The following is a 72,089-nucleotide window of genomic DNA, read 5'->3' on the forward strand; positions in this document are numbered from 1 at the left end:
ATTGTCATTATTAGTTCAGTTCAGTTCAGTTCAGTCGCTCAGTCGTGTCCGACTCTCTGCGACCCCATGAATCACAGCACGCCAGGCCTCCCTGTCCATCACCAACTCCCGGAGTTCACTCAAACTCATGTCCACAGAGTCGGTGATGCCATCCAGCCATCTCATTCTCGGTCGTCCCCTTCTCCTCCCGCCCCCAAACTTTCCCAGCATCAGAGTCTTTTCCAGTGAGTCAACTCATCGCATGAGGTGGCCAAAGTATTGCAGTTTCAGCTTTAGCATCAGTCCCTCCAATGAACATCCAGGATTGATCTCCTTTAGAATGGACTGGTTGGATCTCCTTGCAGTATAAGGGACTCTCAAGAGTCTTCTCCAACACCACAGCTCAAAAGCATCGATTCTTCGGCGATCAGCTTTCTTCACAGTCATTATTTGTAGGCACCCTTGATTTGAGATGGAAAATGTACTAATGACTGTTAAATGAGATATAGTATAAAAAGATTTTCATTATGAAAGCTGTTTAAATGATATAAGGGATAAATATGACAATGACATCATAGTCATGGCCCTCTGATTCTTAAGGGTTTTATTTTTATAAGATAACTGTACAACAGCAGATCTGTTTCTTAAGAGAATTTTCCTTTGTGGGTAGAAAAAAATAACTTGTTAGTAAATAAACAATAGAGGATATTCAACAAGTGACTGAAGGATTGGAGCTGCCATTTTCCAAGCAAAAGTCTCCATTTTATTTTAAACATGTATCAGTGTATTCTGAAAGTACAGGAATAATTCCTACTTTGATTTTAGATATTGTAGGAAATGCACTTAAAAACTACTTTTCAATTTAGTAGTTTCTGGTAATGATAGAGATGCTTATGTAGATTTATGGTTGTATTATAACTATAATTTTATAAAATTATTTTAATTTTAGAGTTTAAAATTGTTGTTGTCGTCGCTAATTTGTGTCTGACTCTTTTGTGACCCCATGGACACCAGGCTCCTCTTTCTGTGTGATTTCCCAGGAAAGAATACTGCAATGGGTTCCCACTTCCTTCTTCAGGGGATCTTACCAATGGAGGAGTAAAATCTGTGTCTCCAGGATTTTCAGGCAGATTCTTTATCACTGAGCCACCAAAGAAACCCTTAAAATGGTTGTTGTTGTTGTTCAGTCGCTAGTCATGTCTGAGTCTTTGGTACTCCATGGAGCCCTACTGCAGCATGCCAGGCTCTTTTCTCCTACACTGTCTCCCAGAGTTTGCTCAAATTCCTGTCCATTGCGTCAGTGATACTATCTAACCATCTCATCCTCTGGTTCTCCCTTTTCCCTTTGCCTTCAATCTTTCCCAGCATCAGGGTCTTTTCCATTGAATCATCTCTTTCCATCAGGAGGCAAGATTACTGGAGCTTCCACTTTAGCATCAGTCCTTCCAATGAATATTCAGGGTTGATTTTCCTTAGGATTGACTGGTTTGGTTTCCTTTCAGTCCAAGGAACTCTCAAGTGTTTTCTCCAGCACCACAATATGAAAGCATCAGTTTGTCAGTGCTCAGCCTTCTTTGTGATCCAACTGTCACATCCATACAGGACTATTGGAAAAACCATAGCTTTGACTATATGGACCTTTGTCAGCAAAGTGACGTTTCTGCCTTTTAATACACTGTCTAGGTTTCTCATAGCTTTACTTCCAAGGAGAAAGCTTCTTTAAATTTCATGGCTTGCAGTCATTGTCTGCAGTGATTTGGAGCCCAAGAAAATAAAGTCTGTCACTGCTTTACTTTTCCCCCTTGTATTGTCATGAAGAGATGGGACTGGATGCAATGACCCTAGTATTTTGAATGTTGAGTTTAAAGTCATCTTTTTTGCTCTTCTCTTTTATCCTAATCAAGAGGCTCTTTAGTTCCTATTCACTCTCTGCCATTAGAATAGCATCATCTGCATATCTGAGGTTATTGATACTTCTCCCAGCAATCTATATTCCAGATTGTGATTTATCCAGCCTGGCATTTCGCATAATGTACTCTGCATATTAGTTAAATAAACAGGGTGACAATATACAGCCTTGTCATACTCCTTTCCCAATTTTGAAGCAGCCCATTGTTCTATGTCTGGTTCTAACTGTTGCTTCTTGACTTGCATACAGTTTTCTCAGGAGGCAGGTGAAGTGATCTGGTACTCCCATATCTTTAAGAATTTTTCACAGCTTGTTGTGATCCACCCAGTTAAAGGCTTTAGTGTAGTCAGTGAAGCAGAAGTAGATGTTTTTCTAGAATTCCCTTGGTTTCTCCATGATCCAAGGAATGTTGGCAATTTGATCTCTGGTTTGTCTGCCTTTTCTAAACCCAGCTTGATCATCTGGAAGTTCTTGGCACTGCTGAAAGATAGCTTAAAGGATAGCCTTTCTAGCATGTGAAATGAGCACAATTGTATGGTAGTTTGAACATTCCATGGCATTGCCTTTCTTTGGGATTGGAATGAAAACTGACCTTTCCCAATCCTGTGGCCACTGCTGAGTTTTCCAAATTTTCTGACATAATCAGTGGAGCATTTTAACAGCATCACCTAAATAGCTCAGCTGTAATTTCATCTCCTCCACTAGCTTTGTTTGTAGCAGTGCGTCTTAGTCCCACTTGACTTTATAGTCCAGGATATCTAGCTGTAGGTGAGTGTCCATACCATCATGTTTATCCAGGTCATTAAGACCTTTTTATATAGTTCTTCTACGTATTCTTGCCACCTCCTCTTAATCTCTTCTGCTTCTGTTAGTTCCTTACTGTTTCATCCTTTATCTTGTCTATCCTGCATGAAGTGTTCCCTTGATATCTCCAGTGTTCTTGAAGAGATCTGTAGTCATCCCCTTTCTATTGTTTTCCTTTACTTCTTTGCATTGTTCACTTAAGAAGGCCTTCATATCTCTCCTTCTATTCTCTGGAACTCTGCATTCAGTTGGGCATATCTTTCCTTTTCTCCTTTGCCTTTCGCTTCTCTTCTTTTCTCAGCTATTTGTAAAGCCTGCTCAGACATCCACTTTTCCTTCTTGCATTTCTTTTTCTTTGGGATGGTTTTGATCACCACCTCCTGTACAATGTTACGAACCTCTGTCCATAATTCTTCAGGCACTGTGTCTACCAGATCTAATCCCTTCAATCTAGTAGTCACTTCCACTGTATAATCATAAGGGATTTCATTTGGGTAATACCTGAATGGCCTTATGCTTTTCCCCTACTTTCTTCAATTAAAGTCTGAATTTTGCAATTAATTGCTAATTATCTGAGCCACAGTTACCTCCAGGTCTTGTTTTCCTGATTTTATAAGGGTTCTCCATCTTTGGCTCCAAAGAAAATTTTAAGTCTTATTTGATTTGACTATTTAACATTTGGTGATGTCCATGGGTAGAGTCCTCTCTTGGACTGTTTGCTATGATCAGCATGTTTTCTTGACAAAACTCTTGCTAGCCTTTGCCCTGCTTCATTTTGTAGTCCAAGGCCAAACATGCCTATTATTCTGAGTATCTCTTGACTTCCTACTCTGCATTCCAATCCTCTATGATGAAAAGGACATCTCTTTTTTGGTGTTAGTTCTAAGAGATGGTTTAGGTCTTCATAGAATTGGTGAACATCAGCTTTTTTGGCATCAGTAGTTTGGGCATAGACTTGATTACTCTGATGTTGAATGATTTGTCTTGGAAATGAACTGAGATCATTCTGTTGTTTTTGAGGTTACACCAAAGTACTATATTTCAGACTCTTTTGTTGACTATGAGGGCTACTGCCTTTCTTCTAAGGGATTCTTTTCCACAGTAGTAGATATAATGGTCATCTGAATTACATTTGCCCATTCCCGTTCATTTTAGTTCACTGATTCCAAATATGTCAGTGTTCAATCTTGCCATCTCCTGCTTGACCATGTCCAATTTACCTTAAGAAATATTGCCCTTAAAAAAAAAAAAAGAAATATTGCCCTTAAAATTTCAGAATGCTATTATTTAACATGAATTGAACCAAGGCAATTTAAAACTACTTAACATCTTCAACGGGATATTTCCTATATTGCTCCCTTCTAAAATGCTTTTCCCTTTGTTCTTGCTGCTGCTGCTGCTAAGTCACTTCAGTCGTGTCCGACTCTGTGTGATCCCATAGACGGCAGCCCACCAGGCTTCCCCGTCCCTGGGATTCTCCAGGCAAGAACACTGGAGTGGGTTGCCATTTCCTTCTCCAATGCGTGAAAGTGAAAAGTGAAAGTAAAGTCGCTCAGTCATGTCTGACTTGTAGCGACCCCATGGACTGCAGCCTACCAGGCTCCTCCGTCCATGGGATTTTCCAGGCAAGAGTACCGGAGTGGCTTGCCATTGCCTTCTCCACTCCCTTTGTTCTTACTACTATTATTATTTGGATTGTTATATTTAGCCAAGGGTTTTTATGATTTTGTTGCTTTTATTTTTACTTGATAAGTTTACTGTCAGTCTTTATTTTGATGGTTAAAATATGCTGTCATAAAGTATGTGTGTGTTAAGCCCTTTCAGTCCTTTCTGACTCTTTGTGACTCTATGGACTGTAGTCCACCAGGCTCCTCTGTCGCTGGGATTCTCCAGGCAAGAATACTGGAGGGGGTTACCATGTCCTCCTTCCCAAGGGGATCTTCCTGACTCAGGAAACCCATGTCTCTTATCTCCTGGATTGGCATTTGGGTTCTTTACCACTAGCACCACCTGGGAAGGCCCAACATGAAGTATATACTCTCTTTCAATTTAGTTCAGTTGCTCAGTCATGTCCAACTCTTTGTGACCCCATGGACTGCAGCATGCCAGGCTTCCCTGTCCATCATCAACTCCTGGATCTTGCTCAAACTCATGTCCATTGAGCTGGTGATGTCATCCAAGCATCTCATCCTCGTCCCCTTCTCCTTCTGCCTTCAGTCTTTCCCAGCATCAGGGTCTTTTCTCTTTTAAATACCTACATTTCAAAAGATCTTAGAACACAAATCCTTAGAGCTAGGGATAGAAAAGACTCAACTTCGTCAACTCATCATCTATTTCATTTCTTCAAAAGCAAATTTCCTTTATATAAGAGTACTCTTTAAACTAAATGGGAAAACATTTTCTATTTTTTTCTAACCAAAATAAGCCCCATTCTCTTCTTTTTCAATATATATTACTTTCTGTTTAATCACACAGGTGTTTATACTCCTCAGGAAATATACAGTTGACCCTGAACAACACAGGCTTGTACTGCACAGGTCCACTTTTACGTGGATTTTTCTTTTTTCAATAAATGTGTACTATACTACTACACAATCCACAGTTAGTTAAATTGCAGAACTGCAGATATGGATGGCTGACTGTCAAATTATATATTGAGTTTTGACAATGTAGAGGTCCGCACTCAAAACTTCTGCATTGTTCAAGGGCCAACTGTATAGAGAAACTTTATGGGGAATACCCTTGCAGTCCAGTGATTAGGACTTGGTTCTTTCACTGTAGGGCTGGGATTCAATCTATGGTCAGAAAACTAAGAGCCCTCCACCAGCCATGCAGCAAGACCAAAAAGAAACAAACAAAAACTAAGACACAACAACAACAAAGCACAAGTGTATTCAGCTTATTCTGAAAGCAAATACGATCATTTCAATAAATAAATGAATTTGATAACAAATTATCCAAATCATGCTGAATTTAAACTTCTACCCTTATTTTTAAATTAATTTATTTTAATTGGAGGCTAATCACTTTACAATATTGTAGTGGTTTTTTCTATACATTGACATGAATCAGCCATGGGTGTCCATGGGTCCCCTATCCTGAAGCCTCCTCCCACCTCTCTCCCCATCCCATTCCTCAGTGTGGTCCCAGTGCACCGGCCCTGAGCACCCTGTCACATGCATTGAACCTGGACTGGTCATCTGTTTCACCCATGGTAATGTACATATTTCAATGTTACTCTCTCAGATCATCCCACCCTCGCCGCCTAAAAAATGTTTTATCCTGGAAAAATCAGTGCTAGACTTCCAAGCAAAATATAACTCAGAAAGCATGTGTATTTTGGAGGGAATGAAAACAAAAGTACCCAAGTAAACTTCTGAAAACACATATTAGACAAATCTAATGTAAATATGTTGAGACAAGTAAAAAATTCCAGATTTAGAGTAGTAAAAACCTTAAATCTACAAACACAGGCAAGAAAACACTTACACCATGCTGTGTAAAAAGTACAAGGGTAACCATGAACTATGACAATGTAAGTGGGTAAGAACTATACTATGGGTTTTGTTCCTCCAGCATAGCTGCTGCTAACCCAGCTGACTTACAGCTTGGAAGGCCATAGTTTTGATCACGATTTTCCCTAAGCAACAACCTATCATTTTAATGTGTCTGGATAGCTTTTCCAGTATATTACAAAATCATTTGAAAATATATGTTGAGCCTTATGGTTTTTACAGTAGGAAAATGTCAAGTACTTTTAAATAAGGAAGAGAAACAGTTATTTATTTCTAGCTTATTGTTTTAATTGTCAGTAACTGCAGCATCAGGGCTCATTAAACAATAGCTGGTTTTCTACAAATTCAGAGAAAATAATTTGAAGTTTCTGTAATCCTTTGTTTTGTTATACTGCATATTGGCTTCTACAAATAACTAAAAGATACAAGCTAAAAAAAATAAAAATCTAAGATAATGGTGAATGAAGCAATTTGTTTCACAGTTCACTTAGATGGTGGAAATTTATACAAGAATGCATTCTAGAAACTCATCAAAAATATGCATAACTGAGGTTGGTAATTTCATTGTGGCATATTTTCATTTTAATAGATTTTTATTAAATTCATAAAAGTTAATGGACTAGGGATTAAGTCATTATGAACTCTTTCCCAATTGTCTGTTATTAATAGCATCACAGTAGTGATGCCATTGTTAAATACTTTCATTCTGAATGTCTTCTTTCAGTCAATCATGATTTTTCATCTGAGTTCATACTCCAACAATTCTTCCAGATAATTGTGTTCCTTGTTTTTAGTCCCCAAGTTTTCAGAAATCTCAAAGCTTTGATGTTCATACTCTATAATATATTTAAAGTATGCAGTGTAAATAATGCAAATATTGAAAGTATGTGTCCTTATAGATTAGAAAGATATTATTGGCCATACAGTAAGACTACTGATACACAGAATTAAGGGGAGCAAAAATGATCCTTTTTTTAAATGAGAATCTAAACTAATTGTATTCATGGATCTGTTTTGTTTAGGCCCTCTTCTTTACAAGTCAATAAACTAAAAATTGAAATTTAATTTAAAATAAAATTAAAAATTAGGTTTATATTCAAGATGTTCTCCAGTTTTCACTTTATTAGTCATCCACAGTCACCTCACCATTATTTCCATCTAGAACATGTTCTGGGGACACATATGGGTTGTCAATAAAATTCTTTTTCCAGTGAAGCATCTTTATTTGGTAGCTCATCTGTTTAGGTCCAATTTGCCAGTGATTGAATTGGATAAATTAACTCCAACCATTTTATGACTCCTAGATTTTTTATTTTGATCCTTACTCTTGTGGAGATAATGCTTTCCTTTTAGAAAGCTTTAATTGAAATGAGATGGGTCCAGGAGAAATTTCATTATTTTAAAGTGATTTGTGGTTGGGTTATGTACACCATCACTGCTACCTTTGTCTAAACTACTGCATTTATTTGTCCATGAATAGAATTTTATACTGAGTTTTATAGGGCTAACTACTTTAATGGTTTAAATACAACTAACTATATATGTATTTGTAAAGTAAAACTGAATATAAGTGCTGTAACTCTAAAAGGCACACATTTGGAAGCCTAATATAGTTAGTTGGGAGACCTGATTTGGATACCCACATATTATTTTCTTCCACTCCAAAAACTCAAAGAACAAGCCCTAATGCAACTTACTTACTTCTAGGATTTCAGAGTTCAAGTCCTCTTAGTAAGATGAACTTTGTCCTTCTGGGCAGAGGCATTATAATAGCATCTTTCATTATAGAAGCACATAACCTTTTGTGACATATCATTCATCAAATAGTAAAATAAGAACCCCATTTGTGGTATAATCTTAACTGTGCATATAGAGCTTTTGTATTAGTCTACAGTATGTCTTGAAGCTAAATTTGATTACTGTTCCTCCAGCAATATGTTTAAACAAGTTGAATTATGTAAAGTTGTACTTATGGCTTAAATGGCACTCTTCTGTGTAATATAAATAAAGTAACCACTGTAGTGTACAACTATATGCAAGTAAGAAAGAATAACATCAGATTATTTGGTACCGAAAGGTTTAATGTATCTTTTTCTGGGAAATCCCTGATGCATTTAAAAATTTTTCATTGTCATATTAATAAGTATTATCTAAACCAAGCTTGCAGAGTTTAAACTGAGAAAAAGGACATGCACTTTTGTCCAAATATAGTTCAAATTTCTGTATCCCTTGACTTTTAAAGAAGCATTTTAGATGGGAGAAAAAATTAGAAGTAGTATAAATGTTTGCTGCATATAAAATGCATAAGGAACTCATTATGTTGAAAAGGTAGTTGATTAAAACATAGTAATACTAGTTTACTCACTAAGTCATGTCTGACTCTTGCAACCCCATGGACTATAGCCTGCCAGGCTCCTCTGTCCATGGAATTCTCCAGACAAGAATACTGGAGTGGGTTTCCATTTCCTTCTCCAAGTCATCTTCCTGACCCAGGGATCAAATCCAGGTCTCCTGCATTGTAGGCAGATTCTTTACCAACTGAACTGAAAAGGAAGCCCAATTAAAACATAAATAGGTTTTAAAAAGAATGTATGCAGGTTCATGAATAATAGATAATTGAAGGCTTCTTAACAGAAAGTTAGGAATGTTGGGTGTGATCAGATTATATGTACAAACTATGTCCTTCTATGGTCTGTCCCTAAAAATCTATTCTGGACCAATCAGTTCTAACATTTTATACCTTTTGTTTATTTTTTTTCCATAAGAAGGGCCATTCAAAAATAATTGTTACACGTCAATCATAAATTGAAATTGAAATTATGGAAATCAGAAACAAAATTCTTTGGTTTTCTGCACTTTGTTACTTCTATTAGGAAATCAGAAAACTTTTCTAAATAACTAAGGCTAAAAAATTGACCGATTATGCAGTAATATCGGAAAATATCCACAGTCATGAGATTTTAATACACATGCATAGTAGCTTTAGAAGATACTGTCAGACAGTTTAAGAAAATTCATTTTCATATATCAAGAATATATTCTATAAGGTAGAAATTAAACTAGCACATCTAATCCATAACTAACATGTCTTTTGCAAAAATTCAAAATTTGTGTTATAAAACTTTCCCTATATCAGTAATGTTAGAGGCAGTAGATCAGACCCCGAAATGTTAAATCTATTTAGAAACTTTAAGGGCTTCTCTGTTGGCTCAGATGGTAAAGAATCTGCCTGCAATGCAGGAGACCTGTTTTCAATCCCTGGGTTGTGAGGATCCCCTGGAGGAGGGCATGGCAACCCACTCCAGTATTCTGGCCTGGAGAATTCCTATGGACAGAGGAGACTGGCAAGCTATAGTCCATGGAGTTGCAAAGAGTCGGATGTGACTCATCAATTAAGCACAGCAGAGAAACTTTAAACATTTGTCACAATAACTTAAAGGTTAAAGAGAAGCATGTTGTTAAATGAGGGAGAGGTTTATGATCATGGTGACGGTGATTTAGTCCCTAAGTCGTGTCCAACTCTTATGACACTATGGACTATATACCCAGCTAGGCTCCTCTGTCCATGGGATTCTCCAGGCAAGAATACTGGAGTGGGTTGCCACTTCTTTTTCCAGGGGATCTTCCTGACCCAGGAATAGAACCTGGGTCTCCTGCATTGCAGGCAGATTCTTTAGTGACTGAGCTGTGAGGGAAGCCCCTCGTGATCTTAATCACATTTATTTATAAAACAAATTTTACAGATACATGGTTTCTCAAAAATATAGGGGAAAAAAGTAACAAACCAAACCAAAAATAAGTAGAATAAAGAAAGCAAATATTAGTATTTTAAAATAAACAAAAAGCAACTAATATAAATATAAGTTTTCTTTTGGAAAAGAAAGACAAAGTAATTGGAAGTAGCAGGCAAAATATATTTTTTAAGCTTAAAGCAAATTTTACTTTCAAAATTATTTAAAAAAAAGACCATTATGTAGAAAAAATTATTTAATTAAATATATAATTATATATATAATTATATATATGGGCTTCCCTAGTAGCTCAGCCAGTAAAGAATTCACCTGCAATGCAGGAGACCTGGGTTTGATCCCTGGGTTGGGAAGATCCCTTGGAGAAGGGAATGGTTACCCACTTCAGTATTGTTGCCTAGAGAATTCCATGGACAGAGGAGCCTGGTGGGCTACGGTCCGTGGAGTCACAAAGAGTCGGACTTGACTGAGCAACTAACACACACACACACACACACACACACACACACGGAGAGAAAGAGACAGAGTAAATTGGGGGGGGTGGACATAGTAGTCACCTTTCATTTTGTCCTCTCTATACACATTGTAGTCCAAGCTGGCATTGTTTCTGATAATTTTCTTAAGATCGTCTCATGTGTTTCATTAAAGTTCATGCCATTAGATCAAAGCCACACTGACAGATCCTTTTCAGATAATCTTCTATCTTTGGCTCTTGCTAAGACTGCTAAAGGACAATGCCCTTAACCTTTGTAGAAGTCTTACTGTTACAGAGAATAACGAATTTGACTCCATACTGAGTCTGTTCCTTTAGCTCTAACCTTTGTATTCTGTTTCCTGTGCTTAGTCATACTGGCTCTGCATCATTGTAAAATAATGTTGCCTATAACCTGGAATATATGTGATAACCCATTATTAAGGCTCTGTCCCACAAATGCGACATTTAAAAGTCTGATAGAAAGTTGAATAACAGAAAATAATGTCTTGCTGAAGTTTTTTCAGAACATTGTGACCAAACCTATAAGGCCAACTGTAAGAACAAAGGATTCTGGTACCAAGAAATCTGCAACAAGTAGCTAAACACCCCTCTCCTTTTAGAATAAAAACCATGAATTCTAACTTGGGTAATGTGTACTTAGTGGACACTAGTCCACCATCTTCTCAGTCTTCTGGCTTTTTAAAGTTGATATTCCTTGCCTCAGCCTCTTATCTCTCCATTTGTTGGCCTCTCATGCAATGAGCAGTATGAGACTGGACTTGGTAACACTATGGCTGCTTGATTTGAGAGGATCTAGGAGGTACAACCTTAATCTCTTGTAAGTGTCCTCTACATGACTGAATAGTCTTAACTTTTTGGTTTTTATGAGGTTTGAGTAGAAGATTCTGGAGTGACACTGTCAGCTTCTATATTCTACATAACTTAAGGAGAGAATTGCAACCAGTATTCCACTTCATCATAGGCATCCCTGTAACTCCAGATTTCAATAATATAATGTCACATCTTTCTGGGCTCTTGCTAACAGCATCTTTAATATTTTGATTTCTCCTTACAGTTTCTTAAGTCAATTTAGACTCTATCATGCTTCTCAAAATACTTCTATTCTTAATTCACTTACCAATCCTAACACTATTCCACATACACAGACTTTTTTTTACCAGAAGCACCCTCCTTTCAGATACCAATATCCATATCAGCATTCTATTACTATACAATAATACAATTACAACTAACTTAGTAACTTAAAAAATAGTTACTCTCTGACAATTTCTGTGGGTCAGGAATGGAGGCATAAAATAATAAGATTATTCATTTCAGTTCAGTCACTCAGTAGTGTCCAACCCTTTGTGACCTCATGGACCACAGCATGCCAGGCCTCCCTGTCCATCACCAATTCCCAGAGTTTACTCAAACTCATGTCCATTGTCTCAGTGATGCCATCCAACCATCTCATCCTCTGTTATCCCCTTCTCCTCCTGCCTTCAGTCTTTCCCAGCATCAGTGTCTTTTCAAGTGAGTCGGTTCTTTGCATCAGGTGGCCAAAGTATTGGAGTTTCAGCTTCACCATCAGTCCTTCCAATGAATATTGAGGACTGATTTCCTTTAGGATGGACTGGTTGGATCTACTTGCATACCAAGGGAATCTCAAGAGTCTTCTCCAACACCACAGTTCAAAAGCATCAATTGTTCCATGCTCAGCTTTCTTTATAGTCCATACATGACTCACAGACATACATGACTACTGGAAAACTGTAGCTTTGACTAGATGGACCTTTGTTGGCAAAGTAATGTCTCTGCTTTTTAATAAGCTGCCTAGGTTGGTCATAGCTTTTCTTCCACTGAGCAAGCATCTTTAATTTCATGCCTGCAGTCACCATTTTCAGTGATTTTGGAGCCCCCCAAAATAGTCTCTCACTGTTTCCACTGTTTCCCCATCTATTTGCCATGAAGTGATGGGACTAGATGCCATGATCTTAGACTTTTGAATGTTGAGTTTTAAGCCAACTTTTTCACTGTCCTCTTTCACTTTCATCAAGAGGCTCTTTAGTTCTTCACTTTCTGCCATAAGAGTGGTGTCATCTGCATACCTGCAGCTATTGATATTTCTCCCGGCAATATTGATTCCAGCTTGTGCTTCTTCCAGCCCAGCGTTTCTCATGATATACTCTGCATATAAGTTAAGTAAGCACTTTGACAATATACAGCCTTGACAAACTCCTTTCCCTATTTGGAATCAGCCTGTTGTTCCATGTCCAGTTCTAACAGTTGCTTCTTGACCTGCATACAGATGTCTCAGGAGGCAGGTCAGGTGGTCTGGTATTCCCATCTCTTCAAGAATTTTCCACAGTTTCTTGTGATTCACACAGTCAAAGGCTTGGCATAGTCAATAAAGCAGAAATAGATGTTTTTCTGGAACTCTCTCGCTTTCTCCGTGATCCAGCGGATGTTGGCAATTTGATCTCTGGTTCCTCTGCCTTTTCTAAAACCAGCTTGAACATCTGGAATTTCATGGTTCACGTATTGCTGAAGCCTGGATAATTTTGAGCATGACTTTACTAGCGTGTGAGATGAGTGTAGTTGTGCGGTAGTTTGAGCATTCTTTGACATTGCCTTTCTTTGGGATTGGAATGAAGACTGACCTTTTCCAGTCCTGTGGCCACTGTTGAGTTTTCCAAATTTGCTGGCATATTGAATGTAGCACTTTCACAGCATCATCTTTCAGGATTTGAAATAGCTCAACTGGAATTTCATCACCTCCACTAGCTTTGTTCATAGTGATGCTTTCTAAGGCCCACTTGACTTCCAATTCCAGGATGTCTGTCTCTAGGTGAGTTATCACACCATCATGGTTATCTGGGTCGTAAAGATCTTTTTTTGTACAGTTCTTCTGTGTATTCTTGCCACCTCTTCTTAATATCTTCTGCTTCTCTTAGGTCCATACAATTTCTGTCCTTTATTGAGCCCATCTTTGCATGAAATATTCCCTTGGTATGTCTAATTTCCTTTAAGAGTTCTCTAGTCTTTCCCATTCTATTGTTTTCCTCTATTTCTTTGCATTGATCAATGAGGGAGGTTTTCTTATCTCTTCTTTCTATTCTTTGGGACTCTGTAATCAAATGGGTATATCTTCCTTTTCTCCTTTGCCTTTAGCTTCTCTTCTTTTTGTAGATGTTTGTAAGGCCTCCTGAGACAACCATTTTGCCCCTTTACATGTCTATAAGATTATTGACTTGAGGATATTACAAAGCTGCATTTAAGGTAAAAGCTGGAATGTGTTCTTAGCTGGAGAGTTAACTGAAGAAGAGTTAATTTGGAAGGACACTTAAGCTGTTGGCAGAGTTCATTTTTAGGTTATAATTCTGAGAACTTCAAGTTTTAGTCTATCAAACAGGTGTCATCTCAGTTCTTAGAGGTTATCACAGTTCCCTGCTACATGGCCTTTTCTTAGTTTGAACCTGATGGCTTGCTTCATCAGAGATAGCAAAAGAGTGAGAACAAGAGTGTTTTAGAACAAGAGTTCCCAATCCTTTTAGGAACCAGGTTGCATAGCCAGAGATAAGCCAGCAAAGCTTCATCTGTTGCTCCTATTCACTCATGTTACCACCTTGCTACTGGTCTGTGGAAAAACTGTCTTCCATGAAAGCAGTTCCTGGTACCAAAAAGGTGGGAGACTCTTAGGCACTTACAAGACAATGAGTATTTCATAAAGTACTCTTTCTGCTGCCTTTCACATCCATGACATACCAAATACAAATACCCTTTGTTGTTCATCAAGGGCCCATAAGCATCTTCATTTTTCTTTGTATAATCACATATTCCTTCATCCTATAAATCCGTTTGTGGTGATTACAATTTTGCCCATAAATCCAAATTTCTTTTTCCCACATACATTATTTACTGAATGAATCAAGGGAACAATCTTTCAAATGAAAATGGGATTGGCTAGTCACAATTAGGTCATTAATACATCAGGAAAGTTACTGTTCTTCAAAACAATGAGAAAATAAATCTTAAAAGAGATTTACATTAATGTAGACCTGTTAATGAGCAAGTGTAGTGTAATTTCTCAAAACCCATGTGAGTTTGTCACTTAATAAAATTTACATAATAGTTTAAGGTCTGCATTTTTGTAATCATCATAGAAATCACTTATGGAAGCAAATGTCTTTATTACTATTGACAGCTTCTGAGAGTTTTCTCTCAGTTTTAATAAAAATATTAACACATTTTCAGGGAATTAAAGTAGTTACTATAATAAATTAAGTAAGGTATCAACTATAATTAGAATACCACCAAATTTCATTACTGAAAATTAATCTGATGCAAAATCATCCTTACAGATTGCATAGAGGCATTTATTTATGAAATAATTAAATAAAATGTGATATGAAAATCATAAATTTTAGTAAATCATTGTTTTAGGGGGAACATATTTTTTTTGGAAATCAAAATTACATATGAAAATAAGTTTATAGGTAAATCTACATGAGTGAAGCTTTTGTAAAAATATCAAAGGGTCTTTTATCTTTCAAGGTACAAACGCAAGTTGTAGTGACCTTATTTGCCAAATATTTAAAACTGGTCAATTTTAGGAGATAACTGCATTGAATTTTACTAAGTGCAGAAAGTTAAATGCACATTACTAGTAAGAGCAAATTCAGAAGGGTGTGCATAACCAAATACAAGCAAATGCCACTAACAAACCAGAACACTATTTTTGTGAATCTCTGCTGTGGTTTTTGAAAGGGTTACAGTGTCTGAGATAATGTTATAACACACATGGTGAATGGGCTTCCTAGGTGGCACTAGTGGTAAAGAACCCACATGCCAATGCAGGAGACATAAGAGACCTGGGTTCGATCCCTGGGTTGGGAAGACTCCCTGGAGGAGGGCACAACAACCCATTCTGGTATTCTTGCCCCCTTGAACAGAAAAGCCTGGCACGCCATAGTCTATAAGGTCTTGAAAAGTCAGACATGACAAGCAACTTAGCACAAATGAGCATGATGAATATCAAGGTTAATTTGTGATTTTATGTATTAACCTGAGGAGGCATGTATCAGTCAATAAAATGCTTATATGGCACATAGGTCATATAAACAAAACCAAAAAATATTTATTATATAGATAGAGATGTTTAAATTATATCATTTTTGACATAAAAAGTTTATGTGGTATCACAAAAATACTATAAATTACTGATTTAAAATGTGTTAGAATTAGAAAAACAACACAGTTATTTGTTTTACTTTTTATCAATTATGATTGGCCAACTGGTAGTCTGAATGAATCACTACATACATATGTAATACACATGTACACACACACACATTTACTACACAGTTTAAAAATGAATTGAAGCAAACAGGTAACTGGAATGCCAACAGCCATTTTCTATAATTATGGTTAAGATATTGAACTCTGAAGAATTCTGATATTGACATTTTTGCCATGTGACTGTTTTGGGGCTTTAGGTTGTGCTGGTTAACATGTATCAACTTGGCTGGGCAATGGTGCTTAGTTGTTTGGTCAAACACTAGCTAGGTAATGCTATGAAGGTATTTTGTAGATATGATTGACTTTGTCTTTAAGCAAAAAGATTAGCTGCAGTAATGCTGGTGGAACACATCCAATCAGTTCCTGATCTAAAGAGCAATGACCGAGGTTTCTCAGACAAGGAATTCTAATTCAAGACTGTAACACAGACATCCTTTCCTGAGTTTCCAGCATGACGTCCTCACCTATAGATTAAGACTGAAGTCTTAAGTGAACTTCCAGTCAGCTTACACCATGGATTTAGGACTTGCCAGCCCCACAATCACAAAAGCCAATTACTTAAAATCTTTCTCTCGTCCCCTCTTTTTTTCCCTATATACAAGTATCCCATACTGTATATGTAATGATATCTGTCATATTTATATATATAATAGATGAGTAGATATGTAGACATATCTCTTGTTGTTTAGTCACTAAGTTTTGTCCTACCTTTTTGCAACGCCATGGACTGTAGCCTGCCAAACTCCTGTGTCCATTAGGTTTCTCAGGTAAGAATACTGGAGTGGGTTGCCATTTCTTTTTCCAGGGGATCTTCTTGACCAAGGGATCAAACCTGCGTTTCCTGCACTGGTAGGTGGATTCCTCACCACTGAGCCACCAGGGAAACCCATATAGACATATAGACATAGGTAAATTATAATCTCCAACTATTTATATTTGCTTTAAGAATCTTGACTGATGCAGTGTATACTGCCTTACCACTTACGATCTATATAACCTTGAGACATTTCTTTGGCATCTGAGTATTTGCTTTTTCATCTTTAAAATGAAGATATATTTTATTTTATTGTAGTAATAACACTTAGAAGATCTACCCTCTTAATAGATTTTCTAAGTTTTATAGGCACAATATTGACCAGGATATGATATCTCTAGAAGTTACTTGTCTTGACTGAATTTTTATACTTGTGCATGTGTTTTCAGTTGCTTCAGTCATGTCCAACTCTTTGTGACCTCATGGACTGTAGACCCTCAGGCTCCTGTGTCTGTGGGACTTTCCTGGCAAGAATACTGAAATGGGTTGCCATGCCCTTCTCCAGGGGATCTTTCTGACTCAGGGATCGAACTCTCGTCTCTTCCATTTCCTACATTGCTGGCAGATCCTTTACCACTAAGCCACCAGGGATGCTCAGGTTATTTTTTATATTAATTGAATAGTAAATCTCTATTTTCTCCTCACCCTAGTCTCTGAAAAACACAGTTTTATTTTTTGTTTCCACAACTTCAAATGTTTTAGACACCTCATATAAGTAGAGTCATGCTGTATTTGTTTTGCAATGGGCTTATTTCCTTTAGCATGATGTCTTCCATGTTCATGTATGTAGTCACAATGTCAGGATTTCCTCCTTTGTAAGATCGAATAATATTTCATCATATGTATCTAACAATACTTGTAAATTTGTGATGGGGGTAAATGACATAAACAGTAAAAAGCACACCTTAAGAGTGGCTGTCACTGTGTAGGCGTTCCTACAAGGTAATTACTGAGCCAAATCAAACAAGCAAATTGAAAAAACAAAACAAAAAAATCTTGTATTTTGGTTAATCATGAATCTGGGATAAACCTACTAGGTAGGAAAAGAAGATCAGACCAGTGTATGTCACTACCTGTCATCTGTAGTAAAATAGCAGCTTGATCACATCATTGGGAGGGTCTGAGTTACCTGATTTTGCCACTCAACTCTGTTGGATGACCAAGCCAATTCATCTTGAACAGTTTCATATTTTTCATTGATAAACGGGAGAAATAAATGCTACAAATACTTATGAAGATCAAGTGATGCAGTATATGTGAATGCAATTTGTTTAGAGCATTTTACAAATATATGAAACACTACTCCATGAAATGTACAAGGTGTTCCATAAAAGAAAGGTTTCTATAGGGATAAAATCTTTTAAGGCACTTGAAGTGTCCAGGAAGAAGATTTTATTTTTTTAAAAAAGCAACATTCAGTCTTGCTTATGCATCTTTTATTCAGTTTCAGTCCTTTGCTTCTAAATCTGAAAGATATTATTATGTGCTTACATATCATAACCCTTTCTTAATAAAAGGCAATGCCACATCAGATATTTTCAAAATAATTACTGCTTGAGTTTTGAGCTGGTTCAGGTTGCATGCTACTAAGAAAAACATCTGAAAGATTACTGAGTGGAATTAATTTGTCTCCTAGTTACTTTGCAAAAGTTTGATCAACAATGTAAATATTCAAATTACCCATTTAAGATTTTTTTCATAGAATCACATAATAGTGTGCTCTTAAAACTTTAAAATATGTCCCTGTCTCTCTTTATAAAAATCAGACCCAAAACAAGGGCTTCTGAAACTGTTTCTAAAAACCTGTCAAAATAATAAAAGACATGAGAGCATTAAAAATACATTGGGGTAAAAATATCTCTGAAATGAGCATGTCATTTCTTCTCTAATCATCAATTGCCATTAAATTGAAACATTGGTTGGATTTCAAATATAATAAGAGCTCTCTTAAATTCAACTGTTGTATTATGTTACCCTATGTGATTTTGTGAGATGTTATGTTAGCAAATAATGAGAAAGCAGTGAATATAATTCAGAGTAGTATAAACTAGATAACGTGACTTGACAACTGAAATTTAAAAGGGAAAGTACTTTCAGTAGTTTCATATCAGGTATCCTCATCAAGTTATAAATCTAGCAGAGGTGTTTAGTATGAAGGTTGGTAAGAATATATTGCCAGGAAAGATTCAAATTGTGTTGAGTAGTTTTAAGATGCTTCTTGGTTTTAGAAAAAAATATTTATTTAAGTGTTAAAATATCAACTATGTCAAAAATGAAAAAAAAAAAAAAACAAATTTAATTTTGAAAATACTGTCTCTGAAGACTTGAAACCAAATCTTTATTCTAACACATTTCTTCCTGGAAAAGATAGTGTGATGAAATGTCTAGCCTTGAATAATAGGTATTTACATGGCAAAAGAACATCCGTAATTGAAGACCCTTTTTAAGGCTATGATATTATTTTATTTAAATCATCAATATTCTGGGCTTGGCTTACTTTACGAAGAGAAGATTCATTCTTTGCTGAAGCATAATTGCATTATCAGATATTAAGAAGAAGCCATAAACCACAAAATGGAAATTAGCCCTGCAATGGCCATTTTATACTCAGAAGAAGATTTTACTTTAACATTTTGGTTGCCAACCACAACAGTAGCACGCTAAGATGAGAAACCCAGATTTTAACATCACTCCAACCTGAATAAAATTTAAATATATGAACACTAAACTGAATAATCAATAATAGATTTTTAGTCAGACAACCATCTCTTTGGCAGTAAATGGCATGTAGGCAAATTTATCTAAGCAAACTCCATCTTCATTAGTGTCACAGCTTTGCAGAATCTTTTCGAAGCAGGAAGATATGTTCATGTTTTCCATCGCTGGATTGTTTTTCAGTCACCATTAAAAATTTGCAACAACACTACCACTTTCTCTTCATTGCCTATTCAGATTTGCAAATGGAATTTATTGCAAGCGATTCCATTTTACAGATTAAATTAATGTTATTAAAAAGAGCTTTAAAACTCAAAGATATTTATGAGTCATTCTGAGAAAGGAGCTGCACTTAGTTGTAATGATTAATAATAAGTCCCCCAAATCTTTACAGAAGAAATTGCCAACCCGAGCATATTTTGAGCACAAAACAGATAACTATAATTCTAAAAGAGGAATCAAAGAAGCATTGTGCCATGAATGCATCAGTTGGGGTTAGCATGTTATTTGTGGATTGAGTAGTTTTGCTTTCAAAGTCAGTTGACCTGTGCATGGATAAAGTTGAAAGTATTGCAAACTAAGCATATGAGTATTTGACCGTATATATATATATGTGGCTGATCATTATAATAATATTCCCAATTAATTTCACCTCTTAGACATTGGATATTACTAGATGCTGTTCCTGCCATCAACAGGTGAAGTCTGTTCATTCTCCTATATATGGGTCAGTCATGTAACCTGCCGGAGAAGGCAATGGCAAGCCACTCCAGTACTCTTGCCTAGAAAATCCCATGGATGGAGTAGCTTGGTAGGCTGCAGTCCATGGGGTCGCTATGGGTCGGACACAACTGAGCGACTTCACTTTCACTTTTCACTTTCACACATTGGAGAAGGAAATGGCAACCCACTCCAGTGTTCTTGCCTGGAGAATCCCAGAGACGGGGGAGCCTGGTGGGCTTCTGTCTATGGGGTCACACAGAGTCGGACACGACTGAAGTGACTTAGCTGCAGCAGCAGCAGCATGTAACCTGCATTGGCAGATGTCACACATGTGCAGGAGCCCAGTTGAGATGAGGTGAAGAATCACCTAGCTAACCTACACAATCATGAGAAATCATAAATCACTATTGTTTAAGCCACTGAACTTGGAGGGATATGTTTTTCAGGAATAAATAAATCCAACAATATCAAAATTAAATCACCTAAGCTTAACACTGGAATTTTGTGACTAGTTTAACTTTAAAAATGACAATATATTTATTATTTCTTGAATATACTAAGTGTAGAAAATATTTCTGACTATTTCGTATAAAATAATATACTAGCATAATGTTGTTGAGTTATACTTGGAGTTTCATAGCTGAAGGTGAAGTTGGAATCCCTGTTGCATTAATCAACTTTCTTCGACATGTTGAGAGGGTATAATTGCCTTAACCAATAAGAGCAAGCAGTGCATGTTGATAAGAAAAAATAATCAGGGACTTCCCTGGTGGTCCAGTGGCTGAGACTTCGAGCTCCCAATGCAAGTGGCCTGGGTTCAGTCCTCGGTAAGGAAACTATTAATAGATTCCACATGCCACAACTAAGAGTTCACATGCCAATAAATGAAAATCCTGCATGCTGCACCTATTTGGTGCAGCCAAATAAATTAATTTAAAAAAGAAAGAAAGAAAAAATAACCAAGTTACTTAGGTTTGAAGTAGGTGAGCATACTTTAAAGATATTCTAATATTAATAGTTGAAATGACTAGTGATAATGTGGAAAGAAAGGGAAGATGGGGCATTGACAGCCTGCTACACATAAGGTAGAGGAGGTAGAGGAGGTGGATGAAGTTGATCTAGTTTAAATCTCTGGTGACAGCAGGATACACACAGATGTTCAAAATGGCAAGGGCTGGAATTTTTCTTACTGGCTTCTAAATAAATGTGTGGCGTCCTTTTGCTTATATTTGAATATAGAGGTTTGAGAGGAGGAGCAAGCAAAAAAAAGTTAATTAACAGAGAAAACAGGATTTTTTTGATGGTCCAGTGATTAGGACTCCTGGCTTCCACTGTAGGGGCATAGGTTCGATCCCTGGTCTGGAAACTAAAGATCCCTCAGGCTGTGTGCTGTGATTAGTTGCTCAGTCGTGTCCAACTCTTTGCGACCCCATGGACTGCAGCCCGCCAGGCTCCTCTGTCCATGGGGATTCTCCAGGCAAAAATATTGGAGTGGGTTGCCATGCCCTCCACCAGGGGATCTTTCCTACCCAGGGACTGAACCCAGGTCTCCCGCATTGCAGGCAGATTCTTGACCATCTAAGCCACCAGGGAAGCCCTTAGGCTGTGTGGCATGGTCAAAAAAAATGGAGAGAAAACTTGATAATGTATGAATCTATTAAGTGGGTAGAAAGATAAGGGCAGGCCTTGTCAGGAAATTTATTTGGAAGGAGCTATCCAAAAAAGGACGAGTTGCGGTGACTTTGTTTTGTTTTCTGAATAAGCCCAAAAGACAATCGGTAATAAATAACTTTCTTGGGAGTAAGTGGAAATTTATAGCTAAAATCTAGAGTTAACTGGTTTTGTGTTTGGAGATTTAATAGAAAAATGCTGAGACATTCTGGAAAAATAAACTGCATATGGATCAACTTTGTTTATATTTTCAAAAAGAAATATTTGCCGGAGGAGACATTGCAAATACATTATCATTTCAAGTCAATTGATCATTCAGGTTTGGAGTCAGGATTTGGGAATATAAAATAAAAACCTTAAATCCTTAATTTTGCTATAATAACTTTTTTGAAATAAAAAATTTGGGGAAAACTTAGTATTCTCAGCCCAACTCAAGTTCTCAACATATGGAAGCTCAAGTTTTTAAATCCTGAGGAGGGAAGTAAAGGGGTAAATGGCCAGCAAGGGCAGGAAAAGAACAGGCAAGCCAATCTCAGGCATAGTTGGCCCAGGGTTCTCCCACCCAGACCTTTCTTCCTTGTGGCTCAGATGGTAAAGAATCTGCCTGCAATGCACTTTTGATCCCTGGGTCAGGAAGATCCCCTGAAGAAGGGAATGGCAACCCACTCTAGTATTCTTACCTGGAGAATTCTAAGGACAGAGGATCCTGTCGGGATGCAGTCCATGGGTCCCAAAGAGTCAGACATGAGTGACTGACTAATAGTTTCACTTTCACTTTCTCCCACCCAAATCTGTCCTGCTTAGATCTAGAAATATAGGCAATATATGGAATAGTTGACACTCTTCTATAAGCTCCAAAAAAACACAGAACCAAATCTCTATTAGTATCGACTGAGCGACGGAACGGAACGGAACGGAAGCAAGCAAGCACCACCAGGTGGCACCACACTGCAGTTGAGACTTCAGTGGGGTTGATCATCATCCACACTCTAAAGTACTGTCATCTGTTGCCCAGGATCTTACTAATAATCACATCACTAATAATCACATCAAGCTTTCTGTAAGGTAACAGCATTTTAGATAATTGGATTTTCAGGTTCCTTTTAGAGTGAAGTTTTACCGAGTACACCAAAAAGAATAAAGCCTAGAATTCCATGAGTTTTATTATCTTCCTAGTCCACGTGATTTAGAAACAAGGAATTTTTAGCTAATTTAGGGAATCTCCATTGGCTAGCAACATACTCTGAAAATTACCTGAAGACTTACTCATTCAGTGAGAATATTTACTTGGGCCAGTAACCTTCCCACAGAAGAAAAGTTTAAAAAAAATCCCCCATTAAAAAAATTAATAATATCAAAGAGATAAGATTGTCAAAATATAGGAAAGAATAAAAACCTAGAGGATGTTTTCCAACCTTTAAGAAATAGCAAGGAGTTCTGTTTTTTGTGTGGAAAATTAATTTCCTTACAAATCAACATCCCACAGATAACAACTGTTATATCTAAACAAAACACAGGGATCTGAAACATAAAGAAAAGTAGACCAACAGGGACTTCCCTGGTGGTTCAGTGGCTAAAACTTTGAGGTCCCAGTGCAAGGAACCTGGGTTTGATCTCTGTTTGGGTAACCAGATCCCACATGCCACAGCTGAGAGTTCACATGCTGCAGTGAAGACCCAGTGCAGTCAAATAAAAAGAGGTTTAAAAAAAAAGAAAGAAAAGTAGGTCAATTTTGAAGTGGACCCAATATATAAGGAAAGTTACTGGTCAGGTTGTTTCCTGTTTCCAGGACTTTACACTGCAGACAGTGACGTAGGAAACTCCAGTAGAGTCCTTTCACTGTTCTGGCCAGAAAAACAGAGAAAGAGCTGTGCCAGCCAGGATGGAATCTCAGAAAGGAGAGGACAAAATCCAAAATAAAAGAGAAAGGACTCAAAACTTATGTGTTTAAATACTGCTCAAGTTGCTGGTTCACATTTGAAACATGCATTCATGGGGGTAGATTGAAAACAGTCCAAAGTAGGAGTTGATATACAGCAAGAAAAATAAAGATTTGATATGCTGTCAAGTCAGGCAAAGTAAAGGTTTCTGTTTAAGTCTAACCAGGTTAATTTTCTTCTGAAGCAAAAACATCAGCCCTCTTCAGAGTACTAAAACAATATCCAGAGTCTCCATAGCTTTATCCAATTAAACTTGAATATTTAGACAAATTTACTAATCCCCAGGAAAATATTACTTACCAGATATCAAGAATGATCTTGAATCTATAGTAATTATGATATTGAAACAAAGATAGAAAAATAGAACAATGAAAGAGAAGATAGCTCTGAAACACATCCTTATATCCATTGAAGCTCAACTTATAACAAAGGTTTGACTATGGGAAAACATATGGAGAAAAATGAAATTAAACATCTACTTTGCACAAAAAACATTTTGAACTTGGTCTAGGCCTAAGTGTAAAATGAAAAATTATTAGCTTTTTAAGATAATGCAGAAAAATATCCCCTTATTTTTTGTAGAAAAAAATTCTTTAACCAAGAATAGAAAATAATAATAAAGAAAAAAGTAATAAATTCAACCATATTAAAATTAACTTTTGTTTTTCAAAAGATACCATAAGATAACAATATAGAAATGCCAATTAAAGCCACAATGTACACCCACCAGACTGGCAGACTTTTTAAAATTTGACATTACCAAATATTTGTTGATGGGATGAAGCAATTGGAATATCCATACACTTCTGCCAGACATAAAAGTTTATCCAACTGTTTTGGATAATATTATATCCAGTATATGTGAGGAAATTGTGAATCTCTTTTGGATTACATACTAGAGAATAGCTGGAAACATTTTTATTAACAGCCCCACACTGAAAACAGCATACTTTTGTTGAGGTTATATGAGTATATATTTCATACTTATTTTTAAAACTCAAAAAGAGTGCTTGGAGTTCCACGGTTGCCTAGTAGTTAGGATTCCGGGCTTTCACTGCAGTGGCCCAGGTTCAATCCCTATTCCAGAATTGACACTTTGCAAACCAAAGGAAAGTGATCTAAGGGAAAAAAAAAAGTGAGGAAGGAAGGAAAGGTGGAAGGAATGAAAGGAGAGAGGAAGGAAAAAAGTAAAGAAAGAAATAAAGCAGTAGTAAAGACCAGGAACAATATATTGTTTCAAACTTGCGAAAGGAGTACGTCAAGGCTGTATATATTGTCACTCTGCTTACTTAATTTGCATGAGGAGTACATTATACGAAATGCCACTCTGGATGAAGCACAAGCTAGAATCAAGATTGCTGGGAGAAATATCAATAACCTCAGATATGCAGATATGCAGATGACATCACCTTTATGGGAGAAAGCAAAGAGGAACTGAAGAGACTCTTGATGAAGGTGAAAGAGGAGAGTGAAAAATCTGTCTTAAAACTCAACATTCAAAAAACGAAGGTCATGGCATCTGGTCCCATCACATCATGGCCAACAGATGGGAATACAATAGAAACAGTGACAGACTTCATTTTTTTGAACTCCAAAATCAGTGAGGTCAGTGACTAGAGCCATGAAATTAAAAGATGCTGGCTCCTTGGAAGAAAAGCTATGACAGACCTAGACAGCATATTAAAAGCAGAGACATTACTCTGCCAATAAAGATCTGTATAGTCAAAGCTATGGTTTTTCCAGTAGTCGTGCACAGATGTGAGAATTGGACCATAAAGAAGGCTGAGCACTGAAGAATTGATGCTTTTGAGCTGTGGTGTTGGAGAAGACTCTTGAGAGTCCCTTGAATAGCAAGGAGATCAAACCAGTCCATCCGAAAGGAAATATTCATTAGAAGGATTGATGCTGAAGCTGAAGCTCCAACACTTTGGTCACCTGATGCAGAACTAACCCATGGAAAAGACACTGATGCTGGGAAAGATTAAAGGCAGGGGAGAAGGGCTCAACAGAGGCTGAGATGGTTGGATGGCATCACCGACGCAGTGGACATGAGTTTGAGCAAGCTCCAGGAGATGGTGGAGGACAAGCAAGCCTGGTGTGCTGCAGTCCATGGGGTCACAAAGAGTTGGAGACAACTGAGCAACTTAACAACAGCAGCAAAGACAAGGATGGGGACAGAATGTATTGAGTAGAATAAAGTGAACACAAATGGATGGGCCACTTATAAAATCCTAGTGCCCAACGGACTAAATCTCAGTGACTGAGGACCAGTATCAGCTCTGAGTTTAGGGCTTCCCAGTAGTGGCTTCTAGCGATCTGGTGTCTTGTTAATTGAGAAGGCCTGTCCTCATGCTTGTACCGTGAGATGAGGTGAGATTACAGTAAGATGAGGACAGATTGATTTGATAGACACACCTCTTCAGAAAGTGAGGGAATGGGAAGTATGCAGCAGTGATCTAAAGTGATTTTGAAAGTTAGCCAGTTATCTGGTGATAAGCCTGTGGCTATTCTTGATCAGCAGAAGGAAGAGTGACACAACGTGTGGGCAGAGACAGGACAAGTTGATACCTCCTAGCACTTCATCTGCCTGAAATTTCCTTCAACAATAATGCTTCTCAGAGATCAGTGGTCCCTGTGGGATGCCAGGGTACAGTTGCGACCAGTGTACAAGGACATAAGTGTAAAATTTAGAATAAATATTTAGAAATTTTACAGTAACTCGATCACCCAAGGGTGTGATCAGTTTAGTGTTCTGTGGTGCATTACAAATGCAAGCAGAGTGGAAATATTGCACAGCATAGAGATTGGAAGTTTAGGTTGCTGTGTAACTGTAACTAATAGGTCCGATTTACTGTAACGTTTGTTATACAGTTATTTAAAATTTTCATCAAGTCTTTAAAGAATTTATAGTTTAATATTATTGGTTACATTAGGGAAGTAAACATTGCCTTATTCTTTAATTTTTACCCTAATTTACATAATGGTGAGTCCAGCTTCAACTTTGTGAATATGGAAGTGAGAATAAACTAGATGATGACAATAGAAATGATTCTGAGGAAATGGAGATCAAATGAGTTCATACTAGTTTTACTTAAAAGTATGACTGTCATATATTAACCCTAATTTATGGTAAATTGCTGAAACAATGTTGTATTATTTGTGGAAATGCAATAGCTAATGAGGCAATTAAACTTTCAAAACTTAAATGGCATTAACATAAAAAACATAAAGAAGTTAAAAGCCAAAGAACTATTTGAAAGACAGATTATTAAATTAAAAAGTCAACAGAACAGATGTTCCATATTTTACATTTAAACATGGGTGCATTGCCTGCTTCTTAAAGTAGCACTTTGGGTTGCTGAGAATGAAGAAAACACAAACAATGCAAAAGACCTTAGTGAAATACTGCAGCAAATGCATTCACTTGAAAATGTTCAGTGACTGCTGCAAAAAAAAGTAATTCAAGTACTATGTTTCAGTGACACATCATATTTGAGCATATTTGGATTCTGAGGACTAGTTAGAAGAATAAATAGTGCTAGCAAAATGTTCTTCTTTGTAGCTTAATTGGTTCACAAATTTTGTTAAAAGGGCATTTCTTTAAGTATATGGAAAATTTAAGTTTGATGATTTTACAATAGATTTCTCTTTCTATTTTGCTTAATTTGTAACAAACACAACTACCTTTGCACTATGTAAAAAGTATGATTTCCTGCATTGCCAACAAATATGCTTTGGAAGTTAAATTTTGGGTACAAGTGTATTTTAATGGTGCAGCTGCAATGGCAGGAAAACATCCTGCAGTAGTTCCCCTAATTAAGGAGCTTGTATCAGAATGTAAAGCAGCATAATGTTATCTTCAAAAATACTACATTAAAAAAAAAGTCATTTTAACTAAAAAGTGTGTTTAGTGATGTAGGAAAATTATAAACTATGGAATGGCTAATGGGTTAAATTTGATATTATTCTTCATTAAGTGATTAAAGAGAAAATGACTGTAAATAACTATCAGTGCAAACTGAGCTACTAAGTTGATTGGAGTTGAAGAGTCTATAAAGAACATGTGCACTAAGAAAAGATCTCATAATATTTTTGGCAGGTAACAAACTAGTTTGATTCCAATTACTGGGAACCAGATGTGAACAAAACAACCATGTTTGTTTATTTGTCTGATATGTTTGTCATTTTTAATTAGTCTATCGCATAAGTAAAAATGAAATGCAATATTTTTTCCCGTGGTAGAAAAGGTCAAAGAACAAAGACAAAAGTGAGAAGTTGGAGGCATTCAACAAACTGTAATGACATGTTCCAAAATTTAACTGATTTTAAAGAGATAAATGGTGATATTATTATTATACATCTGCCAAATTTATCATGGAACACCATATAAATTTTGTGAACTATCTTAATTTTTTTTAACTCAAGAAAGATCAGTTCATAGGATATTCTTGGATCCAGAATCCACTTATTTCATTAAATAACACTATAACTAAACCCAAATTCTATAGCATAAATTATTAGAATTGCTACTGCTGCTGCTGCTAAGTCACTTCAGTCGTGTCCGACTCTGTGCGACCCCATGAACGGCAGCCCACCAGGCTTCCCCGTCCCTGGGATTCTCCAGGCAAGAACACTGGAGTGGGTTGCCATTTCCTTCTCCAATGTGTGAAAGTGAAAAGTGAAAGTGAAGTCACTCAGTCGTGTCCAACTAGTAGAGACCCCATGGACTGTAGCCCACCAGGCTCCTCTGTCCATGGGATTTTCTAGGCAAGAGTACTGGAGTGGCTTGCCATTGCCTTCTCAGTATTAAAAACACTTTGTAAGCACACAATATAACTTGCTTCTTTTTTTTTTTTTTGAGACTTTAAACTTTTACTTTTGTATTGGGACATAGCTGATTAACTTCCCTGGTGGCTCAGCTGGTAAAGAATCCACCTACAATGCAGGAGACCTGGGTTCGATCCCTGGGTTGGGAAGATCCCCTGGAGAAGGGAATGGCTACCCACTCCAGTATTCTGGCCTGGAGAATTCCATGGATTGTATAGTCCACGGGGTCACAAAGAGTCAGACACGACTGAGTGACTTTCACTTCACAGCTGATTAACAGTGTTGTGACAGTTTCAGAACAGCGAAGGGACTCAGCCATACAAATCAGCTCAGTTCAATCACTCAGTCTCCTTCTGACTCTTTTCAACCCCATGGACTGTAACACACCAGGCTTCCCTCAGTTCAGTTCAGTTCAGTTGCTCAGCCGTCTCCGACTCTTTGTGACCCCATGGAGTGCAGCACAGTCAGGTTTCCCTGTCCATCACCAACTCCTGGAGTTTGCTCAAACTTCTGTCCATCAAGTTGGTGATGCCATTCAGCTATCTCATCCTCTGTCGTTCTGTTCTCCTACTGCCTTCAATCTTTCCCAGCATCATGGTCTTTTCCAATGAGTCAGTTCTTCATATCAGGTGACCAAAGTATTGGAGTTTCAGCTTCAACATCAGTCCTTCCAATGAATATTCAAGACCCATTTCCTTTAGGATTGACTGGTTTGATCTCCTTGCAGTCCAAGGGACTCTCCAGAGTCTTCTCCAACACCACAATTCAAAAGCATAAATTCTTCAGCAATCAGCTTTCTTTATGGTCCAACTCTCACATCCATACATCGCTACTGGAAAACCATAGTTTTGACTAGACAGACATCTGTCGGCAAAGTAATGTCTCTGCTTTTTAATACGCTGTCCAGGTTTGTCATAGCTTTTCTTTCAAGGAGCAAGTGTCTTTTAATTTCATGGCTGCAGTCACCATCAGCAGTTATTTTGGAGCCCCCAAAATTAGTCTCTCACTGTTTCCACTGGTTCCCCGTCTATTACCATGAAGTGATGGGACTGGATACCATGATCTTAGTCTTTTGAATCTTGAGTTTGAAGCCAGTTTTTCACTGTTCTCTTTCACTTTCATAAAGAGGCTCTTCAGTTCCTTTTCGCTGTCATAAGGATGATGTCATCTGTTTATCTGAGGTTATTGATATTTTTCCCTGCAATCTTGATTCCAGTTTGTGCTTCATCCAGTTCAGCATTTTGCATGATGTACTTTGCATAATAAGCAGGGTGACAACATACAGCCTTGAGGTACTCCTTTCCCAATTTGGAATCAGTATGTTGCTCCATGTCCGGTTGTAACTGTTTCTTCTTGACTGGCATGCAGATTTCTCAGGAGGCAGGTATGGTGGTCTGGTATTCTTATCTCTTTAAGAATTTTCCACAGTTTGTTGTGCTCCACACAGTCAAAGTCTTTTGTGCAGTCAATAAAACAGAATTAGATTTTTTTCTGGATTTTTTTCTTTAACTCTCTTGCTTTTTTGATGATCCAGCAGATGTTGGCAATTTGATCTCTGGATCCTTTGCCTTTTCTAAATCCAGCTTGAACACCTGTTCTCATTTCTGCTAATGAGTATTTTGAGCGTTACTTTGCTAGTGGGTGAGATGAGTGCAATTGTGCATTAGTTTGAACATTCTTTGGCATTGCCTTTCTTTGGGATTGGAATGAAAATGGAAATTTTCCAGTCCTGTGGCCACTGCTGAGTTTTCCAGATTTGCTGGCATATTGAGTGCAACACTTTCACAACATCATCTTTTAGGATTTGAAATAGCTCAACTGGAATTCCATCACCTCCACTAGCTTTGTCTGTAGTGATGCTTCCTAAGGCCCACTTGACTTCACATTCCAGGATGTCTGGCTCTAGGTGAATGAGTGCAACATTGTGGTTATCTAATGACTAAGATCTTTTTTGTATAGTCCTTCTGTGTATTCTTGCCACCTCTTCTTAATATCTTCTGCTTCTGTTAGGTCCATACTCTTTCTGTCCTTTATCATGCCCATTTTTGTATGAAATGTTCTCTTGGTATGTCTAATTTTCTTGAAGTGATCTCTAGTCTTTCCCATTTTATTGTTTTCCTCTATTCCTTCATATTGATCACTGAGGAAGGCTTTGTTATCTCTCCTTGCTATTCTTTGGAATGCTGCATTCAATGGCTATATCTTTCCTTTTCTCCGTTGCTTTTAGCTTCTCTTTCTTTTCTCAGCTATTTGTGAGGCCTCTTCAGACAACCATCTTGCCTTTTTGCATTTCTTTTTCTTGGGGATTGTCTTGAACACCGCCTCTGGTACAATATCACGAACCTCCATCCATAATTCTTCAGGAACTGTCATACATATGGATGTATTCATTCTCCCCCAAGCTCCCCTCGCATCCAGACTGGCACATAGCATTCCATGTGCTATACAATAGACCCTTGTTGGTTATCCATTTTGAATATAGCGCTGTGTACATGACCTTCCCAAAGTCCCTAACTATCCATTCCCCACAGCAACCATAATGTTGTTCTCTGAGTCTGTCTCTTTCTGTTCTGTAAGGTCATTTTTATCATTTTGTTTTAGATTCCACATATAAGGGATGTCATACGATATTTCTCTTTTGCTATCTGAATTACTTCACTCAGTATGACACTCTCTATGTCAATCCGTGTTCCTGCAAATGGCATTATTTCATTCTTAACAGCTGAATACTATTCCATTATATATGTACCACATTTTCTTTATTCAGTCCTCTATTGATGGACATTTGGGTTGCTCCCATGTCTTAGCTATTGTAAATAGTGCTACAATGAACATGGGGGTGCATGTATCCTTTTGGATCATGTTTTTCTCCAGATATGTGCCCAGGATTGGGATTGCAGGGTCATATGGTAGCTTTATTTTTAGATTTTAAGGAACTTCCATAGTGTTCTTTATGGGGCTTCCCAGGTGACACTAGTGGTAAAGAAACCACCTGCCAGTGCAAGAGACATAAGAGGCATGGGTTTGAAACCTGGGTTAAGAAGATCTCCTGGATGTGAGGGCATGGCAACCCACTCCAGTGTTTTGCCTGGAGAATATCTTGGACGCACAAGCCTGTTGGGCTACAGTTCATGGGTTTGCAAAGAATCAGAAACGATTGAAGTGACTTACCATGCACACACACATACTGTTCTCCATAGTGTCTGTACGAATTTACATTCCCACTAAAAGTGTAGGAAGGTTCCCTTCTCTCCACATCCTCTCCAGCAATTTTTCTTTTTTTGTGTGTGGTTGTATTGATGATAGGCATTCTGACCAGTGTGAGTGATGTCTCATTGTACTTTTGATTTGCATTTCTCTAATAACAAGGGATGTTGAACACCTTTTCATGTGCCTATTGGCCATCTGCATGTCCTCTTTGGAGAAATGTCTATTCAGTATTTTGCCCATTTTTTGAGTGGATTATTTGTTTTTAAGCTATTAAACATCATAAGCTGTTTGTAAATTTTAGAGACTTATCCTTTATCAGTCACATCATTCGCAAATATTTTGTCCCAAACTGTGGTTTGTCATTTTGTTTTGTTTATTGTTTCCTTTGCTATGCAAAAAGTCTTGAGTTTAAGTAGGTCCCATTTGTTTATTTTTGCTTTTATTTCCATTATTCTGAGAGATGGATCAAAAAAGATGTTGCTGTGATTTATATCAGAGTTTTGTGCCTATATTTTCCTCTAGGAGTTTTATAGTGTTTGATCTCACATTTAGGTATTTAATCTATTTTGAGCTTATTTTGTGTATTGAGTTAAGGAATAATCTAATTTTCATTTTTTAATATGTGGCTGTCCTGTTTTCCCTGCACCATTTGTTGAAGAGACTTGTCTTCCCAACCTTGTGTAATCTTGCCTCCTCTTTCATAGATTAATTGACCATAGGTGCACAGGCTTATTTCTGGGTTTTCTATCCTGTTCAATTGATCTATATTTCTGTTTTTGTGCCAGTATGATACTGTTTTGATGACTGTAGCTTGTAGTATAGTCTGAAGTCAGGGAGCTGGATTCCTCCAGCTCTGTTTTTCTTTTTCAAGATGGCTTTTGCTATTCAGGATCTTTTGTGTTTCCATACACATTTTGAGGTTTGGGGGCATCCCTTGTGGCTCAGCTGGTAAAGAATCTGCCTTCAATGCAGGAGACCGTGGTTCAATCCCTGGGTTAGGAAGATCTCCTGGAGAAGTGAAAGGCTACCCACTCCAATATTCTTGCCTGGAGAATTCCATGGACTCTATAGTCCATGGGGTCACAAACAGTCGGACACAACTGAGCGACTTTCACTTGCACTTTTAAGGTTTTTTTCCTTCTAATTTGGTGAAAAATGCCATTGGTAATTTGATTGGGATTTCATTGACTCTGTAGATTGCCTTGGGTAGTATAGTCATTTTGACAGTATTGATTCTTCCAATCCACGAACATGGTATATCTTTCCATCTATTTATGTCTTCCTCAATTTCTTTCATCAGCATCTTATAGTCTTTGTAGTATAGGTCTTTCATTTTCTTAGGTACTTCTGTCTCCTTAAACAACATGAAAAATATATCATTAGTTTGCTGAAATTGCTTTAAAATTTCTTCCCACAAATTTCTGGGAAGGAAAGCTTAGTAAGACTGATTTTTCTACTCCGAGTACTATCAATACTAAAACAAAATATAGGAAAAAATTAGCTTTGTGTTATGCCTTGTGAATAGTATTGGCATCAATCCAACCTATTTTTGAGAAACAAATTGAGAAGTGCATTGCAGACAGATTCTTTACCATCTGAGCCACCAGCGAAGATTCAAGAATACTGGAGTGAGCTGCCATTCCCTTCTTCAGGGGATATTCCCGACCCAGGGGTAGATCTGGGGTCTCAAATCCAGGTCTGCTGCATTGCAGGCAGATTCTTACCTTCTGAATCACCTGTGAAGCCCCTATCATTATGACCTGTGAATAGAATTTCCATCAATTCAACCTGTTTCAGAGAAACTAAACAAGAAGTGAGCTCATTTGTCACATTAAAAACTTTCAATGTTTGTAGGCAGTCTTCATTCAGTGTACTGATTAATATCTAATATGGAATCACTGTTTTATTCCTGAGAGTCTCCCTTTTTTATGAGGAGGGACTACATGATGTGTAATTGTAATCTCCAATTTCATTCCAAGATATTCACTTCATAAACGATGTGTATGGTTTTGTAATTTTTTTCTATGCTGTGTATGTTCTGATTATATTCATTAAATTTAATTTTATTGCTAATGAACCAAAAAAAAGTTTCTAAAGAAGGATTTAAGTAAAGTATTTTTCAGTGCTATTGTAAACAGCTTGAGTGACTAAAAACTTTGGAAATTTATTAAAGTAAAATAGTTGAATCAAAATAAATTTAAAAAGTGAAAGATGCCAGCATGAAAATATAAATTGATAAGATAAAGTTTAAACGAGAATAAGGACATTGTGCAATGATGACTTGAAGTGTAAGAAAGAAGATTGAGGAAGAATGGCCTTAAAGTCAGAGACTGGAAAGTGATTCTGAAGAGAATTGAAGTCATTATTTCCCACTGGAGACACAGTGAGATATCTGATTGGTCCATTTGATGTAAGATAGTGGGTACTTGGAGATTAGGCTCTGTGCTTCCTTTCTTACTGAGATGTGTACTCTCATTTATTCCTTTACACTTCCATAAGCTGTAGACAAAGATTTTGTCTTCAGAAGATTTTGAATTGAGGTCTCAGCTTTATAGCAGACTCTAAGTCTATGATTCATAAGGTATAAACTTCCCCTTTGGTCAGAACAAAAGCTGATATTTTGGCCTCCATTTGCATGACTCCTTTGTCCATCTAATTTTGGACAGAAATCTGGCAAGTGGCATTTTGTCTTTGTCAATTCCAAATGCCTACTATGACAGTTTTGCAAATCATAAGCTAAAAATTGGAGGCGGGGGAGTTCCCTTGTTCATCAAAATAGTTTCTCTCCCTCTTTGTTACTTTGTCTTAAGTATCTTTATATCTATTAATCCATCGATTATCTATGTATCTATCTCTAGCATCTATTTACCAGAATCTAACTGTATAGTCTTTAGACTGGTATCCATGCACCAAGAGATATGTGATACATACTTTTGATAATATTCTCATCCATATTTCACTGTCAGAAGCAATATTATATTTTTCAATTTATCCTGTTATAAAATAACATATTCTTGTTATTCTGATTTCTGAAATATGCTTGTGTTACATGGAAAATTCTTCTGTTCCTACTAGTCACCCCAGAAATGGTCATTAAAGGGGAAAATAATGCCATCTTTCCAACTACTTCAGCACAGACTTTTAAATGCAAACTTATCGTACTCTACTCCATTCACAGTTCTTGTCACCTTGCATTGTATGTGAATAACACAAAGACTTAAAAGACATTCCCTCTGGTTAAATAAAACCTAACAGTTTTCCAGAGCATGCAGAATTAATCACACATAATAATTACATAAAGAGACAATACACTTATTATGAAAGCATATATATACACCATTAAACAAACAGTGTCATAAACTTCTGGGAAAGGAGGGAAATAAACATTAGTAGGTGATGATAAGAAGGAAGAAAAAGACACCCAGAAATATAAATTCTAATTTTCACTGGTGAAATATTTTGGGTCTAGAGATTTTAATGTTTGAATTCTTCTGTGTCTGTGCTGGCTCCTCTTGTCAATGAATCATCTGCAGGGGAACGTTTGGCCTTGACAGTCCACTGTTAGCCTGGCACATAGAGCATATTACTAAAGCATCTTGTCTATTGTTTTCAACTTTATACTTTTAAACACTTCTTTATGCCAAAAAAGTCCAGTGAGACGGAAATCCAATGGAGAAACTTTTAATACCACAGGATAGATTTAGAGGAACAGAACATTTTATAGTGTGCTTCTGCTTCCAAAAGCTGCCTTCACCATTCTAGAAAGTGTGATGAGTAAGGGATTTTTCTAATTAATTCCATGTTATGCTAAAGGAAGCACCCTTTTAAAATTTGACTTTGTTAGTTTAAAGCACCAAATCCAAACCAAAGGAGCAAAGAAACATTTGGTATTCACCAGTTGTGTTTCTCTGAAATGAATCTTGAATCACTATTATTATTTAGGTTGTCCCCCATATTCATGAAATGACAGACTGGATATTCCTTTTATATCCGTAGATTTTTTTTTTTTTTTGAGTGCTAGTAAATTCACTTCCTAGTTTCTCCCATCAAAAAAGCAAACACATTTATACATTTACTGTTGTCTATCATGGTATCTTGAATATTTCTTCAAATAATCTGTGGGTGGATATAACTGAAAGTATTCACCTTCTCTATGTTTCACTGGCATTTCTGGTAATAAGAGAGCTATAGCTGTAGGGTGTAATTGTATCTTATTATTCCCTTCGACTTGAGAGATAAGCTGCATCCCTGTGTGCACTCTGGGACTTCAGGTTCATCATTCTCTGAGAACCCCTCTACCAATATGCACAAACACGTACCCTGAGAGCTCCAGTATTTTGAGAAAGAAATCCGATTCATGTAATAATGCTGTACAACACAATGCTTTATCACATTTCAACTTTTAGAATACAGGAAACACTCTGAGCTGAGAACCAGCAACTTTAAGTTATAAGCCCAGTTCTACTGCTAACTAGCTGCATGGTTTGGGGCATGCTAATTGTCTTCTCTCAGTTTCCCTCCTCATAAATAATAAAAGCATGCAGATAATGCATCTAAGGAATTCAAGTGAGATGCATGACAAAAGGGTGTGGGGATTTTGATAACTATGTGGGCCCACGGCCAGTTTAAAGGTGTGTTTGTTTGCTTTAATAAAAGCTTGTCAGTCTGTTAGCTGAATAACACACAATTAATTTGGATTTAGCATGGGAGGCCTTAGTTTGCAATTTTTATTGTCTTTTTAACCCTTTCCAATGCAAGTTCTTGAGAGTCCCTTGGACTGCAAGGAGATCCAACCAGTCCATCCTAAAGCAGATCAGTCCTGGGTGTTCACTGGAAGGACTGACGAAGCTGAAACTCTAATACTTTGGCCACCTGATGTGAAGAGCTGACTTACCTGAAAAGACCCTGACGCTGGGAAAGATTGAGGGCAGGCGGAGAAGGGGATGACAGAGGATGAGATGGTTGGATGGCATCACTGACTCAGTGGACATGGATTTGGGTAGACTCAGGCAGTTGGTGATGGACAGGGAGGCCTGGCGTGCTGCAGTTCATGGGGTCGCAAGGAGTCAGACACGACTGAGCGACTGAACTGAATGCAAGTTCTGTTTTTCCTATAAAAGTCCTCTATAGTGATGCTGAAACTAATTTAGTGCTATAAAACCAAAGATGGACATGTAGAAAAGTATCAATAACAGAGAAAGGTTATTTGTATCATTTCTTGGCTGTTAGCCTGAATAAAACTTGTGTCTTTCCAAACTTTATACTAAATAACATGTTAACTCTCATTGATACAGAACCATCAATACAGAATTTCCCCATTAGCAGTGCACATAGTTGGCCATTAAGAGTGCCACCATATTGGTTGGTGAACCTCATAATCCATTGCCTTTTTTCTGCATTGATATTTTATTCTTAGTCTACTTTCTGGCTCTTTATGTGGGAATCTTTAAATGCATAAGAGGCTCAGATAGTTATATTTTAGTTTCTTGTCAAATATTTACATGTAATGGGTAGATTCATACAGAGGAGTTGTGATTAGTTGCCAAGGAATATCAAGACTCATATGCAACTGTTAGTATTTAAAGTTTTTTTCTGTTTATTTCTGCAAATGCAGAAGATAAACACTGTCAGTTCAAAGTAAACTCCAAAGTACATACAATTTGCAAAGATGGTAGTCCTCTAGCTTTGCATTGTTCAAAACACGTGAAATAGTGCTGGGTTTTCAGCCAGCTCTTTGGGGTGAATAGTGCCATGTGTGAAGGATCAAGCAACTGCCTGGCCTTCTGGCCAGATTGAAATTAATTAGAATCTTCCACTGTAGAGTTTACAATGTAATGAAGACTTGTAAGTGAAGAAAATAAACCTAAACATAACAAATTCAATCACAGTGGTGAAGGGAACGATTTCTGAGATTCATATTTGGAATAAACAAGAAAACACGGACAACTGGAATTTGAGAGAGTATAAGGAATTCAAGCTACTGTTCTGCAATATGTTGTCTTGAGTGATGTTCAGAAGATTTTGATTGAAAGCAACCATTTCTCTTAGTGCTTTGAGAACTATTTACTAACACTGTTCTCCCTGCCAAATATTTTCCCTTCATTCCTACTGATGTGATTAGGAAGCTAAATGCATCTAACAATGATTCCCAGTTGGTGACAAACACTACTTGGTCTGTGAATTTGTTAATTCCTCCTTCTCTACTTCCAAGTCAAAGAGAGGAGCAGGAAACCTCTGTTTATTCCTGAAATATGTTTTCTTTATAAGAGATGACATTAATATTTGCTCTATGGTTCTTATTCCCTCTCTTCTTCCTTCCTTCTCATCCTTCTTCAACTTCGGTCTTCACCCTCCCTTTTATCATTGTTTAGATATACTTTAGGCTTTCCAGGTGGCACTAGTGGTAAAGAAACCAATGCAAAAGACATCAGAGATATGGATTTGATCTCTAGGTAGGGAAGATCTTCTGGAAGAGGGCATGGCAACCTACTCCAGGATTCTTGCCTGGAGAATGCCGTAGACAGAGGAGCCTGGTGGGCTACAGTCCATAGGGTTACAAAAGAGTTAGACATGACTGAAGTGATTTAATATGCATGCACGTAGACATGCATTATTGCTGAGTATTGATAAGGTCTTCATAAGACACAATAATAAATACTGTGTTTTGGTTGCAAAATACAATCTGAGGGGATCTTGGAACAGAAAAGTCATAACATAATGACACAAAAATAATAGAAATAAAATGCATATTCATTTGATGGAGATTTAAAGGCAGCTTTATAGTAGACTATGAACTGAGAGTTAACAAATCTTAAGTCTGGTCCTTGCTGTATAGGTAATTAACTATAACACTGAAAAACTGATTTTTCTTACCCTAAAGGTGACTGGAATAAAACACTACAAAACGTGGTGAGTGGAAAGCCAACTATTTGCTATGCATACAAGAAAAGGTTTTGTTCTTGCTTGGAAGTAACAAGCAAAATAGAGAAGAATTCATGGAGAAAATGGAGTTTGAACTTGGCCTTGGAGATTATGATGAATTCTAGTTATCAGAAAAGAAATAGAAGAGGGGAGGAAGAGAGGCATATCAAATTGAGACAACAATATCAGAAATATATATATATATACACACACACATATATTTGTGTATCTATACATACGTGTGTGTGTGTGTATAAGCCATTATTCAGTAATGCAGAAAGATCTAGTCCAACAAAAGCACAGAATGTTTTCCTCAAATTTGTAGTATTGACCATGGTAATTCCCAGTGGCCTCTTAAGTGATGCTAACAGAGAATGAGATGGCTGGATGGCATCACCGACTCGATGGACGTGAGTTTGAGTGAACTCCGGGAATTGGTGATGGACAGGGAGGCCTGGCGTGCTGTGATTCATGGGGTCGCAAAGAGTCGGACACGACTGAGCAACTGAACTGAACTGAACTTTTCTTGACAATTTAAAAATGCAGTTAAATGTGTACAATGGCACAGATACATTTTCTGCAAAAAAGTCAGGCAGTAGTTCTTAATATCTGTATTTTTATGATCACCATATTCTACAAAGTTTATGCTTTCAATCAGTACTTAGTAAATAGGTTCAACTTCTTTTAACTGAGGTATTTTCATGTCTTATCTGTATCACTGTTCAATTTAAAATTTTTTTCTTTTTCTCTTTTTAAACTCTTTATTTTGTATTGGGGTATTGGACTTCCCTGGTGTCTCAGTGGTAAAGAATCCGTCTACAAAACAGGAGATGTAGGTTCACTTCATCGGTCGGGAAGAATCCCTGCAGAGGGGAATGGCAACCCACTCCAGTATCCTTGCCTGGGAAATCCCATGGACAGAGGAGCCTGCCTGGCTCCCGGGTTTGCAAAAGAATGGGCCAAGACTTAACAACTAAGCAACAACAAAAGGGCCAATTAGCCATGTTGTGATAGTTTCAGGTAAACAACAAAGGGACTCAGCCATACATATACATGTATCCATTCTCCCCCAAACTCCGCTTTCATCCAGGCTGCCGCATAGCACCAAGAAGATTTCCATGTGCTATACAGTAGATCCTTGTTGGTTACCCTTTTTAACAGTTTGTATATATTCATCCCAAACTCTGTAACTATCCTTTCCTCCCATCCTTCTCCCCTGCAACCATAAGTTCTTTCTCTAAGTCTGTGAATCTCTGTTCTGTAAGTAAGTTCATTTGTATCATTTCATTTTAGATTTCACATATAAAGGATGTTATAAGCTATTTCTCCTTCTCAAAATTTGCCTTTTCTTATTCTTGTGCTATTTTACATCACCAATTAAAGAAAATGGATCAATGATTCAGAATGGGGAATTGATACCTAAAAGTGGGGAAGAAAGTAATAAATATGAGAAAGCATACCATGAAAAGGACACTGGTGTCAGAAAACTGGAAATCTGTTAGATTCTAGAACAACTTACTCGGAAAGTCTGATGGATTTCTCAAGAACCCACAATGGAAAGCTAAAGGGTAGGAATTGTGATGATGTATGTTGGAAAAATCAGACTTTATTGAACTATAAACTCTTCAGTCTCTACTACTCACTGCCTTGTCTGCTATGAAACATGGGCAAGATGCCTTCCATGCATTCACAGTTTTTTGTTTTTGTTTTTTTTTAACAGAGCACAGTGACCTCTCATAAACTAAAAAAAGAAAGATAAAGACAAACTTATTCCAGGTGAGGATACCGGATGAAACACTGGAAAATATTCTCTGTCACCTGTCCCTTTGGGTAGGTAATGTATCATCCAATGAAACATAGTATGAAGGAATAATTACTGTTATTACTGTATACCATCAGATACCTTTCTTTAGAGCTTGAGGAAAACACTGAGGCTCAGTGTATGAAAATGTGACATGTAAGTCTCAGGAAGAAAGTTTCTGTTTTGTTCACTCTAGAACTTCATGCTTCAGAAAAGGGTACTTTTTCTATCACGTGGATTTCAAAAATGCATTGAGATTAGAACTCACAAACTCTGAAGTACATGTTTGACAAGAAAGGGCCAGAGTTTACACCTGAGTGATCATTCCTGAGTTTGCATTTCTGAGTGATCATTTTATTTGCAGAGATCAATTTGCATTCAATGGTGTACCTGAAAATCTTAATTCCATGTAGAATAGAATTATGAAAATTGAGACTATGTACAGTCTTGTTATTCTGCACAATTTAACGATTATGTATAACTACAAATATGTCTTTGGGCAGGAAGTAGCTTTATTTTTCACCCTGAAGTATGTTATTTTGAGGGGAAAGTTGTACATCAGGGATAAGACAAAAATATGTCCTTTCTAGGCACTGAAAATGGCAGGAAAAAAAGTACTTGCTGTGACTGATTTAATGACTGATTTTAAGAAGAAAACTCATAAAGATATAATATACATCTTGAATATAACAAAGCTATTATTTTCTGGACATGGTATGAATGTTTTTAGCTTGAGGATGAGCTCTCAGTATTGCTTAGGACTCTATGGTATGAATCACATTCACTTTTCATTTTTAAATCTTTACCATCACTAAATTATATCGTTCACCCATTGGAAAAAGTAAGTTAGTTATGTATTATAAAAATGAGATCATAGAATATGAAGAGATGTATTCAGTACTAAATAGAACTAAATAGTGTATTAAGTTCATTCTTTTTGTCTTCTTATGGTCTTACTACGTTTACAAGATGTCCATATACTAAAAGTATTGTACCGTCTAAATTAAATTGACAAAAATGCAGTTAAAGGATTACAAGATCTCTCAATTTAGCCATTTTCATGACTATTATTTGCTAATTGTGATTTTTATCATTGTGTTGTATTTTATCACCAAATCTTGAAAACAATAATGATATGCCTCTTCATTTAATATTTCATGCTTCACTGAAAGTTGGTTTTTGTGGAGAAGTCCATTCTTCATCAAAATATCTATTCTCTTATTATTTTCCCCATTATCGCCTTCATCTAGCCTCACTGCATTCTGGACTTGCCAGGTTCAAAACCTTTACTGCAGCTATTCCCTGGGCCTGGGACACTGTTGCTCCAGAGATATCCACTTGTTTTCTCTCTCACCTCCTTCAAGGCTTTGCTTGTATCCTTGAGAACTGCCTTGAAACTCTCATCTCTACATACTACACAAACCATTTGTTATCCCTCTTACTCTGTTCTGCTATTTTATAGCACTTATCACTTTCTAATGGTCTCAGTAACCTATTAATACTTATTTATTACATATATAATTTGTTGTCTGTCCTCTTAAACTTACATATTTTTCAAGGGTCATAAATTCTGTCCTCTATATCCTATGAACTTGATGTATTCAAGTATCTATAGATTGTTTCTAAGCAAATTATACATGTTCAATAATGTGTTAATTGATTAGTTACCAAAGAGTTTTAATTAAGAGATAAATTTGCCTTGCTGAAAAAATGTACAGAGTGATAAAAGAAATTAACTGGATTTGGACACTAACAAATGACCCAAGCTATCAACAGGCCAGATGTAGGGACCTTTGTGAAACACCAAAAATCAAGTAACCCTGCTCTCTTATTCAATAATTAATAATATTTATAATTATACTATGATTTAACATCATACATGTGCATGCATGCTGAGTCATTTTGGTCATGTCTGACTCTTTGCAGCCTTCCAGGCTCCTCTAGGGAATCTTAGGATTCTCCAGGCAAGAACACTGGAGTGGGTTGCCATGCACTCCTCCAGGGGATCTTCCCTACACAGGGGTTGAACCCATGTCTCTCCTGCATTGATAGATGTCTTTTTTTTTTTTTTTTTACCACTAGTGCCACCTGGGAAGCCCTTTAACATCATGCTTTATTTTAATAAGTTTACATCATGATATCTGTTTTGTAATTTGGATAAAATTGGTACTGGGTGGTGGTGTTGTCTTTTTTTTGCCAAACACCTATTGAATGGTTTGCATATGCTAAATTGTTGAGAAACCTTAGCCTACTGCATATAAGAAAAAGCTCTATGAGATGATGTTAGAGAATAAACTATAGACAAGGTTGTAGACATAAATGCTTTTAAATAATCAGTAGGAATTAATGAGAATCAGCTTCAGAAGTAACACCAAGGAGGTGGCTGAGATGATAAAAAGTTATGGTTATTTCCCAAACTCCTAGTCTAACGGGTATTGCAATGGTTTCCCATACAATTTTGAACAAATATGTGATCTTTTACACTTCTTTTTGCTTAATCATGTTTATATTCATTAGAAAAAAACCCTGATGCTAGGAAAAATTGAAGGCAAAATGAGAAGAGTGTGGCAGAGGATAAGATGATTAGATAACATCACTGACTCAATTGTCATGAATTTGACCAAACTCCTATTCATTAGAAAAGACCCTGATGCTGGGAAAAATTGAAGGCAAAAGGAGAAGAGGGCATCAGAGGATGAGATCATTAGATAGTTTTTTAACAGACCCAGTGAACATGAATTTGAGCAAACTCCAGGAGATAGTGAAGGACAGGGAAGCCTGGCGTACTGTAGTTCATGGGATTGCAGAGTCAGGCACAACTTAGTGACTGAATAACAATAACAATTTATATTCCAGGATTATTAAAAAAGCAACGTGGATGGGTGTAACAGATAAAATGAAAAATATTGGCAATAAAAGACCATATATAATATTAGACAAAGAAAGAGATACCAATGCCAATATACAGACAAAATCATTCCGTTTTCATTGAAGTCAGCATCTGGCAATCTTTTTTTATACAAACAAACTAAGCAGAAGTCTACTACTGCAAGATGTATTTAACCTAACTTTCACTCTACTCATGTTAACATATCAACGTACATTCATCCATTAGATAACTATTATTCAGTTCAGTTCAGTCGCTCAGTCATGTCTGACTCTTTGCGACCCCATGAACTGCAGCACGCCAGGCCTCCCTGTCCATCACCAGCTCCCAGAGTCCACCTAAACCCATGCCCATCTAACCATCTCATCCTCTGTCGTCTCCTTCTCCTCCTGCCCTCAATCTTTCCCAGCATCAGGGTCTTTCCAAATGAGTTAGCTCTTTGCATCAGGTGGCCAAAGTATTGGAGTTTCAGCTTCAGCATCAGTCCTTCCAGTGAACACCCAGGACTGATCTCCTTTAGGATAGACTGGTTGGATCTCCTTGCAGTCCAAGGGACTCTCAATAGTCTTCTCCAGCACCACAGTTCAAAAGCATCAATTTCTGCACTCAACTTTCTTTATAGTCCAACTCTCACATCCATATATGACCACTGGAAAAATAATACCTTGCAAAAGATAAGCACAATCACTATAAAGCACAGCACACAGGGTGTATAGTGAGAGTGGAAGTAAATGTGGTGAAGGGTCACAAGAAATACATGGAAGAAACAACTAGGAAATAAAGGAGATAAACATTGTGTGTCCTGGACATAAGATGTGAGTAGGCTTAGAAATATACAGGGAAATCTGAGCCTCTGTTCTAAGAAGACCAGGCCTAACTGAGCGACAGAGTTTAAGGCCTCAAAGATAAATCCTAAATTGATAAGAAAAGCTGTGAAATGATCTATGCCTGATCTGAGATTCCTAGCACTGCAAGAATATAGAGAAACAGGGTTAGTTTATACTCTTGACTTCCAGTTCTTCTTTACTTCAACTTATTATTGCTTCCTGTTTTCCACTCTCATCCTTTAAAGATAAGTGAAAATACCAATCTTGATAGTACAAAGTGAACAAGTGTCTCATAAAGAAATAACACCAATGCCATTGGTAAAATGGAAACTTGTTGTATAACAGGGCTGCTGTTCTGGTAGTCTGGGTGAAAATAATAGTTTATTTGCATGTTTGTTGACTGAGATGACAAGTTCTTATGTTAGCTAAAAGGATGATTAATTTTTTTAATTGGGTAAGAATTAAACAGTTATACATTCCTGCTATGTGCTTGGCACTGTCCCATTCACTGTGAAATGTATCTTATTTCATCCTCTCAACAAACATGAGAGGGAAATTTTTTTAAAACCAATTACAGATGAAGCAAGTGAATCTCAGAGAGGTTAAGTCACCTTTCTAAAACATATAAAAGCTTTCATAAATTACACTGTAGTGTTAATTCATTTAAAAAATTTCCCCCGAAACTCTGTGTTAAAGGAAAGAAAGCCACATTTAAAAGTTTTACTGATACTTGACTTACATTGTATGAATCCAGAAATTTCTCACAAGTCCATGAAAAGAGACTTTTCTCCTCATTCTTTTTGTTTGTTTGTTTTTGGTTTAAATGTTACTTTCTCAGGCCTTCATGAAAAATAAATGCTCAAAGTCACTAATCATGAGGGGAATGCTAATCAAAACCACAATGAGATATCACCTGACATTTGTCAAAATAGCTCTCATACAAAAGAAAAGAAGTAACAAGTGTTGGTGAGAATATGGAGAGAAGGAAACCCCTATACACTGTTGGTGAGAATTTAAATTGGTGCAGACACTATGGAAAACAGTGTGGAGTTTCCTCAAAAAATTAATAATAGAACTACCATGCAATCCAACAATTCCTTATTTAGATATTTATCCAAAGTGAACAAAAACACTAATTCGAAAAGATGCATGCACTCCAGTGTTTATTGTTGCATAATTTACACAGTCAAGATATGGTAGTGTCCATCAGTAGATGAATGGATAAAGAAAATATGATACATATACACACATACAACAGAATACAGCTCAGCCATACAAAAGAATGAAATCTTGCCATTTACAACAAGGTAAATGAACCTAGAGGATATTATGCAAAATGAAATAAATCAGACAGAGAAAGATAATATACTGTATGTTTTCATTCATATATAGAATATATGAAAAAAAAACACAGGAAAAATATAACAAAATAGATACAGAGGAAAAGCTAGCGGTTGCCAAAGGTGGGATATGGGAGAACAGGTAAAATAGGTGTAAAGGATTAAGAGGTATGGACAACAGTTATAAAATAAATAAGTCACAGGGAAGCAATATATAGCACATAATATAATCAGTAATAATGTAATAACTTTAGTGCATTATGTATAAAACAATGGAGTCACTCACTGTGTTGTATACCTGAGACTAATGTAATATCATAAGTCAAATATATTTCAATAATAGAAAAAAGACTGGGTTAGCTAACATGTTTTACACTCCCACAGTATATCTACTTTTCCTTTGTAGATGAGACCACTTTAGTAATTATGCAATCACGTGTATGTTGGTTGGTTATCTAACCTTCTCTCACCACATAGCTTCATAAAGCCAGAGACTAGACCTATTTTATTAGTTTTTCCCAGCATGTTCTAGAAACTCAAACTTTACAGAAGGAAAGAAAGGGAGAAGTTTCTACTGGATGCATCAAGACCATATTCTAGTCTAATCAATTGAATTATCTGGGGAACTGGGCAAGTTGCCCCCTGCCATTATCAAATTTATCTGCTGTGCAAAGCTTCCCTCTTCAGTGCTCTATTACAGTTCAAGGTCCTCATAATAGATTCTTACACTTCAAAGAGAAAAGATTAGCATGCATTATTGTTGTTTGGTCTCTAAGTCATGCCTGACTCTTCAAGACAGCATGGATTGGGGCCACCCTGGCTCCTCTGTCCATGAGGTTCTCTCAGCAAGATTGTTGAAGCAGGTTGCCATTTCTTCTCAAAGCATGCATGGTAAATGAGTATAATTTAATGTTATGTGTTTATTTTCCCCAAAGTATCCTGTAAATTCTTATATTTATTTTTGAGTATGTAAGAAAGTAAAAAAAGAATGCACATTAAAAATTGAATTCTGTTCATGCACACACATGTGTGTGTGGGTAAATTATATCTTCTTCCCATTTCTACTATTGTATAGAATAGTAGTTAAAAGATCTATAGCCAAACTACCTGGACACTAGAATGGAATTATAGTGCCATTATTTACAAACTGTGTTACCTTTTGCAAGTTACTTATGCTTTCCTTGTCTCAGTTTTCTTTAATTTGATCAGTTAAGTTGCTCAAAAAGCCTTGACTATTATAGTGATTATTTCAAAGAAAAACTAGAAATAGAATAAGTGATGATTTGAAGAAGACCAGAGCATCTTAGCTCCAAAGACTGTAAAAATACCTTGATATCATCTTCCACTGCACAAGTAAAAATACCTAACTCTAAATTGAATTATAGTATGGAATGCTGAGATAAAGTAGGATCAGGAATAAAAATACATCTCAGTATGTAAGAAATGCATTTTTATTGTCTTTCCTTTCTCAAAATTCAGCCTAAAACTGCAAGAAGAACAAGAAAGAGAAATGAAAACTTGACTTTGTCAAAACTAGGAGACATCTTTAACCAATTTAGCCAGTTCCATTTCATGACAGAGAGTGTGAAAAATGGTAAATGCCTTAGCAGAGTGGGAGAAAGTCTTACCTAAGTACTGCAAAGGGGGTTCCAAATGGGGAAGTTTTCTCAGTTTGCAGATCTCTACACAGTGTTGGAAGTAATGGGAAACAGTTAGTCATACAGTTAAGTTCTTGGACTAAACTGGATCCTTTTGAAAAGTTTTCAGGACAGGCACAGAAAAGTCTTTGGTTCATGGTTAATTTTGTCCCACCACCAATGTGATGTTGTGAGGTTTCTATATGTCTCATTTCTCACAAGATTTTTACCATGATAGCTTGTGAGATTGTGACCCATTCCTTGACCAGCTGTGTCTTCTCCATTCTTATGGTTCTTTTTCCGTAGATTCTTCTCACATGGTTATAGACCAGTACTGAGTCAAAAGCACACGGAGACTCTTCTGTAGAGTGTGATAACATGAAAAATTCACTACTGTAGGAATTAGACAAAAAGTGTCTCATAATACAAAAAAAGGATACACAAAATCCCTTTGATCATAATTTAAAATGTATATTAGCCTCCAAGAATGATTTTCTGGTTATTATTCAAAGGCCTTGATACCATAGAAGAAAAAAAGAATCAGCTAGCATTTGAATTTTTATCAATAATAAATTGTTCCTCCATCAGAAACCTAAGCAAATATCTACTTCCAAATTAATACTTACTTAGATTTGTTTTTTTAGTTAACTATTATGCTAGAAAACTGTGATGTGATTATGCTGAAAACTGGGTGTTTGCATATGAGTGCATAATTTTTCTGACTATGCTCAGGAAGAAAATCCATCTTTTCCTATAGGAAATATGAAATAATTCATTGGGCTACAGGAATTTCTCAACATTTCAACATCTCAACAATACTAGCTGATATTACTGAACTCTTACTATGTGCCAAGGACTTTGCACACATTATTGTGTTGTGCTGAAAGGGAGTTGATGCAAAGTACTTCGTTTTATTTCTCAGCCTGTCAATTTCTGTCAATGGGAAAGTTTTCTTAAGTTTTCCAAACCTTTTTTTACTTATCTATAAAGCAGGGAGAATGACACCAAAAGAATCTGATCAGAAACAAGTCGTGAAAATCCTTCTAAAACCTCTATGATACAGTATTATCTTTGAAAACATGCCATCATGACATTTACATATTTCTTTTGATATTCACATTATATGCAATATTTTTCTTTAATAACATATATTCTATAATATATATGCTTATTTGCATATGTGTATGTGTTTCTTATGTTTTTATATACATGTGCTTAGTCGCTCAATCATGTCCAACTCTTTGTGATTCCATGGACTGTAGCAGGCTCCTCTGTCCATGGGGATTCTCCAGGCAAGTACAGTGGAGTGGGTTGCCATACCCTCCTCCAGGAGATCTTCACAACCCAGGGATTGAACCCAGTCTCCCACATTACAGGCAGATTCTATACCCATATGAGCCTCCAGGGAGGCTCTTTATATAGATATGCATGTATGAATATATATACTCACATTATGTACATATATGTGTGGGCACATACACACAAACACATATTTCTTAGCATATACATCCAACTGATTTTCAAGAATAGAAAACAGTGACCAGTTTCTTCACTAAGACTAACCTATATGTAAACTCCTCTTTTAATATCTAAATAGCCTGGATATTATATTGTTCATACTTGTATCAGAATTTATTAGTTCAGTTAATGGGAGAGTAGATTCCATTTTAATATGACATAATCATAATTCATCCTTTTTCAATTACCGATTTCCCCTTGTTCCAGTCTTCCAAACTTATACTGAAAAACATGGTTTATCTGAATTAAAAAGAATTCACAATTTTTCAAACATCTCTTGAGTGCCAGCAGTAGAATGACAGTCTCTTGCTTTGCTCAAAAAATTACCTTAAATTCCAAGATCAACCCCCATGAGTTTAATTTTATCAAAGAATAGATGCCTTGTCAAATACATCCCAACCAACATAATCAGTATCTTTCAAAGTATGTTTGACATTGAGAAGGACTGAAAAACAACATAGGAGTCAGAGAAACAGACATCGATGGCCTGTCAAATTTTTTGTAGGCATCATGCTATTATCAAGGCACATCAGGATAAAATAAAATGACCTAGCTGACCACAGGCTTACAAATGTCTTGGGAAGGAAGGAAAAACGGTGAATCAAAAGGTAGCTTTGTTGCATGTCCCCCCAGGCCTTCTTATTGACAGGAATGACAATGGTCCCAAGATGCACCATTATCTATGACCAGCAAGCAGACATCAAATACTCCTGAGTTGTATCTGTCAGAATAGAAAATTCTGCTTAAAACAGACAAGCTTGTTACATTTTGTTCAGCTAAGGTTTGTCAAAAGCCAGGGTCACTTGGATATGCCCTGCCCTGAAGGGAAATTGTAAAGCCAGAGAAGTACATGATTCCTCAATGTTTCTTCTGCGAGGAGACTTTGAGTCTGCTTGACCAAAATGTTTTGAAAGTCAAGTCATGACTCAAAGGAAGTGGAAAGCAAAGTTAATAGTTTGTCTTTTAACTATTTAGGAATGAGGTTCACATGCTAAACAGGCAGAGTTTAAAAAGACTCCTACATTTAGAGAATTTCTGTGCTATGCTATGTGTGATTTGTTATTTCAAACTCAAAAGAGAAAATTCTACTGTTACTGAAATGAGAGAGAACAAGTTAATGTGTTCAGGCCAAACATTTTATGCTGTGGCATTATGGAGCTTATTACAGTCTGAAATATTTACATTGGTAAGAGATTCCTCTAATTTGCTTCTTTTTGACTAAAGAGAGATTTTATATACAAATTTCCAGCCTCTGACACTTAAGTAAACTCACTAACTTGGGGAAACATCTGTTAACCACTCATAAGAAAATGCAAGTTGAGAGTACTTCTTTAATTGACTCCTTAAAAAATTAACACAAACTTTTTTCCTCCTTTGACAAATTTGAGGGTGAACATGTAGCCATCACACAGACTCTGGACAAAGGGAGGTTTTCCTCCCCTCCCCTCCCTTACCTTTTTCTTTCCTTCCCCCTTTAAATACATCTTTCCCTCTCCTCCCTTCTTCTTGTCTTTTTATTGTTTTCCTTCTAAATTTATAATTTAGCATTTTTTCTAGGCCTCAAAACAAGTTCAATTATGATCAAGCTTGTTGTAAGTGGCCTGGTTCTAAAGAATGTTATCGCATGTTATAATTCCTAAACTTGAGTAAATTTTTGTTTTAAAAAATTTACAAACCTATGGTAATAATTATTTTATTTTACCAAAATGATTTTTATGTAAAAAAAATCTGATTTGTCATCTTTAGAAATTGAGAGATTTCACACAATAACTTTAATTTTCAGATTATTAGAAAAGCTAGTAATTAGGCAGTTCTGAGCTTGAATTTCTGCCTAGCAATACTCTGAAACACAAGATGGTGAAACCATGACAAGAAGAGACCTGTGATCTCTGGTGCATCACAGTTCTCACCGGGTTTACTTCTCTCAGTTGCCCATAGAGGTCTGAGTTGTGAATTCTGCTCAGAATCAATTAAGAAATTAAACTGATCAGTTATATTCTACATTCTACATGCCTGTGTTCCCCGTGAATTTGAGGTTCGTGATGTCTAACTGCAGAAAGAACTCAGAGACAAAGTTATAGACAAGAAGTGAATTTATTTGGAGAGAAATATATTCAACAAACAGAATGTGGGCCATTGCAGAAGGCAAGAGGCCCTAGAATACGGCAAGCTGAGTTTTTATGGGCTGAGTAATTTCCTAAGCTAATGAGTGGGAGGGTTATTCCAATTATTTGGAGGGAAAGGTTGGAGATTTCCAGGAGTTCGGCCACTGCCCACTTTTTGGCCTTTTTTGATTAACCTCAGAACTGTCTTGGCACTGATAGATTTGTCATTTAGTGCACTATTATGTTACAGTGAACATATAATGAGGCTCAAGGTCTACTGGAAGTCAAATATTCCATCATTTTGGACCTCGTTGGTTCTAACCTGTCTTTGTCATGTCCTATGCGTGTATCTTTTTTTTTTTTTTCCTGCTGTGCTGGGTCTTCATTGCTGCATGCGGGTTTTCTCTAGTTGCTTTGAGCAGGGAGCTGCTCTTTGCTTCAGTGCATGGTCTTCTCTGTGTGGAGGCTTCTTTTGTTGCAGAGCACAGGCTCTATGCACTCAGGCTTCGGAAGTTGTGGTCCACAGGCTTAGTTGCCCCACATTCTTCCTGGTCCAGGGATTAAACTTGTGTTCCCTGCATTGGCTGGCAGATTCTCAACCATTGTACCACATATGCTGGGAAGTTGAGAAGCTATATCAATCTTTTAAAAGTTGTACTCTGCCACCTTCCCTCCTGTTTCAAGTGTACAGTTCTCCTTAGAAACTCACAGGTCAGAATTTAATTATCTAATTCTTTAGTAAATGGAAATGATACTTCTATGACTGGACTGTGAACTTTTTCAGGATCTAGATTATATTTTAGATATGGTTAAGCATCTGCCTACAATTCAGGAGACCCAGATTGGATCTCTGGGTTGGGAAGATCCCCTGGAGAAGGAAATGGCAATCGACTCCAGTACTCTTGCCTGGAAAATCCCATGGATGGAGGAGCCTGGTAGGCTACAGTCCATAGGGTCGCAAAGAATTGGACACAACTGAGGGACTTTACTTCACTATTTATATTCATGCAATAGTGCCCAATGTAAAATGGGGATTCAATGCTGGACATGGAACAGCAGACTGGTTCCAAGTAGAGAAAGAAGTATGTCAAGGCTTATATTGTCACCTTGCTTATTTAACTAATACGCAGAGTACATCATGAGAAATGCTGGGCTGGATGAAGCACAAGTTGGAATCAAGATTGCAGGGGAAAATATCAATAACCTCAGATATGAAGATGATACCACGCTTATGGAAGAAAGTGAAGAGGAACTAAAGAGCGTCTTGATGAAAGCAAAAGAGGAGAGTGAAAAATCTGACTTAAAACTCAACATTCAGAAAACTAAGATCATGGCATCTGGTCCCATCTCTTCATGGCAAATAGGTGGGGAAGAAATGAAACAGTGACAGACTTTATTTTCTTGGGCTCCAAAATCACTGTGCATGGTGACTACAGCCATGAAATTAAAAGACACTTGCTCCTTGGAAGAAAAGCTATGACAAACCTGGACAGAGTATTAAAATTTAGAGACATCACTTTGCTGACAAAGTCTATTTAGTCAAAGGTATGTTTTTTTTTTTTTTTTTCAGTAGTTATGTACAGATGCGAGAGTTGAGTTATAAAGAAAGCTGAACGCTAAAGAATTGATGCTTTCAAATTGTGGTGCTAGAGGAGACTCTCAAGAGTCCCTTGGACAGCAAGGAGATCAAACCAGTCAATCCTAAAAGAAATCAACCCTGAATATCCATTGGAAGAAATGATGCTGAAGCTGAAGCTCTGATACGTTGGCCTCCTGCTGTGAAAAGCTGAATCTTTGGAAAAGACCCTGATGCTGGGAAAGATTGAAGGCAGAAGGAGAAAGGGATGACAGAGAATGAGATGGTTGGATGGCATCACTGGCTCAATGGACATGAGTTTGAGCAAACTCTGGGAGATAGCAAAGGACAAGGAAGCCTGGCCTGTTACAGGACATGGGGTCACAGAGTCAGACATGACTTAGTGACTGAAGAGTACAGTAGAAGGATATCACAAGCTAAAAAAGCCTTCAGTCAATTTTCAAGTGGAACTTAGAAGTACCGGCCAACTAGAAGAGGGATTTGGATGATATTGTAAATGTCTACTGACAGAACAGAGGCTATCACATATAGAGGATATTATCAATGGATGCCAACACATGATGATAGCCAAGATTAAGACAGCCCATTCACCAGGAAACTGAAGGCAATGTGGATGGAGAAAGTCATCCGAAGCCATGGCCCTTTGCTCAATGCAAGTGATAGGTAAGCTTCGAGAAATTTACACTGTCCATAGGGAGAAGGGATGAAAAAGGTAGTAGAGAGAAAAATATTGTATTGATTGAGTTTAAAATCTGAATACATTGAGCCTAATGATAGCAGTAATTTTGTAATATTGAATTAAAAATAGAGAATTTTCAGGTGCTAATTGAAAAGGAAATATCAAGGGGGAGGAACAAGATGGCGGAGGAATAGGACGGCGAGACCACTCTCTCCTCCACAAATTCATCAAAAGAACATTTGAACGCGAGTAAAGTCCACAAAACAACTTCTGAATGCTGGCAGAGGACGTCAGGCACCCAGAAAAGCAGCAGGCACCCAGAAAAGCAGCCCATTGTCTTCGAAAGGAGGTAGGAAAAAACATAAAAGATAAAAAGCGAGACAAAAGAAGTAAGGACGGAGCTCCGTCCCGGGAAAGGAGGCTTTAAAAAGAGAGAAGTTTCCAAACACCAGGAAACATTCTCACTGGCGAATCTGTGGCGAGCCTTGGAAGCTCAGAGGGCCACATAACCCTCTTTTTTTTTTTAAGATTTTTTTAAAACCCACAGATTACCCGCCAAACGGTAACTCCCAGTGGAGAAGCAGCGCAGATGCCTGCATACGCCATTAGCAAGCGGGGGCTGGGCAGGGAGGAGCCGGCTGAACTGCTTAGAGAGAGGACTGGGCTTGAATGCCGCGAGAACAATTTGAGAGAACTGGGGAGAGCAAAGCAGACTGTGGGATAGCTTCCCCATGAAAAGGCGGAAAGCTCTAACCTATGACTCGGCCAGCCCCGCTCACAGAATAAAGGACTGAGCAGAGCGAGCCGGCTGCGGCTGGCCCATCCCCCATCCCCCGCCAAGACAGGCAGGGAGCGCAGCCAGAGCTGGAGCGGGCAACCGCGGCCCCAGAAAGGCATCTGATACAAACTGCAGACAGGCTTGTTGTTAATCAGGACTTCTTGGGCTTGGGCCGGTCGATATCCCCCTGAGAAGGTGCGCCGGTTGTACACCCAGAAAACAGTGGCGGGGACTGGGGAGGCGATAAGTCACAGAGACCGTGCTTGCCAAACACCTGGTCCCCTGAGCTGCTCGGACTGGGGAAGGCACAAAACGCAGGCCCAACCAAGTCTGCGCCTTTGTGGAGTACCTGAGAAACTGAACTTGAGCCGCTCAGACCTGGGAAGTGCATACAACCCGGTGCTGGCCTCAGACCATTCCCGGCAGAGCAACCTAGAGCCTGTGCAGTATATACTGGGACAGCATACGTGCTGTGAGCGGGGGCAAACCCAGTGTGGCCGAGACGCTGCGAGCACTCCCCACAGACACCAGAGATAATCGACTGCAGCGTTCCTCCCTTCCCAGAACAGGACTGAACAACTAAGCCTTAAAAAGGGTCCACCCACCCCCTAGTACCAGGGCGGAAATTAGACACTGAAGAGACCAGCAAACAGAAGCTAAAACAGAGGGAACCACCTTGGAAATGACAGATAGAGACGTCTAGAGACTACTCCAAGAATAAGACCAAAAACCAGAGGCAAGAGGCTTAAGCCCGAATCCTGAGAACACCAGAGAAGTCCTGACTCCAGGGAACATTAATCAATAGGAGCTCATCAAATGTCTCCATACCTACGCTAAACCCAAGGGTCAACAAGTTCCAGAGCAAGACATACCACGCAAATTCTCCAGTAACACAGGAAACTAGCCCTGAGCTTCAATATACAGGCTGCCCAAAGTCACTCCAAACCCACTGACATCTCATAACTCATTACTGGACACTTCATTGCACTCCAGAGAGAAGAAATCCAGCTCCACCTACCAGAACACCGACACAGGCTTCCATAACCAGGGAACCTTGACAAGTCACCTGTCCAACCCCACACACAGCAAGGAAACTACATAATAAAGAGAACTCCACAAACGGCCAGAAGAGGGAAAGGCCACCCCAAGCAAAGCATTATAAGCAAGATGAAGAAGCAGAGAAATACCCAGCAAGTAAAGGAACAAGATAAATGCCCACCAACACAAGCAAAAGAGGAAGATATAGGGAATCTACATGAAAAAGAATTTCGAATTTTGGTGGTGAAAATGATTCAAAATCTTGAAAGCAAAATGGAGTTACAGATAAATAACCTGGAGAAAAGGATTGAGAAGATGGAAGAAAGGTTTAATAAGGACTTAGAGGAAATAAAAAAGAGTCAATATACAATGAATAATACAATAGATGAGATCAGAAACACTCTGGAGGGAACAAACAGTAGAATAACAGAGGCAGAAGACAGGATAAGCGAGCTAGAAGATAGAATTGTAGAAGTAAATGAAACAGAGAGGAATAAAGAAAAACAAATTAAAAGAAATGAGAACAATATTAGAGACCTCTGGGACAATGTTAAACGCTCCAACATTCGAATTATAGGAATCCCAGAAGAAGAAGACAAAAAGAAAGACCATGAAAGAATACTTGAGGAGATAATAGTTGAAAACTTCCCTAAAATAGGGAAAGAAATAATCACCCAAGTCCAAGAAACCCAGAGAGTCCCCAACAGGATAAACCCGAGGCGAAATACTCCTAGACACATATTAATCAAATTAACAAAGATCAAACACAAAGAACAAATATTAAAAGCAGCAAGGGAAAAACAGCAAATAACACACAAGGGGATTCCCATAAGGATAACAGCTGATCTTTCAACAGAAACTAACTCTTCAGGACAGGAGGGAATGGCAAGACATACTTAAAGTGATGAAAGAAAATAACCTACAGCCCAGACTACTGTACTCAGCAAGGATCTCATTCAAATATGAAGGAGAAATCAAAAGCTTTACAGACAAGCAAAAGCTGAGAGAATTCAGCATTACCAAACCAGCTCTCCAACAAATGCTAAAGGATCTTTTCTAGACAGGAAACACAGAAAGGGTGTATAAACTCGAACCCAAAGCAATAAAGAAAATGGCTACGGGATCGTACTTATCAATAATTACCTTAAACGTAAATGGGTTGAATGCCCCAACCAAAAGACAAAGGCTGGCTGAATGGATACAAAAACAAGACCCCCATATATGTTGTCTGCAAGAGACCCACCTCAAAACGAGGGACACATACAGACTGAAAGTGAAGGGCTGGAAAAAGATATTCCATGCAAATAGAGACCAAAAGAAAGCAGGAGTAGCAATACTCATATCAGATAAAATAGACTTTAAAACAAAGGCTGTGAAAAGAGACAAAGCAGGAAACTACATAATGATCAAAGGATCAATCCAAGATGAAGATATAACAATTATAAATATTTATGCACCCAACATAGGAGCACCGCAATATGTAAGACAATTACTAACAAGTATGAAAGGGGAAATTAACAATAATGCAATAATAGTGGGAGATTTTAATACCCCACTTACATCTATGGATAGATCAACTAAACAGAAAATTAACAAGGAAACACAATCTTTAAATGATACAATAGACCAGTTAGACCTCATTGATATCTATAGGACATTTCACCCCAAAACAATGAATTTCACCTTTTTCTCAAGTGCACATGGAACCTTTTCCAGGATAGATCACATCCTGGGCCATAAATCTAGCCTTGGTAAATTCAAAAAAGTTGAAATCATTCCATGCATCTTTTCTGACCACAATGCAGTAAAATTAGATCTCAATTACGGGAGAAAAACTATTAAACATGCCAACATATGGAGGCTGAACAACACGCTGCTGAACAACGAACAAACCATAGAAGAAATCAAAAGAGAAATCAAAATATGCATAGAAATGAATGAAAATGAAAACACAACAACCCAAAACCTCTGGGACACTGTAAAAGCAGTGCTAAGGGGGAAGTTCATAGCAATACAGGCACACCTCAAGAAACAAGTCAACTAAATAACCTAACTCTACATCTAAAGCAACTAGAAAAGGAAGAAATGAAGAAGCCCAGGGTCAGTAGAAGGAAAGAAATTGTAAAAATTAGGGCAGAGATAAATGCAAAAGAAACAAAAGAGACTATAGCAAAAATCAACAAAGCCAAAAGCTGGTTCTTTGAGAAGGTAAATAAAATTGACAAACCACTAGCCAGACTTATCAAGAAACAAAGGGAGAAGAACCAAATCAATAAAATTAGAAATGAAAATGGAGAGATCACAACTGACAACACAGAAATACAAAGGATTATTAGAGAATACTATCAGGAATTATATGGCAATAAAATGAATAACCTGGAAGAAATGGACAAATTCCTAGAAAAATACAACTTTCCAAAACTGAACCAGGAAGAAATAGAAAATCTGAACAGACCCATCACAAGCACGGAAATTGAAACTGTAATCAAAAATCTCCCAGCAAACAAAAGCCCAGGTCCAGACGGCTTCACAGCTGAATTCTACCAAAAATTTAGAGAAGAGCTAACACCTATTCTACTCCAACTCTTCCAGAAAATTGCTGAGGAAGGGAAACTTCCAAACTCATTCTATGAGGCCACCATCACCCTAATCCCAAAACCTGGTAAAGACCCCACAAAAAAAGAAAAATACAGGCCAATATCACTGATGAACATAGATGCAAAAATCCTTAACAAAATTCTAGCAATCAGAATCCAACAGCATATTAAGAAGATCATACATCATGACCAAGTGGGCTTTATCCCAGGAATGCAAGGATTCTTCAATATCCGCAAATCAGTCAACGTAATACACCACATTAACAAACTGAAAAATAAAAATCATATGATTATCTCAATAGATGCAGAGAAAGCTTTCGACAAAATTCAACATCCATTTATGATAAAAACCCTCCAGAAAGTGGGAATAGAAGGGACATACCTCAACATAATAAAAGCTATATATGACAAACCCACAGCAAACATTATCCTCAATGGTGAAAAACTGAAAGCATTTCCCCTAAAGTCAGGAACAAGACAAGGGTGCCCACTCTCACCACTACTATTCAACATAGTTCTGGAAGTTTTGGCTACAGCAATCAGAGCAGAAAAAGACATAAAAGGAATACAAATTGGAAAAGAAGAAGTAAAACTTTCACTGTTCACTGATGACATGATCCTCTACACAGAAAACCCTAGAGACTCTACCAGAAAACTACTAGAGCTAATCAATGATTACAGTAATGTTGCAGGATATAAAATCAACACACAGAAATCCCTTGCATTCCTATACACTAATAATGAGAAAATAGAAAGAGAAATTAAGGAAACTATTCCATTCACTGTTGCAACAAAAAGAATTAAACACTTAGGAATATATCTACCTAAAGAAACAAAAGACTTGTACATAGAAAACTATAAAACACTACTGAAAGCAATCAAAGAGGACACTAATAGATGGAGAAATATACCATGTTCATGGATTGGAAGAATAAATATTGTAAAAATGAGTATACTACCCAAAGTAATTTATACATTCAATGCAATCCCTATCAAGCTACCAAAGATATTTTTCACAGAACTAGAACAAATAATTTCACAATTTGTATGGAAATACAAAAAACCTCGAATAGCCAAAGCAATCTTGAGGAAGAAAAATGGAACTGGGGGAATTAACCTGCCGGACTTCAGGCTCTACTACAAAGCCACAGTCATCAAGACAGTATGGTACTGGCATAAAGACAGAAATATAGATCAATGGAACAAAATAGAAAGCCCAGAGATAAATCCACGCATCTATGGACACCTCATCTTTGACAAAGGAGGCAAGAATATAAAATGGACAAAAGACAGTCTCTTTAATAAGTGGTGCTGGGAAAACTGGTCAGCCACTTGTAAAAGAATGAAACTAGAACACTTCCTAACACCATACACCAAAATAAACTCAAAATGGATTAGAGAGCTAAATGTAAGACCAGAAACTATAAAACTCCTAGAGGAGAACGTAGGCAAAACACTCTCCGACATAAATCACAGCAGGATCCTCCATGACCCACCTCCCAGAATATTGGAAATAAAAGCAAAAATAAACAAATGGGACCTAATTAAAATCAAAAGCTTCTGCACAGCAAAGGAAACTATAAGTAAGGTGAAAAGACAGCCTTCAGAATGGGAGAAAATAATAGCAAATGAAGCAACTGATAAAGGATTAATCTCCAAATTATACAAGCAGCTCCTGCAGCTCAATTCCAGAAAAATAAATGACCCAATCAAAAAATGGGCCCAAGAACTAAACAGACATTTCTCCAAAGAAGACATAAAGATGGCTAACAAACACATGAAAAAATGCTCAACCTCCCTCATAATCAGAGAGATGCAAATCAAAACCACAATGAGATACCATTTCACACCAGTCAGAATGGCTGCTATCCAAAAGTCTACATGCAATAAATGCTGGAGAGGATGTGGACAGAAATGAACCCTCTTACACTGTTGGTGGGAATGCAAACTAGTACAGCCACTATGGAGAACAGTATGGAGATTCCTCAAAAAATTGGAAATAGAACTGCCATATGATCCAGCAATCGCACTCCTGGGCATACACACCGAGGAAACCAGAATTGAAAGAGACATGTGTACTCCAATGTTCATTGCAGCACTGTTTATAATAGCCAGGACATGGAAGCAACCTAGATGTCCATCTGCAGACGAATGGATAAGAAAGCCTTGGTACATATACACAATGGAGTATTATTCAGCCATTAAAAAGAATACATTTGAATCAGTTCTAATGAGGTGGATGAAACTGGAGCCTATTATACAGAGTGAAGTAAGCCAGAAAGAAAAACACCAATACAGTATACTAACACATATATATGGAATTTAGAAAGATGCAAATGATAACCCTGTATCTGAGACAGCAAAAGAGACACAGATGTATAGAACAGTCTTTGGGACTCTATGGGAGAGGGTGAGGGTGGGATGATTTGGGAGAATGGCATTGAAACACGTATGTTGTCATATGTGAAACGAATCACTAGTTCAGGGTCAATGCATGTTATAGGATGCTCAGGGCTGGCATGCGGGGATGACCCAGAGGGAGGATAAAGGGAGGAGGGAGGTGGGAGGGGGGTTCAGGAGGGGGAACTTATGTAAACCCGGGGCAAATTCATATCAATGTATGGCAAAACCAACCAATATAATATTGTAAAATAATTTTCCTCCAATAAAATAAATTAATTACCTAAAAAAAAAAAGAAAAGGAAATATCAAGAAAATTTTGATTTGTATTAAAAAAAGTTGTAAGGGGGAAAAGGTATAAATTAGGAGCTTAGAATCGACATATACACACTACTATATATAAAGTAGATAACTAATAAGAATTTATTGTATATCACAGAGAACTCTACTCAATACTCTGTAATGACCAATGTGGGAATAGAATCTGAAAAAGAGTGGGGAGATTATATATATATATATAAATCCATATATATATGGATTTTGCTGTACAGAAGAAACTAATCAATATTGTAAATCAACTATATTCTAATAAAAATTAATTAAAAATATAAAACATGAGGATAATAAAAAATAAACATGATACTTCTTTTTATACTTGTGTGTATACTATTGCAACCACACAATTTAAAGTGACTGCATACACTTCTAAGTATAGTTAAGGGTTTAAAGTGTTTTAGTGGGTCATTTAGAATGATAAATAGTAATAAATATTTTGTAGGCAAAGCAGTACTTTTTACTAACTTGAATAATCCACCCTACATTATTTTTATTTAATAGTCTGTGCTATGTTTTATCATTATTCATGATTGCAAAGTTATAATGCTATAATATGACTATTTAAAAGTTCCATTTTTATTTTTAATGTTTTACAGGAAAAAAAAGCAACTTCCATTAAGAAAACAGCTGTCTCTTTATTTTTTATTTGATTTATTATATTTAAACATTTAAATCTAAATTGAACCTAAGCTTAGACTCAATCACTTACAAACTATTCCTTGAGCAAGTTGATTAAAATGTTAGGACAGCCTTGATTCTTTAGTTCATGAGATGAGGATAAATCTATTTGCCTTAGCTTTCTGAAAGGATCATTGAAAGTTCAAAAGCATTGATAAATAGGAAAGTTTATTGAAAAGCTAAAGAACTCTGAAATACTTCTTATTGTTTTATCAACATGTTATAAAAATATTACTAAACATTTTAAAGGTACTATTTAATTTTTCATTACAACAGAATACTTCTTAATCATTCATGAAATAAAGTCACCTGTCCATATAAGTTGGTTGGTTAACCTGGTAACACCTAACTTTGTCTTCATGATTGACAAGATACTTGTATATATAAGGTGTAGAATTGGAATAATAGATTATTGAAAATATCTACTAGTTAACTTTTTACAGTTTCAAAGGACATCATTAGACATACATGACCTAAGAACTACTTCAGTTAAGGATGAGTATAATTTTAACAATGACTACTCTCTAATTCTTAAAAAAAAAAAAGAAAAGAAAAACCCCTAAACTTTCGCTGGATTCCTAAGATTAGGAAAACCTCAGAATGGAAATTAACTTTCTAAGTCTTGGTCAATTCAGATAGGCTTTAAGAATCCCCAGAGGAGGCTACAGAAATAATTGTGCACTGAGAATCTTCAGTAATTACTTTCAATTTTAGTTAAGGCTATACCTACCCATTTTGCCTGTTATAGTCAGTATATGAAATGATAATAGCTAAAATTTTTTATAGATACTGGTTTGTCATAGAAGTTTTTATAGATAGTAAGTTTGTCATAGAACTGTCATTGAAATAAAAAGTTAAATGTAAAACATCCAGCAACTTGACAGTAATATTTTCATGGAAGAGTCTGAACTGAGATCTTAGTCATTATCATTGTGTATGCAGAAGAGTAATTCTTTTCCTCTTTCCCATTCCCACTCTCAATAAGCCAAAAGAAGACACACGCTATTGCAAAAATTCATTTGAATACCAGGAAGTTAAATCAAAGTTGATCTATTAATATTATCTTCTATTATGTGCACATCTTACAAACTTGTAGGAGGATGTGCATGAGAAACTGATAAAGTTGAAAGTGTGACAAGATGGGTTATGGAAAAAGTTGGGTTGTATGAAAGGTCATTTAGTGACTGTTCAGTGCACTTAATCACTGTGCCTTTATTTCTACGTCTCTAGTAGGTGATGGACAGGGAGGCCTGGCGTGCTGTGATTCATGGGGTCACAAAGAGTCGGACACGACTGAGCAACTGAACTGAACTGAACTGAGTATAAGCCTTGTTTAACCAAACCAGAACCAGGAAATGATGATTCTCATGTCAGCTGCCACCAGCCAGAGGTACTTTGGGAAATAATAATTCTACTTTTCATTGGTGGGAAAAGAAAATAAGTGTAGAATTATAATCACTATAAACCACTGTAACTGTGGTCCCTTACCTAGTTTTTCCAAGATATATGAAGTCCTTTATCTCTCATTCCTACTATTTGGTTTGAATTTTATCCATTGAGTAGTTTGCTGAAATTCAATGACTATAAACATTGTTCTAAAGGAAGAGAACTTATTTAAAGTACAAATTAAAAGAATTTTTCAGTATTAGAGTTAAACTGAAAGATGCCATTAATCTTCCAATGGAGTAGGTTTTAATAGAAGGCACTAATGAAATTTTTCATACTGTAATTCATTTGTATTTTTTCCATTAAAAAATAAGATATTCTAAAGCTTAGATTTAAGCATTCCATGATCCTCTTAGTTTGGAGGAAAATAATTAAAAAGAATATTGACTCCTGGGACATTGTGTTCCTGATATTTGATATACAGCTATAAATGAAGCAGTAGGAGATTATATAAATAAGGCAAATTTGATCTCATAAGACATCTAAAAATGTGCAATAAAGGTTCTTGCCTTTATATTGGATTCTGCAAATCATTTATTGAAAGTATTTATTAAGTGCCTGTTATATATCAAGGAATATTTTAGAACTTTATTTCACAGAAAAATTTCATTAGCCTGAGTTCTGTTCAGAAATCAGAACCTGAGACAAGCACTTGAGTGCAGCCTGTTTATTTCAGAAAGAGATCCTAAGGAAGAAATCTTGTTGAATACAAGATTGCATCAACAATAATGGGCAAATGTGGTTTGCTGATTCAGTGGACACTTTGAGGCACTGAGTGGAATATGATTTATTGGATCCTGGCAGTGGGCTGTATCAAGAATTGCAACACCCTGAGGCTGTTCTTTAGGGGACAGGTGTGAGGAATAGGCAGGGATGGTCTCCTGGGACATAATTCTAGACATCTTGCTGCTGGCAGAAGGAACAACCACCCCAAGAGAGTGGAACAAGTTTGGGTTGCTTCAGCCTAGGATCTTGGCATATGTTGGATTTGGACTTCAGGCTTCTGCACCTGAAACTGAGGTACCTGCCCCCAAGTCTTTGACTATTTAGCCTGAAGGCAATATATTTTCAGCCCTTGCAAGAGCAGTTCACACCCTACTGCATCCTATTCTGGCCTCAGGTCATCTTACCTCTGCCAGCCTTTGGGCCAGAGCCATGTCTCCATAGCTGGTAGAGGCCAAGTGGGTATGAGATGGCACTGCAGAGTGAGTTAGGGAAGGAGCAGAGCCTTGCCAAGAATTGGGGTTTGCTTGACAGGTGATGGTCTTCCTGCCAAAGGTCCTCTCACTACAAAATTTTACTTATCATTTGCCTTTCATATGTAATGCTTGTCACTTTCTAGTTAATCTATACTCATCTTTTCAGATTGAAATTCAATTATCAGTTCCTCAAAGAATCCTTGATATTCAGGATTAGGTCAGTTCCCCCTTTCATATGCTCTGACAATGCAGGACACATACACCTTATTCTAGCACCACATTCAAGTATAGATTTACAGTTCAGTTAAGTTCAGTTCAGTCGCTCAGTTGTGTCCGACGCTTTGAGACCCCAAAAATCGTAGCACGCCAGGCCTCCCTGCCCATCACCAACTCCCAGAGTTTACCCAAACTCATGTCCATCGAGTCAGTGATGTCATCCAGCCATCTCATTCTCTGTCGTCCCCTTCTCCTCCTACCCCCAATTCCTCCCAGCCTCAGGGTCTTTTCCAATGAGTCAACTCTTCGCATGAGGTGGCCAACGTATTGGAGTTTCAGCTCCAGCATCAGTCCTTCCAATGAACACCCAGGACTGGTCTCCTTTAGGATGGACTGGTTGGATCTCCTTGCAGTCCAAGGGACTCTCAAGAGTCTTTTCCAGCACCACAGTTCAAAAGCATCAATTCTTCGGCGCTCAGCTTTCTTCACAGTCCAACTCTCACATCCATACATAACCACTGGAAAAACCATAGCCTTGACTAGATGGACCTTGGTTGGCAAAGTAATGTCTCTGCTTTTGAATATGCTGTCTAGGTTGGTCATTGCTTTTCTTCCAAGGAGGAAGCGTCTTTTAATTTCATGGCTGCAATCACCGTCTGCAGTGAGTTTGGAGCCCCTAAATTAAACTCTCTCACTGTTTCCACTATTTCCCCATCTATTTGCCATGATGTGATGTAACGGAATATCATGATCTTCGTTTAATGTTGAGTTTTAAGTCAACTTTTTCACTCTCCTCTTTCACTTTCATCAAGAGGCTCTTTAGTTCTTCTTCACTCTCTGACATAGGGTGGTGTCATCTGCATATCTGAGGTTATTGATATTTCTCCCAGCAATAATGATTCCAGCTTGTGCTTCATCCAGCCCAGCATTTCTCATGATGTACTCTGAATATAAGTTAAAGAAGCAGGGTAACAATATGTAGCTTTGACGTACTCCTTTTCCTATTTGGAACCAGTCTGTTGTTTCATGTCCAGTTCTAACTGTTGCTTCCTGACCTGCATACAGATTTCTAGGAGGCAGGTAAGGTGGTCTGGTATTCCCATCTCTTTAAGAATTTTCCACAATTTGTTGTGATCCACACAGTCAAAGTCTTTGGCGTTGTCAATAAAGCAAAAGTAGATGTTTTTCTGGAACTTTTGCTTTTTTGATGATCCAGTGGATGTTGGCAATTTGATCATATAGAATATATAATGTGTGCATATATGATATATAATGTGTACATGATCAGCATTGTCTGTGACCCCATGGACACGAGCCCACTAGGGTTCTCTGTCCATGGGATTCTCCAGCCAAGAATACTAGAGTGGGTTGCCATGCCCTCCTCCAGGGGATCTTTCCAACATAAGGATCAAATACATATCTCTTGTGTCTCCTGCATTGGCCGGCAGATTCTTGGCCACTGCACTATCATGTGTAGTCAACCTCAGTCTAAATGAAAGCTTCCAGAAACAAACAACTCATAAATTTTAAATTGTGGGCCATTTTGTGTCATGTAAGTCGCAAAGTCGGACATGACTGAGTGACTGAAATGAACTGAACTGAACAGAATGAAATCTTGCACCATCCTGCTCCAATCTGCCTGGGATCCACAACTATTGACACTGTCTGCTCCTGATATTCAACCACGGACATCATGAGTCAACGATCCAGGATTATCCAAAGCTGATGACCCTGCTTCAGATTTATCACCAAATGATCAATTAGCTTAACCCTAAGTCACCATGTCTAAGTCATTCACATCACTTCATCTCATCACATAAACATTTTATCATCTCGTGTTATCCCTAGAAGCAGAAGAGTTAGTATATTTTGAGAGAAAGCAAGAGATCAATTTATATAACTTTTATTACAGTATATAGTTATGATTATTCTTTATGTTATCAATTATTGTTAATCTCATACTATGCATAATTTATAAACTAAACTTTATTGTGGCTATGTATGTATAGGAATAATGTAGTGTATATAGGGCTCAGTACTATCTGAGGTTTCACGCATTCACTGGGAGTCTTGGCATGCATCCCCTGAGCTTAAAGGGGGATTGCTGCTGCTGCTGTCGCTTCAGTCATGTCTGACTCTGTGCAACCCCATAGACTGCAGTCAACCAGGCTCCCCAGTCCCTGGGATGCTCCAGGCAAGAACACTGGAGTGGGTTGCCATTGCTTTCTCCAATGCATGAAAGTGAAAAATAAAAGTGAAGTCGCTCAGTTGTGTCCAACTCTTTGCGACCCCGTGGACTGCAGCCTACCAGGATCCTTCGCCCATGGGATTTTTCAGGCAAGAGTACTGGAGTGGGTTGACATTGCCTTCTCCGAAGGGGGGATTGCTGCTGCTAAGTCACTTCAGTCGTGTCCGACTCTATGCGACCCCATAGACGGAAGCCCACCAGGCTCCCCCGTCCCTGGGATTCTCCAGGCAAGAACACTGGAGTGGGTTGCAATTTCCTTCTCCAATGCATGAAAGTGAAAAGTGAAAGTGAAGTCGCTCAGTCGTGTCCGACCCCCAGCGACCCCATGGGCTGCAGCCTACCAGGCTCCTCTGTCCATGGGATTTTCTAGGCAAGAGTACTGGAGTGGCTTGCCATTGCCTTCTCCGGAAGGGGGGGGGGGAATTACTGTACATTTATTTATAGAAACATTTGATTAATTTCTGCCTTCACTATAATACAATCAGTTCAGTTAAGCTTCCTAAAATCAGGGATTCCTGATATGTTTTACTCATTCTCATATTCCCAGCACAGAATAGGTACACAGAAATATTGACTGAATAAATGAAAGCACAGGCTAAAGGAAAAGAAGTGGGAAGTGAGATGTGGGTACGAATTTTGATAAAAATGAATGTATAACTGAGAATGCCTTGATGTTATTTTAAGATTACTCACAATTTAAAAGTAACTCTTAAAAATTATTTATTAGCATGTTTTCATATTTATAACATGTGCTGAAATGAGAAAAGGCATGTATATTCAGTTGTTTGATTTGGAAAGCATTTATCTTTCCTTTAGCTGAAATTTTTCTTGTATCCTTCTCTGACTCTGTTGTCTTCTTCCCCTCCCCACCTTATGCATATTTCAAGAAAGAGCTAAAACCTATCTTCTTCATGATGCTTATTACAATATTCAATCAATATTAATTAATAGATTGCTATGCTCAAACCCCTAGGTATGGTTAATGTGTGTTTAATTATCTTTGCTTCCTAATTTCACAGGTAAAATATTCACAACAGTAATGGATCTACACAACTGCCAGCAGAAAGCTAACTGGATGATTAACAACACATGGAGTCATTTTTCCACTCCCAACAAATATTTTTCCTGGTAGCAGAATATCTGGATTTCAAATATAATAATAACTGTGTTCCTTGCCTACATTACTTCAGTGACAAAAAATATTGTTAAAGTGACTAACCTGTAATCTATGATACCTTGAATTTTTTTTCCAAAATTCTATGCAAGAATCAAAATTTAAAATCATAAGTTCAGCATCAACAGCTGATATCTCAGAGCTGTATCATGAAGTCAACAAAGAAAAAAAAAGTTTGATTAAATTAACTAAATTTATTAAATTGTTGGATTGTTATGAACAGTACCTAGTCTCTTCAAATCATTCTTATAAATTTTAATACGATATAAGAACTTAATTTCATGTCATATTTCACCTACTCTCCCTCCTGCTGCTTTTTTTTTGTGGCATGAAACATTTTTCTCTGCCAGGTGTCTAAGAAGTAGCATTGAATAATACTTGTCTCTCCTTTCTCATAGTCAAGGAGCATGGATATTTTATTAAAAGAATAAATAAAAGGGTTTTTTAAAAGCAAATAAGGCATGAAAAATCAGTAACAGAATATTTTTGTTGTTAGTATTTCTTCATCTTTATACTCTTAGAAATAGAATTGAGTATAACATCTCAAGTTTATAGTTCAAATTTATTTTGCTATTTTTATTCTTGTTATTTCTGATAAATTATTTTTAGTATAATGAAATAGACCCAATGAAAATATAAAGAAATGAAAAAATGGACTTTACCAGAACAAAAGTTCAAATCAATCAAGAGCTATAAAAAAGAACCATAGGCTATTTAATAAACTGAAAATAAAAAGGGTTTTATGAGTGTATGTGTGTAAATACATGTATGTTGTAGGAGGCATTGCACAGTATATCAAGGAAAGTTTATAAGTACAACATCAAAGTAAAAATTAAGAAAATCTCTTCAGTCTGAGATAATGAAATGAACACAGGTTTTGGTGAGAAATATGTAAATCTTTATACAGACTAAGGCATTTACTTTATTCATGTTTTTCTTCTCTATAAAGTGAAGACAATAAAATCCTCCCTTCTAACCTACATAGTTACTGAGGATTCAGTAAAAAAAAAAAAAAATTAAAAATCACAGGTGAAATACCTTCTAAATAGGAGGGAAATTTGGCCCAGTAACTACGTGATGAAACTCCAATACTTTGGCCACCTCATGCGACAGGTTGACTCACTGGAAAAGACTCTGATGCTGGGAGGGATTGGTGGTGGGAGGAGAAGGGGACGACAGAGTATGAGATGGCTGGATGGCATCACCGACTCGATGGACATGAGTTTGAGTGAACTCCAGGAGTTGGTGATGGACAGGGAGGCCTGGCGTGCTGTGATTCATAGGGTCACAAAGAGTCGGACACGACTGAGCGATTGAACTGAACTGAACTGAACTACGTGATGTGTTAAATAGTAAAACCAAGTACTACTACTATTAGTAATATAGTTAACATTTATAGAAAGCTAGATTTATCTACTCTCTAAGCCAGTCACGGGGTCGCAGAGAGTCGGACACGACTGAGCGACTGAACTGAACTGAACTGAACTGAAGCCAGTCATACATATTATTTCATTTAATCCATACAACAATGTTATGGTATACTTACTATTATGTTCCAATGTTTCAAGTTAAGGAAATTGTGATTAGAGAATTAAATTATTTACTCAAGGTCACTTAAGAAGAATTGATACTTTTGAACTGTGGTGTTGAAGAAGACTCTTGAGAATCCCTTGGACTGCAAGGAGATCCAACCAGTGCATCCTAAAGGAGATCAGTCCTGGGTGTTCATTGGAAGGACTGATGTTGAAGCTGAAACTCCAATACTTTGGCCACCTGGTGCGAAGAGCTGACTCATTTGAAAAGACCCTGATGCTGGGAAAGATTGAGAACAGGAGGAGAAGGGGACGACAAAGGATGAGATGGTTGGATGGTATCACCAACTCAATGTACATGGGTTTGGGTAAACTCCAGGAGTTGGTGATGGACGGGGAGGCCTGGCTTGCTGCGGTTCATGGGGTCTCAAATAGTCGGAACAACTGAGCAACTGAACTGAACTGAACTGAACTTAAGAAGAAAGTCAGAGTTACCCCATGACCCAGTGACCTGCAAGCCTAAACCCTTTAACTTCAGTCTTACTGCTTCTTTTTTTAACTCATGATATTCGTAAATTTATTCATGATATACATGTTAGAAATGAATGCTGTATTTGGTATAGCTTATGTGTAGCTCTTTAAGAGATTTTTTGTTGTTGTTGTTAAATAAATATTGTATTTTAAAATCACCACACGAGCAGATAAAAATACAGTTTTGAAAATGGACTGGACAGAGATTGGAGGGTAGCATAAATGAACAAGTCAAGGATTGCTAGCAAAATTGTAGAAGATTATTTCTCTTTGAGTTTTCTAATGTGCTATATTATGGCATGTGATTAAGAGGCCAGACCTTCAGGCAGTAGCTTTTAAAGTGCAAATTTATGCAGTCATACGGGATTCCCTTCCCTTTGGCTCAGATGGTAAGGAATCCACCTGCAATGTGGAAAATGTGGGTTTGATCCCAGGGTTGGGAATCCTCTGGAGAAGGGCATGGCAACCCACTCCAGTATTCTTGCCTGGAGAATTGCCATGGACAGAGGAGCATGGTGGGCTGCAGTATATGGGGTCACAGAGTCAGACATGACTGAGCAGTTAAGCACACACAGGTGGGATTGCTGGGCTTCCCAGGTGACGCTAGTGGTAAAGAATCTGCCTGCCAAAGCAATAGACTTAAGAGGTGCTGGTTTGATTCCTGGTAAGGAAGATCGCCTGGAGCTTGGCAAGGCAACCCACTCCAGTATTCTTGCCTGGAGAATTCCATGGACAGAGGAGCCTGGTAGGCCACAGTCTGTAAGATCTCAGGATTGGACACGACTGAAGCAACTTAGCACAGCCTGGGGTTGCTAGCTCATGTCCCACTGGCCACCATCTCCAGGTGTCCCCTGGGCAGCAATTCCCAACACTGGGGCTTCAGATGAGTGTGCAAGATCTTGTCTGGGAGACATGCACAAGCTATAGGCAGAGGGCGAGTACAAAGCCAATGTGGACTTGCCTGTCTGCTGGAAGTACATCTACGTCTATAAGGTCCTAGACATGTGCTTGCCTTTCAGGCTAAAGCTCCAGGACCAGCAAAGGGGCTTCCCTGGCAGTGAGCCTAGGAGCACCTCAGACCACTGTCTGTGCCCTGCCCAAGTTGAGAACCTGTCCAGAAACCTCTCAAATATTGCCACATTCCTGTGGGACCCAGAGATGCAAACCCTGCTGGTCACAGAGGGAGTGGACCCAGCAGGCACAAACATCCAATGCCAGAAATGTGTAAAAGCTCAGATCACAGCCAGCCCCTGGAGGCAGAAGAGAGATAAGATGGTGGCTGCCAGGCTCCCCTAGGAGAGCGCCAGCAGGCTCCCAGTGTCCTCACCACCAACACTTCAAGCAAGCAATTGGGCCTTTCCCACACCAGGTTGGGGCACCCTGGATCAACCGGGGCTTTGGAGCTGGAGAGTCTCTCCCAGCAAACCCTTTAGTAGCCCATGTTTCTAAACCACTTGTGGCTTGTGGACAGAACCTTGTTGGTTTTGAAAGCTAGATGTTTTGGGGGGCCCATCTCACTCAGGTGCAGAACTTAAAAGTGGAGGGTACCCAATGTGGGGTTCAAACTTTTTACTCCTCAGTCCATGGGTCTCCACAGAGGAGTGGGGAAGGTGAGCATGTTGGGGTTTAAGGCAAGAGTGTGTCCCATTCTCTCTTATCCACTAGGATGTGGACATTTTATCTCTCTTGAGGCTAGGAGTGGCTTCAGAGGAGGTTGTTCCATAGGTAGCTGTAGACTTGGTGTGTCTATGGGAGGGGGTGACCTCAGGATATCCTCTTAGGTTACCAAGGTGAAATGGAAGCTTTAGCTTATTGCTTATTTCTCTCTTATTTTAATAATCAGTGAGGACCTCCCAGCGCTCTTTCACTGTGTGCATATTAACCCTCTGGCACTTCCATATTGTATTGTAATTATTTTTGTACCTATCTTTTTCCTGCTCTAGGCTGTGAACACATGAAAAACAGTGCTGGAACCTCACTCATTTTGTATCCCCAGAACATAGCTTTATGCCAAGTTCCTAAAATAGAATAGTAAATACTGGCTTAATGACTGGTTGAACACATTTCCATTTATTGTTTTAATCAACACCACATCATCTGTAAGTAATAATGATTATCAAAATGCATTGGGTAACTCAAATATGCATCACATTCTTATAAACATTTGCTTGTCAAAGGAAAAAAAAATTGAACACATTACCTCCTACTCTCAAAATATTACTTTAAAAAGTCCCAATATTTGGGGCTGCCTTTGACTTGTATTACTTATTTTATTCAGAGAATTAATGGATATATCTGTGACAATGATTCATTATAGTACATAATATTTCTTTAAACCGCTTAGTGTTGTGTTTCCCATATGTCAGGTATGGATCGATTTTATTTGTTGAATTCTTATAACAATCCTGTGAAAAAGTCACTTCAGCTATTTTCCCTGTTTCACAGAGAGCAATTCAGCAACTTGCCTAGGACTTGAGGTACTTGGAGTGGAGGTACCAGCATCTGAATGTCTGCAATCTGGTCCTCAGATCTATATTCTTAACTATCACACTGTCATTTCTCTGTTTCGTGGGGTCTATATTTCACTTGGCATTCACAGAGCTCAAGGTTTTCTTCTAATATTTTTTGAGATTCCTTTTTCCACAAAAACTTTCCCTCCTTTTGTGGGCATTTTAAAGATTCACTGGTATATAATTTACAGTTAGTAAAATTTATCCTGTCTCAGTGTCCATTTCAATGAGTTTTGACAGATGTATACAGTTGTATAATCACTGCCACAAACAAGATATGGAACATTTCCATCATCCCTTAAATTTCCAAAATACCTTATTAATGTCATTAGTATTTCCTTTCCCTGTCGGTCTTGGCACCGTTGTAAAAAATGATTTGATGATATATGTGAGGATTATTTCTGACTTCTCTTTACTATTCTACTGGCCTATATATCTGTCCATATGCCAGTATAATATTGCATT

Source organism: Moschus berezovskii, chromosome 2, assembly GCF_049115385.1.
Source record: "Moschus berezovskii isolate FMDL1 chromosome 2, NW_MosBer_1.0, whole genome shotgun sequence".
Taxonomy (NCBI): Eukaryota; Metazoa; Chordata; class Mammalia; order Artiodactyla; family Moschidae; genus Moschus; species Moschus berezovskii.